At 40.5% G+C, this 59510-nt stretch overlaps 1 protein-coding gene across 1 annotated transcript; it reads right to left on the reverse strand.

Moving 5' to 3' along the window:
* Positions 1–27418: 27418 nt before the first annotated feature.
* FBXO4 (F-box protein 4) lies at positions 27419–54497 on the reverse strand. Its single transcript, XM_075184088.1, has 7 exons — positions 54172–54497; positions 47816–48051; positions 36423–36643; positions 34792–34867; positions 33548–33723; positions 32099–32274; positions 27419–28856 (listed from the first exon to the last, which is right to left on the reverse strand). The coding sequence occupies exons 1-7, from the start codon at positions 54349–54351 to the stop codon at positions 28776–28778; spliced, it is 1146 nt and encodes a 381-aa protein (XP_075040189.1). The 5' UTR covers positions 54352–54497; the 3' UTR covers positions 27419–28775.
* Positions 54498–59510: the final 5013 nt, after the last annotated feature.

Below are 59510 nucleotides of genomic sequence, written 5' to 3' on the forward strand. Positions count from 1 at the left end.
CAATATAGAGTTGCAGGTTTTTAAGCAATTTATTAATGCTGCAGTTTAATTGAGTTTGTGTGATTACCACAGCAGTCACTTTTTCCATCTACTTTCACCTGTTCCAGCCAATAAAATCTGTACCTAAGTGAGTGTCTTGTTTTTTTGGGATCTAGTCCTGGTTTGGGATCTCACTTCTCTTTGTATCGGAGCTGATGACAATAATGAGAACCAGAGCAGTTACCACCAACAACTTCCCATTGCGAGCACCACATTGCAACTTCACATTGTTCTGTATTTAAGTTTCTTCACTTTATTAGTTGTCCTTCAGCCCCGGCTTGCAGTGTACGGTATAAATCCGCAAAGTAAGATTGGTTAGAAATATTAGGTGCATAAATATTTTTCAGTAGTAAATTTATCATGTTCAGCTGTTACTCTTATGAAGTATCACCCTTCTGGTTTGGAAATACTATCATAAGATAACATAATCGACATGTTTACTGAACTAAATTAGAACTCCTCCTTTAATTATGCAAGAGGCTATTACATATTCTTGTATCCAACTATACTAGAATACATTAGGGTCATTCTTACACCAATGAGACACTCTTGTAATAGATATCAGTTTCATATCATTTAAGCCATTGTAATATTTATTCCTGCTTCAGTGGCATAATAATCCCCTGAACAGTCCAGGACACAAATAATATTTCTGTTTTAACAGCTGTGGTATCTACCAATATCCCACTGATGTGTTGGGCAATAACTGGCTTATTTTCAGATCATTAACCTGAAGCATCCCAGTGAATAAGCTATATGGATAATATGGATTGTAACAGTGTGTGTGTGTGTATATATATATATATATATATATATATATATATATATATACTAAATAAAAGCCTAGTGGCGTGTGTCTATGTGTGGGAAAAAAAAACCAAGCTGCAGCGCCACCTGCTGGGCGAAGTTATACACTGACCTACTAAATTCTTAGTGTGTGTGGGGGAAAAACTCAGAAAAGGCTGAAATTTGCTGCAGCGCCACCTGCTGGGCGGATTTATACACTGACCTACTAAATTCTTAGTGTGTGTTGAAAAAAAAACTCAGAAAGGGCTGAAATTTGGTATACTAAGATGTTTTTAATTTGTTAATTTAATTTGTTAATTGTTAAAAGTGTTTATAAAGATTTTAAAAAAATATATCTATATTTCTTGAAGGAGAAGTGACAGTTGGGAGTGGTTGGTGGTTGCCGGGGTGACAGTTGGGAGTGGTTGGTGGTTGCCGGGGGTGACAGAGGGGAGTGGTTGGTGGTTGCCGGGTGTGACAGAGCGAGAGGAGTGTGATACTCAGGACCGCTGAGAGAGATCCCTGTGTCTGGATAGACATCTGGATAGATGTGGCGATAAAGATGAAGGATGAGGTGATGGAGAAAAATGATGAGGTGTGACATGTGGACAAAACCACGTTAAAAAAGGGCGCTTACGTTGGGAAGTAACGCTCTTCCCCTGAGGAGGCCTGGGCTATGGCCCAAATGCATGACAAGAACCTTTTTAACACCTTAAGTAGCTTGATTTAACTAGAATGCATGAGTATCATGCACGGGTTAACTTGTATATATATATTTATATATATATATATATATATATATATATAGTACAAGTTAACCCGTGCATGATGCATTCTAGTCAAATAAAGATACTTAATGTCTTAAAAAGGTTCTTGTCATGCATTTGGGCCTAGCCCAGGCCTCCTCAGGGGAAGATCATTACTTCCCGACGCAAGCGCCCTTTTTAATGTGTGTTCATGAGGTAAAATTACCTCACGAAAATGAGTTTGACCCCTCAACTCGTAAATTTAGCCTTTACTACCCCTCCCACGGGGGGAAGGGGGGATGATGGAAGTTAACTGACTTGACTATTCTAATTTTTTTGTCAAATAATGTCAGTATACCAAATTTCAGGTCAATTGGATGAGCCCTTTCTGAGGAAATAGTTTTTTCCACACACACACACACTAACGCACGCCTCTACACATGTGTGTTCATGAGGTAAAATTACCTCACGAAAATGAGTTTGAGCCCTACCAAATTTCAGCCCTTTTTGAATTTTTTTTTTCCCACACACACTAAGAATTTAGTAGGTCAGTGTATAACTCTGCCCAGCAGGTGGCGATGCAACTTGTTTTTTTTTTTTCACACACACACAGACGCCACTAAGCATTTATATATTAGATGTGTGTGAAAGAGTCATTATATCTTTGGAACCATCTAACTTCAATTTTCTTTTAAACATTATTAATCAAATTGGATTTAAAAATCATCAATGAACAGTGTTGCAAATGAGAAATCCATTGTCAGGTGGAATCTGATGAGATCTCAGTTTTCTCTCTCCTACTTCTGGATCAAAACTATGTTAGGAAGAGGCCGTATCTGAAAATTCATATGAATTAGCAGAGTCCACACAATGTGATTAAGATGTATCGCTTTACATGATCAGTGACATCTGTTGTTTGCTATGAATTACAAAATCTCCCCAACTGTAAAGCTAAGAGTGGTTTTGTATATACTGCTCATGCGCCAAGCAATGCTGATCAAGCCTCGATGAGGATAAGAACTATCCTATAGCTTGGATGGAGTGGTGCCATCTGATTTGTATCAAGCCTCGTTTCTAGCTAAGAGCTACACAGCTGTTTGGTATTCAAGGATTTTAAAACTTTGTCACATTTTGATTGTCCGCTACCTTGAGAAAGATTCCGGTTTAGGAATTGAAACGTGTTGGTGGAGCGGAGCACATTTCACTACCATTCTGAACTGAGTGACACGAATCTTCGGGAGGAGGTGTTACCCGGGTACTTACCATCTATTCCCCCGTGAGATGCCCTGTGACTCAGATTTTTCTGGTGCGAAAGTAGAGGGTTTGTGCTCTCGGCTTATGTTTTAATTTGTGGGCACATGTCAGTGTCTTTTCATTTTAATAAATGGTAATACACTATATCTACTATACTTCTTTTGTACTCATGTGGGGAGCTTTGGAGGGCCTATGAAGAGGGAAGCCTAGTAGGAGACCATTCCAAATCATGATTGATGTGCCTGAATAATGGAGTTATCCTGTAAGCAGATTACCCTGAGGGGTTTTTCCCCACGTGGTGTATTCATTGGAAGGAGTTGCTCACGAGTGTAGAGCACTTGGAAGAAGGGTTTACCTCTGTGTGACTTTCCATTTACTTGTGTTGTACATTTCGATGCAATATTACCCTATGCTAGTATGTTTTGGAGTCCCCTTTAGTGCTTCATCATATTGAATACTGTCATATCTATTATAAGGGGATTGTCATCTATCAGGTTCTAGAGCATCTAACGCTATAAGGTATACTTTTTATATTTCATAAAAATTAAAAGGATTGAGTTTCCAGCACTATTGGGTGTAGTTACACAATTCAATATAAAACAGTAATAAAGAATATTGATAATTTTCTGAAGTGTGCATTCTTCATACAATACTTTATACAATACTTTATTCATTCACAGTTCTCCAATGTAATTTGTCACATGTAAAAATATTATTTAACAATACATAGCGTGATACCGTTTTAATGCATAACATCAACTAATAATCTAAACACCATTAGTGGATATGTGAATTTAATTTTCTTTCCACTCTGTGTTTCCTATTGGAGATACACTTACTAGACTTATGTCTATAAATAAACCTTCATAACCATATCTTCTATTCCACCTGTAGTGAATAGCAAATTTTCTCCATCACCGCTGTGTCTGATTACACTTACTAGCACTTCATAAAAAGCCAGCCTTGTATCAACAATCCTGATGCTCTATTTTATATTAAACCGATGGTTTCTTCCCAAACAGGTGTATTGATGAACCATATGAACCATAGGAAAAGATATTAAAACAAATCTAGTGTGATATTGTTTAAAATTGGTATTTTTAATAAAAATTTTGCATGGTATAAAAACAAAAATTGGGTAATAGAGACTTCCTACAAGATGAAAGAGGATATGAGTGTGATGTAATAACTTAGGAATTCCCAAGACTGCTGCAATATTTGTCCATATAGATTTTATTCAGAAATATATTGTTTACCAAATAGAAAATAAAGTCCTTCATCCGACGTATTTCAACCTTGCAATATGGGTCGTTATCAAGGAACCTTCATAGGTTATTGGCTCTCAGTTTGCCTGGTAAAGTAATTTACAAACTGCAGAGAACTCCTTTAGTTTCATCACCACTTGAGAAGACAAATCTTAAAATTACATAAGCTTGTCTCTTTGATGACGGAAGTTGTGATATTTTTGGCAAGATTACATTAATCTCACTTTATCTGTGAAATGTATAATTTTCCTAATGACTGACCTAGGTCTTTGTTGATCATTGTTTTTCAGGTCTTTTCAGTGAACTTTTTCAATAGTGATTGGTTCTAATTCTATAGGAAGCCAAGAGTAGACAAAGTTTATAAGATCTTTTGCTTTGATTGATTCAACAAGGCCAATATCTCAAATTATGTCTTCTATTTCTGTTTTTCAGATCTTTATTCTAGCTTCTATTGGAGAGTGTTAATTATTGACTCATGTTTATGAAGATTAGCATGTTAGTTAGTCTTCAATTGTCATCACCAAGACACCACACAATACCGGAATCCCATTTTTCTTAGTGGACTACTGCTAATTACCTGGGACTTGGAATATCAGGTGAAGCTGTATAGCTGAAAGTCTTTTCTCTTATACAAGTGTCCAGTTTGGAGTGTGCCGACCTACAATTTCAAGGGATCTGTACATCTTTCATCTATCCTATGTGCAACAATGTGTTGCTAAGCACAATCTATTGTTAACATCAAGAGCCATGTACTACAGTGAGAGGTCATAGAACACACAATTAGTATTGCAATCTTTATGTGAAATCTCTATATACAGTTCATAATAAATTGACTCAACACATAACATGTGGTCCTATTGGGATATTCTTTGCTCAGGAATTCATGGATATGTGACCCAATTTTATTTTAAGGGAGTATACTGTTTTGAGCAGGTTATTCAATGACTCATATATCAGGATACCAGATATGAATCTTTATTGAAAGATATGAAAGTTTCACAGATTTTATGGTTATGTTCTTGAGAAATAGAATTATACTACTAATGTTCCACATTTCAAGCCCTCGAGACCTTTAAAATCTTTTTACAAGATCATATATATCACCCAGATGCACAAATTCTTATTAAATTGTTGGAATATTGACTTAGAAATATTTTTTCTCCTTTCACAATTTTTAGTATATAGAGGAACAACAAATAGTGAAGGGTTCTCCAGGAGCACCTTCAATAGCTAAGGAATTTGTCAGACATTATGAAAAAAAAATTATATATATATATATGTGTGTGTATACTGTATGGGTCTGATTCATTTAGGCGCGTATCTGCTGATTTTGAGTGTATGGCATGTAAAATCACTCTGCACATGCACAGAAACGGCAGATACAGGCCTTTATTGTGCTATAATGCACGGAAAGGGCACTTACTAAAGCCTATGATGAAGGGGAGTGATCAGGGCGGTGAAGGGGTGTGTGACTGTAAGCAGTGTACAGTGTGGGAAGTGCCAAACTCAAGTGCACGCAGCCACAGCCATAGCAAGCTCTACGGCTGTGGAAGTAACCCTGTCTTTCTGCCGTATCTCTTGCTCCCGCCAGCTCTATAAAGTGTTAAAAGTAGATTTTTAAAAAAGCATTGGGTCCCCTCTCTAGGAATAGCCAGACCCATGCTGAAAGCACAAGTGGGTCCCCTCTCTAAATAGTATTAACCCTAGTGGTGCCAGCCTACTGCTGGTTTCCATGAAATGAGGGGGGGGGTGCGTGGGGTCCCCTGATTTCACAAAAAACAGTTCTAGGCCAACCAACCAGGGTTGGTGGCACTATAGTAGGGGGACATGCGGCAACCAACCCCATGCTGTTCAGATTCCCTAGGGAATAGTGTCCGCAAGAAAAATTGTGCGGGTCCCCACTCTAGGAATAGCCAGCCCCATGCTGAAAGCACAAGTGGGTGTGGGTGTAAAGTAATAAAGTGTGGGAAACAAAAGAGAGAGGAAAACACCATTTTAGTTTGTGAATCTACAAGTATTGGCCAGCCTCAGCTGCCATTAACAGTCTGGGCATGCTGGTGCTTGTAGAACTACAAGCACCAGCATACTCATGGCAGCCAGGGCATGCTGGCACCTGGAGTGCCACCATGCTATGACACACAGGGTTCGCTGTGACCTGTAGTACCACAAAGTAAAATTGAAATAAACCACAACACTTTTTAACCCCATTACTTTAATAAAAAATAAACTTCTTAAATAAACCACACAACCCTTGTTTAAAACAAAATAAAAAAAACATATATTTACCATCTGATGTCCTCATTTGTAGGATTCCAATCCTTTTAAGCTTTTATTCCAATTAATTATTTCCTGAAACTATAACCAAAACCAAACCAAAATATTCCAAAGGTCCTGTTGCTGTCCCGAAAAAATTACATTTCAGGTCCTGGAGTAGTCCAAAAAAATTACTCCCTCCCCTGCCCCCAGAAAAAAATAATATTCCAAATGTCCTTGTAAAGCATCTTCTTTTCTTCGGTCACAAAAACCCCCAAAATATTCAACAAGGGCTTGAAAAATATCTCCTGTTCTTCAGCCATATCTATATAGGATTAAAACAACATCTAAAAAAGCCATTACAGTTCTGTAACAACATCCTATGGACAGATGAGACAAAGATCAACTTGTACCAGAGTGATGGGAAGAGAAGAGTATGGAGAAGGAAAGGATCTGCTCATGATCCAAAACATACCACCTCATCAGTGAAGCACGGTGGTGGTAGTGTCATGGCGTGGGCATGTATGGCTGCCAATGGAACTGGTTCCCTTGTATTTATTGATGATGTGACTGCTGAAAAAAGCAGCAGGATGAATTCTGAAGTGTTTCGGGCAATATTATCTGCTCATATTCAGTCAAATACTTCAGAACTCCTTAATGATGAAATGCCATTCAAAATGTGATAATAATAAGCGTCCAGTGTTGCCATAGTAACCACTCAGTATGACGTATAATAGGAGGCGGTTTGTCAATCCCGAGAACAATGATTGTTTACAGTTGCCATAGTAACCGCCCAGTATGACGCATACCAGTAGGTGGCTCCTTCACTATAAATAGCCTATTGAAATGCCAGGTCAGGTTGCCTTGATAAAGCTTAGCAGAGTGAAATGCGTGTCGGCGTTACACGCGCTTCTTCTCCTCTGTTTAATACAATATCATATTTTCGTAATATTGGGATGCTTTAGGGTTTAGTTTGGTTAGAATTCTGCCGTTCTTTATATCAGCCATATATTTAGGCCACAAGAAATAGACAACACAGCTAGTTTAACATAGACACAGCAGCTGCTTTCATACCTAGCTTATTATGGCTTTCCTCTGAAAGTTAGATTAGTAGCTTTGCTCTCTCATAATTCAATATGTGGAAGACCTAAAAGTGATGTATCCACCTCACATTTAAACTCTGTTGGGAGGAAAGGGATCTATGTATATAGCAGGGATACATTATTTAACCTTGTAATAATAATAAGAGGTTTGATATAAGGTGTGTTTAAAAGTATGTTCATCCATGCTGCTACTACTACTCTGATCATTATTCTGTGAAATTCATCCCTGCAATCTGTGTTTAAAAGTATGTTATAGGAAACTGTTATCTGTTTAAACTTAGGTTGGCACAGTCTTTTATTGCTGCCTAATTTATGATAGGTATCTGGCCTCCTCTATCCTTTCCCACAAATGTTTTCTTTTCCTTTGATTAGCTGACCAATTAGCACATCTGTAGTGTATTCCTAAATTAGACTGACTACATCTTAGCTTCATTCTATGGGGAGACGTATGTGGGGTTAGACGTGTGTGATTTCTTCACTAACTGGGATTTTCTCACAAAGTGGACGAAAATGCACAGTTAGACAACACAGTTGGACAAACATTGGACTGGATTTTACTCCCAGCAATAAGCCGCATCTGCCCCAGCCTATTTCTGCAATACTTGTCTATTTATATGGACGACTGCAAAGAGGTAATTCTTAAAATACCCTTGCTTTTTGCTTTTTCCCCTTTTATCACAATGTTTCACAAATTGCTTTTCTTAGTCTCATTTCATGGCATGATCTTTAGGACTGTGTCATCTTTTACCCCTCCACCAACACACAAATTTGTTCATATTGCACCTGCATTACTCCACTCACCTCTATTTAACACCCATGAACTGTTATCCTATTTATTATCTCTAACAAGTACAACCTCCACCTGTCGCCAGAAAATAAAAGGCCACACATCTTACAATCCCCTTGCCTATCTTTCGCTCACTCTGCTTCTATTAGCTGGTGATATATCACCTAATCCAGGTCCCCCACACTCCTCACACACACATAGATCTGAGCACTACCGTTCTATAGCAAACCTCAAACACATCATCTGTCTCCCCTCTCTTCCCAAGTCCTTTAAATGTGCCCTTTGGAATGCACGCTCTGTTTGTAACAAACTTACCTCCGTTCATGATCTCTTCCTCACAAAAAACCTCAACCTTCTGGCAATAACAGAAACATGGCTCATGCAATCAGACACTGCCTCACCTGCAGCACTTTCACATGGTGGCCTCCATCTCACCCACACCTCCAGACCTGAAGGCAGACAAGGAGGTGGGGTTGGACTACTTCTCTCCCCACAGTGCACATACACAGTTCTACCAAATGTCCCATCACTCACGTTCACATCTTTTGAAGTACATGCTATTCGCATTTTTAATCCATTCTCCCTACGTGTTGCGGTGATCTATCGTCCCCCTGGAGCACACCAACAATTTATTGAGGATTTCTCTGCATGGCTCCCTCACTTCTTATCTTCAGACATCCCCACCATCATCATGGGTGACTTCAACATCCCCATTGATAATCCACCTTCCAAAGCTGCTTCCAAACTACTCTCTCTAACCACCTCACTTGACCTCTCCCAGTGGATTGAATCATCTACTCATAAGGATGGCCACTGCCTTGATCTTGTTTTCTCTAGACTATGCTCAGTTTCTAATTTTATTAATACACCCTTCCCCCTCTCGGATCATCACCTTATCAGCTACACTCTCACCCCCACTGCTCTAACCTCTCTACTGTCTAACTCAACCAAGCCTCCTCATACTCGTAGAAATCTTAATTCTATTAATCTTCAACAATTTTCCACCTCTCTCCAACACCTTCTCTCCTCTATCTCTACATTCTCATCCCCTGAGATGGCAGTACCTCATTTTCACCTAACCTTAGCAACGGCCCTTGATCAAGTGGCTCCAGCGACACTTCATACTACACGTCGACTTCGATGTCAACCGTGGCACACCAAAGCAACACGAAATCTTCAAAAACTTTCCAGTAAAGCAGAACGTCACTGGCGTAAATCTCGAAGCTCTAATGACTTCTTCACATATACTTCTGTCTACCACTCCTATCGAAATGCTCTGGACACTGCAAAACAAACATACTTTCAATCTCTTATCTATGCTCAGGCTTCTAACCCCAAACGCCTTTTCAATACATTTAATCATCTTCTCAATCCTCCCACCCCGAACCCTCCATCTACTATCAGTGCTCAGGATCTTGCTTCCTACTTCAAGGACAAGATTGACAAGATCAGACTAGAAATGGTATCCTCTTCCTCAACAAGCCATCAGCTCATTTCCTTCCCACTACCCTCTGACACCCTTTCTTCATTTGACCCCACAAATGAAGAGGAAATTTCTACGCTCTTCTTATCTTCCTACTCTACCTCCTGTCCTCTTGATCCTATTCCCTCGCAAATTGGTAGATCCCTGTCTTCTGTGCTCATTTCACCTCTAACTCAAATCTGTAATCTCTCACTCTCTACTGGCATCTTTCCATCACTATACAAGCATGCAGTGATTACTCCTATTCTAAAAAAACAAAACTCCGACCCAAACTCTCTCTCAAATTACCGTCCCATCTCTCAGCTCCCTTGCCCCTCCAAGCTTCTAGAGAGACTTGCCTACACTCGCCTCACACGCTTTCTTTCCGCAAACAACCTGTTGGATCCTCTTCAGTCTGGCTTTCGTTCTCAACACTCCACAGAGACTGCGCTGACCAAGGTTGTTAATGATCTGATCACTGCTAAGACTGAACGCCATTACTCTCTCCTAATTCTCCTTGATCTCTCGGCTGCATTTGACACCGTTGACCACTCTCTTCTCATACAAATGCTGCAATCCCTAGGTCTTCAAGACACAGTTCTATCCTGGTTCTCATCTTACCTCTCTAATCGCTCTTTCACTGTTAATTTCTCTGGAGCCACCTCTGCTCCGCTTCCCCTATCAGTTGGAGTACCACAAGGCTCGGTGCTAGGTCCTCTGCTGTTCTCTATCTATACCGCTTCTCTTGGAAATCTAATAAGTTCCTTTGGCTTTCAGTATCATCTCTATGCGGATGATACCCAAATATATCTATCCTCTCCTGATATCTCGACATCTGTGTTGTCCCGTGTAACTGACTGTCTTTCTGCCATTTCATCTTGGATGTCCTCTCGTCAACTCAAACTTAATCTTTCTAAAACAGAGTTAATAATATTCCCAACAAGAATACATACAAGAGCATACCTGACATTTCTATCTCTGTTGATAACATGACCATAAATCCCACCCCACAAGCTCGCTGCCTAGGTGTAATCCTTGATTCACGCCTATCCTTTGTTCCCCACATTGACTCTATATCTAAATCATGTTACATACATCTAAAGAACATTTCCAGAATCCGCACATATCTCACACAAGACACTGCTAAAACCTTAATTCATGCACTAATCATCTCCCGCATTGACTATTGCAATTCCCTCCTTACTGGTCTTCCCAAAAACAGACTCAAACCCCTAAAATCTATTTTGCATGCTTCGGCAAGACTGATTTTCCTTGCAAATAGCTATTCCTCTGTTGAATTACTCTGTATGTCTCTACACTGGCTGCCTGTCTTCTACCGAATCCAATATAAAATACTTTTACTAACCTACAAGGCCATCAACAAAGCTGCACCAACATACATCTCCTCTCTTGTCTCAAAATATCTCCCAACTCGGCAACTCCGTTCTGCAAAAGATCTGCGTCTCTCATCCACCCTCATTACATCCTCCCATTCCCGGTTACAGGACTTTTTTCGGGCTGCACCCACTCTATGGAACGCTCTCCCTCGCACAATAAGACTCTCCTCTGTTCTACAAACTTTCAAGCGTTCTCTGAAAACCTACCTATTCAGACAAGCTTATAATATTCCTCAACCACCATCTTAACCTCACTACCTTCAGCCTGTTACACAATTTCACAGAAGACAACTACCCCCGGACCAACATTGTTGTGTGACAGGATCATTTAGCTTATAAGTCACCTTACCTTTGCAGTCTGGCTGGGCCAAGATGCAAAATGTATACTTAACCTCATGTGTCAATCTCCCATTGTCCCATAGATTGTAAGCTTGCGAGCAGGGCCTTCTAACCTCTTTGTCTGTTTTACCCAGTTTGTTTATTAGTTTATTACGTTTGTCCCCAATTGTAAAGCGCTATGGAATATGTTGGCGCTATATAAATAAATGATGATGATGATGATGATGATGAAGGTTTCTTTTGAACATATGAAATATAATGATGTAACCAACCACTGAAGGAGATACCTCTCCACATGTGGCTATATGATTATTAGATCTTCAATTTAGCCTTGTGTGAGATGTATCTTTAGAACATTATATTTCTTACAAATTAAAAAGCTTACACATTTTTTGTCACATAATAGAATTTGTCACGTAGAGAACCTATGATAGCTCTCTATTTCACTAAGCATCCATTATATAATTCATGTATAATTATTGGAGAAACAGTGCGTTCCAATAGTTAATCTATCGGTCTTAACAGTTATTATTTTTTGGTCAATTATGTCATGTATTTGTTTTTAATATTTCACTACTTCTAATTTCATGTTAAGTGTTATTATTTTAATTGATACTAATAAAGTTTGGATATGTTTTAAATAATCCCATTATCCTCTGAGTGCCCCAAAAACACATAAGGTGTCCAGTTCGTTTCTTAGACTCTATAATTTGTGTGGGTGCACCTATCTCTAGATGCTGAACAATATATGAAGTGAAATATTAATAAATGATTACATTATATCCCTTCATCTGGAGTATTTAGGATTATCCTGGTGCGGTAGGGTGGTTCTTAATAAAAAGATCAACTTGTACCAGAGTGATGGGAAGAGAAGTGTATGGAGAAGGAAAGGATCTGCTCATGATCCAAAACATACCACCTCATCAGTGAAACATGGTGGTGGTAGTGTCATGGCGTGGGCATGTATGGCTGCCAATGGAACTGGTTCCCTTGTATTTATTGATTATGTGACTGCTGACAAAAGTAGTAGGATAAAATCTGAAGTGTTTCGGGCAATATTATCTGCTCATATTCAGACAAATGCTTCAGAACTCATTGGACGGCGCTTCACAGTGCAGATGGACAATGACCCGAAGCATACTGCAAAAGCAACCAAAGAGTTTATTAAGGCTAACAAATGGAATGATATGCAATGGCCAAGTCAATCACCTGACCTGAATCCAATTTAGCATGCATTTCACTTGATGAAGACAAAACTGAAGGGGAAAGTGCCCCAAGAACAAGCAGGAATTGAAGACATTTGCAGTAGAGGCCTGGCAGAGTATCACCAGGGATGAAACCCAGCGTCTGGTGATGTCTAATGTCTATGCATTCCAGACTTCAGGCTGTAATTGACTGCAAAGGATTTGCAAACAAAGTATTAAAAAGTGAAAGTTTGATGTAGGATTGTTTTAGTTTGTCCCATTACTTTTGGTCCCTTAAAAAGTGGGAGGCACATATAGAAACCGTTGTAATTCCTACACTGTTCACCTGATTTGGATGTAAATACCCTCAAATTAAAGCTGAAAGTCTGCAGTTAAAGCACATCTTCTTAGTTTCATTTCAAATCCATTGTGGTGGTGTACAGAGCCCAAAATTTGAGAATTGTGTCGATGTCCCAATATTTATGGACTTGACTGTATATATATATATATATATATATATATATATATATATATATATAGTGATAGAAGCATTGGGCAAGTGGTGAATGGCAGAGGTTTATGTATTCCGCCTTCTGTCTTGTGTGCTTTAAACTCCAGGGAGTGTTTTTCTATGGGAAGGAGCTTCCCGAAGAGTGGGTTTGGCCACAATAAAACACAGTCTAATGGTCCGTGGGATATGAATAGAAAGAGAAAGGTGGGCTCCATTCAAAAGGCCCATTCCTGGTCTTCCAAAATTACCTGTATCAGTGTTGGGTAATAAAGAGTTGCACCTGCGTGGTGCTAGTAAAATTATGCAAGGCAGCTCTATCAGTTTCTCTCAGACCTGGGGAGAAGGGTGGATGCCTCCTGAGAGACACTGCAAATGGTGACCAGTAAGTAGAGATGTTCACTGACCCCTGTGTTTTGGTTTTGGTTTTGGATCTGGATTACCTTCGTGTTTTGGTTTTGGCAAAACCACCCTTGTGTGTTTTGGTTTTCGTTTTGGTTTTGTTTGGTTTTGTTTTGCAATTTGTTAAAAAGTTAAATTTTTTGGGGCCAAACAAACATGATTTAAGTATTATTTTCTACCTTCCTACATAACACTAATTTGCAGTCCTTTCCATTCAATTTTTATCATCTCACGGGTCACAATATGCTTTTCATACACTTTTAGCCAAACACTGCAGTGATCTGGCTGGATGGTAAGCGACAGAGCAATGACTCAAACACACAACAGTTCCTACCATATCTAGGAAACATGTTTTACAACCGCTCCACCTGTTTCTTGGATAAGTGAGGTAATTCTACAGCTAATATATGGCAGCAAGTGCTCCACCTGTTTCTTGGATAAGTGAGGTAATTCTACAGCTAATAAATATCAAAGAGCGCTAAGTTTCCACTAACTTCCTCATAGGAAATAATTAGATTAGTTTGACATGACCTATCCCTCACAAATCCATGTTGATTCCCACTAATAATTTTATGGCGTACCAAGTAATCCTGAATACTATCCCTTAAAATACCTTCCAGTAGTTTCCCCACTATTGATGTCAGGCTTACAGGTCTATAATTCCCTGGTTGTGATCTCACCCCCTTTTTAAACAACGGCACCACATCTACTATTCGCCAATCCCTTGGTACTGAGCCTGATGAGATTGAATCTCTGAAAATTAAGAATAGCGGTCTAGCTATTTCCGAATTTAACTCCATAAGGACCCTTGGGTGTATGCCATCTGGACCTGGAGCTTTATTTATCTTAATATTCTTCAGTCGCCTTTGGACTTCTTCCTCTGACAACAAAGTATTAATTAATGGCATGGTTTCATTTCCATTTTTATGTATTACTTCTACCATTTGTTCCTCTCTAGTAAATACTGAAGAAAAGAAAGTGTTTAATACCTCTGCTTTCTCCTTAGTATCATTTATCAATTCACCCATCTCACTTCTTAGGGGTCCTATATTATCTTTTTTAATCCTTTTGCCATTTATATACTTAAAAAACTTTTTGGGGTTTGTCTTACTTTCTTTTGCAACGTGCCTTTCATTTTCTAATTTAGCCAATCTAATTTCCTTTTTGCATGTTTTATTACATTCCTTACAGGACTCCTCTGACCCGTCAGACTTAAACATTTTTAGATCTCGCACTAATAGAGAAAGGTGAAGGCCTCATTAATGAGACCCAAAACACTTGTAGTGCAAATTCAGAAATATATATTGCTGGTATATAATAATTTCAACAACAGAAAATAGCTTTTTTCAAGGAGGGGAATATCTGACACCACAAACACTTGTAGTGCAAATTCAGAAATATATAGTGCTGTTATATAATAATTTCAACACCAGAAAATAGCTTTTTTCAAAGAGGGGAATATGTGACACCCCAAACACTTGTAGTGCAAATCCAGAAATATATAGTGCTGGCACTTTAGAATTTCAGCACCAGAAAATAGCTTTTTCTACAAGAGGGGAATATCTGACACCCCAAACACTTGTAGTGTAAATTAGGAAAAATGCCTCCTACTACTCTGTCCCTACTCACTTCCTGCTCTATTACTGTTGTCTTCCTACTCTATTCCTGCGACCTAACCCTTCTCTCTCCCTCTCTCATATGGCGCTGGATCGCTGTGGAGGCGGATATTTATTCAGTCTAAAAATCGCGAGATCCGAGATCCGACGACGTCACAATGACGTTTTGGAACCCGAATAGGTGGGAGAGTACCGAGTCGACTCGGCTCGGGACTCGGATTCCGGAAGTTCGGGCAGGTTCGGTTCTCGGGGAACCATCTCTACCAGTAAGTCCTGTATTTTGTATTTTGTATATGTATGGGACACAATGCCCTTTACCTATTTCCCATAATCATCTACAACATTAAATCATTTTATTCTCATTTAATAAATAGCCCTCCTTCTCCCCAAACTCATCCCCACATTCAATTAGTAGTCCCTAAACCATCCCAGTATTATGTTAAAGGTCCCATCACCTCTACTTATATTAATAGGCCCCAATATTAAATTAAATAACCTCACCATCCCACCATAAATAAATTAATAGCACCCACTGAAAAGAATTAACCCATACCCTTACTCCACCATTAAATTTATAACCCACCTCCCACCAAAATTACATTAAGTCCCCCCCCTTCTCTCTTACCTTCTTCATTCCGTACCGTCTGCCTCCCTTACCTCTTGCACACATGGGACAGCATGCCTGTTTTTTGGTGAATACCCCAGGTGAGAAAGGGGGAGTTTCTGGGCAACACATCCCATATGTACAGCACAGACATTTTTATGAATAACTGGTGGGCCCCCTAGTCAGTCCGGGCCCCTTACAACTGTAGCCCCTGTACCGCCCTCATGGCAGCCCTGTAAATAGATTAAATAGATATTACTAGCTCTTTTACATACAGGAAAATCATCCTCTAGAGCAGAGGTTCCCAAACTTTCTCAGTTCGAGGCATCCTTAGAGTCACCATAATTTTTCCAAGGCACCCCTAAGCCAAAATAATTACCGGGTGGTCCCGTTTGTTAAGTAGTTGGATCAAAATAACGTAAGATGTATTTAGGCCCCTTCATCATCATATTGTGCCCCTTCACCATATCACTGTGTCCCCCTTCGCCATCTCACACTCTGTGTGCCCCTCTTCATCAGCTCACACTCTGTCCCCCTCTTCACCAGCTCACACTCTACCCCCCTCTTCATAAGCTCACACTCTGTCTCCCTCTTCATCAGCTCACACTCTGCCCCCCACTTCATCAGCTCTCACTCTGTCCCCCTTCAGAATCTCTCCCTGTCCCCCCCTTCAGTATCTCTCTCGCCCCCCCCTTTAGCATCTCACTCAGTTCACCCCCCTTCAGCATCTCACTTTGTCCCCCCCTTCAGCATCTCACTGTCCCTCCCCTTCAGCATCTCACTCTGTCCCCCCCCTGAGCATCTCTCTCTGCCCCCCCTTCAGCATCTCACTCTGTCCCCCCGTTCAGCATCTCTCTCTGTCCCCCCTTCAGCATATCTCTCTGCCATCCTTTCAGCAGCTCTCTCTGCCCCCCTACTTCAGCATCTCTCTCTGTCCCCCCCTTCAGCATCTCACACTCTGTCCCCCTTCACTCTTCTTTCCTTTACTTACCTTCCTCATTTTCTGCTGTCTTCTTTCCTGATGTCCTCTCTGCTGCTGCTCCTCACTGACACTGTTGGACGTGATGACGTCACGCCCGGTAGTCTGTGAGAACAGTGAGGAGGAGGACCCGGCGCTGGATTGGTAAGTTCTTTCTTTTCTTCTTCTTCTTTTGCAAGGGGTGCCGCGGCGCACACTTTGGGAACCGCTGCAGAGGTTAATACCTACCCCTAGTCGTGATGGATTAAGAGGAGTCTGCTATGTAGAAAAAGTTAACTACAACGAAATGCAGTTTATAGATGGGTATAAAATATTGAAAGCAGGATTAAAGGAGAAATTATTCGATAACAGAACAGAAAGAAGTGAAAATAAGCATTTATAAATTGTAGCATTCTTACATTTCAGCTATAGAGGTCTCGCAGGTACTCTTTTTCCATTCAGATAATTCAATGTCAGAACGGACCTTTGATACCAATCTCTGGACTTGTGAGTCTACTACATAGATTAAGGGTACGTGTAGGGCTATAAATTGTGAAAATCTAAAAATGTGTTCAACATTATGTAACTTGAAGCAACTTTGTTTTTTTCCCATAATGCGCATTACCAAGCAGTAATTTAAAAGTTGTCACGCAAAAAGACAAAACTATGCACACATTCAATTGTAATTGATGGCGGTTATTTGTTGCATTTGCCATAATTGTACTATTAAACGGTCCAATTATATATCAATATCAGTACTGAAAAAAGCCAGATAATTCTTAATAACAGCACCCGGTGTAATCTGTCTGCCAGCAGAGAACACATAGATTTGTTTGTCAGAATAAACTCTCTGATTCATTTGAGTTGTCTGGATTTGTTAGGGTAAACTAAATTTACAAATTCAGCAGGGTAGTCTCCAACACGTTTTGAATGCAAGCTATGATTTTAAATTTATTTAAAGACATTGGTATTTTTCTACACAAACAATAGTAGATCCTACATATAAAATTATCTCACTTTGCCCACAGCTGTAGCTTATGATTTAGTTGTAAAATCTTTACAGATTGTGAGTACCTAATTGTTGCTGTTTTTTGATGAGGTTTTGGATTGTAAATGAGATACAAGCATTGTTCTCTAAGTGCTCTTCATTTCATCAACTCATCTATGCAATTTCGGCCCACGGATAAAACATTGTTTCATTTTTTTCCCCTGTGCGTTGACTACTTTCTACTTTTCCATTAGCTAGCGTAATCACATTAAGATTTCTACTACTGACAGTCAACATAAAGTAACGCCATGGTGTTGCAATTATGCATCTTAACATAATGCCATATTTGCTGCAATGTAGATTATGATGCTTTTATTTCGTATCTTCATAATTGTAAGTTTTAAACTTTATGTAAGATTAGATGGAATAATTCATGACTTAGTCAATTATATAACAGTGCATATATATATATATATATATATATATATATATATATATACTCACTATTGGCTAATAAAAGGGGCTGTCCATGTTTGGATAAGCCCTCCTCTTTTTGATCTGAGTAGCAAATGAGTTCCTTTGATCCCTCCCACGGAACTCCTTCTGCTACTGGAACTGGAACTCACCAAGAGCTGTACTGCTCTGTAATGCATCACCGGAGGCTCCAATCCATCTTGTTCTCTTTAGTGGAGCTCTTCTGTTCGGCACTGTTGAAGAGGACTAGATGGATTGAGTCTTGGTGCACTGTGAGTTGTAGAGCAGTACAGGTCCGGGTGGGTTCTGGCTTGAGTTAGTTGGATAACTCATTTAATATAAACCCTATTTCTAGTTCTTTACATTAATTCCAACTTGTGTAAGGTGCGTCCCCAGGTGACCCATGGCTGCTATCATTTGGGGAAGATTTGTCTTTAAAAGCTGTGTGCAGGTAAGCTTCAACCCTGATAAAAAGCACAGCATTTGATCATGTTATGACTGGTTAGATGGGGAGACGTTGAGTTGGTCAGCTTAACATATATTACGATATGTGGAACTAACACTCCCTGTTTTTAATATAGAAAAATAGTTAGAATAGCGTTCATTCTGTATTTGGTAAGTGCTGAGTATCCATGTTTTTTTGTTTATATATCTACTATATAAATGCCTAGTGGCATGTGTGGGAAAAAAAAACAAGCTGCAGCGCCACCTGCTGGGTAGAGTTAAACACTGACCTATATATTTCTTGAAGGAGAAGTGACAGTTGGGAGTGGTTGGTGGTTGCCGGGGGTGACAGTGGGGAGTTTTTAACACCTTAAGTAGCTTGATTTGACTAGAATGCATGAGTATAATGCACGGGTTAACTTGTTTATATATGTGTAACCACTGGTACTTCCATGTAAAAATAGGGACTACACTGACATTATTTGTCTAGGAACTAATTAACTGTGGTAACTTTTTAATGGCACTGAAATGACTGGAAAGGCATGACTGACAGCTAAACCCAAGGTTAAGACAGATAAGAGTTGAGGGAACTATTGGTTTTTTATATATATATATATATATATATATATATATATATATATATATATATATATATATATTAGTGACAGGAGCACTGTACTTGGCAAGTGGTGAATGGCAGAGGTATATGTCCCAGGCTTTCTGTCTTGTATGCTCTAAAACCCCAGGGAGATGGTCTTGTATGGGAAGGAGATTCCTAAAGAGTGTATTCAGCTTCATGAAAAGTTTGTAAGTGTCCCTGGGGTTATGTATGGAGAAAATGGTGGGCTCCATACATAAGCCCCAGTCCAGGTCTTCTGATCTCCCAGCCTCACAGCAGACTAATCAGGAATTGCACTTGCAAGGTGTTGAGAGAAAGCTGCTAGGCAGTTTCCTCTGTCTCTGATAGTCTGTGGAGGAGGTTGGAATTCTCCTGAGAGACACTGCAAACGGTGACCAGTAAGTCTTTTACAATGTATCTGGGATACAAGGTCCCTCACTTGAGAGAGGATGTTCCTCTTTGTTTAGTTAGTGCCAGACAGACATGGATTTTGTTTCTGTTTATTTTTATGACTGGGAAGTAAAACTAGCTATGGCTAGTGAAACCAAAACTATTGGCTGGTGATACATCCTTGGCTGGTCTGTCTGAAGTGCAGCCATCTACCCCAGAAGACAGCAACCCTGGCCTGCTTAGATCACAATATATATATATATATATATATATATATATATATATATATATATATATTACACATATATGCACCTATGGTCATCCCGTACTTCTTGTTCTTGGAAGGTGAGAGTTTCATTCTGGTTTGAAGTATAGCGGTTAGCACGAGAGGGAATGGGGTCACAGTGAAGGGTGTTGAACTAATAACAATGACACTTGTAGGAAACCCTAGTTTTCACCCTCCAAACTGCAGGATAGTAAACCTGCTGGTGATGTGCGACAATTTGCCATGCGCCTCAAAAATAGCTGCTTAGGTCAGTCTGAGCCCCCAGCCTCAACTGTGGTCATGAGCTGTGTATTTACCTGTAACAGGAAGGGGTTACGTCTAGTGACTTCTAATGTATGCAACAGTTTGCTGACATTTTAGAAGGACGGGGCAATCGGAAGCCTGTTTTTGCAATAGATTTAGGCTCACCCAATTTGACATTACAATGCTTCAATGACACGTGTTTGTGTGATATACCATAGAATGTGGCTTACTGATATTTATGCCGATAGGAATTATGAACTGCAACAGTCATATTAATTGGCCAAATTATATGGGAACATAAATAAAATGGGTTTAGCCCTGTAACATGCTCCTGCAGGATCTCATACTGAGATAGGGGCCCCCTGCTATGGAAACTGTTCTCTGTCACTTATGCTGATTTGTTATCAGTGAAGCTAAGTAAATAATTTTTTACATATCTTTAGTACGGTGTTCTGGTTTTTACACTGGTGTTCGTAACACGCATGTTAAAATGCATATAAAAATTAATAGAAATAAAATTGAAGTTCTGTGTGGTGTATATGTGTTTACATATGTGTCCAGTCTGTGTTTTTTAAACATGCATCTAGGACAAAATTTTGTTTGGTCAAGCCAAAAGTACATAGAAAACATATATAAACACTTTTAACTGCATCTCATTGCATTGACAATATGCTCCCATTAAGATGAAAGTAAGTTTTCATCTTAATGCTCATCTGAAAAGGGCACAAAATACATGAAAATAAATCAATACAAGTGCACGGAAAAATACAAATATGTACAATAAAAATTATTTTTATTTTAACTTCTTTTTACGAGCTTAGAATTCTAAAACTAGTGTGTCCGTTCGTACTGTACTGAAAATAGGCTGTATAAATTCTAAAACTCAAGTCTGCCACCTACTGGTAAATACAGAAAATGTGACTAGCATAATGCATAGAGCTCAATGGCCCAGATGCTCTATACACTGTTATTGATATACTGAGCGCAATGTGTTTTTGTTTAAAAACACATTTAAATCAGCTCTGCTCACTGCCGATTTCAACAAGGAACGGATCTGAAGATACAGGCGCTGATGCATTCGGGTGTAAGTCTGCTGTGATCCACTACACAAGACACTGCAGGAAATGTTCAATACCTATGTGGATTATACATTCGCAAAAGAACGCACAAAAAGAATATTGTTAGGAACCCCTCCAGCCGGCACAACACAACCCGGAATCTACTCTGCCAATCAGGTGTTCACTGGAGCCCCTGATGGTGGGGACAGACTGGGCCGCAGACTGACAGAGGGTCGTGAAGTGTGTACCGGCTGGGGAGAACCCAGGCAAGCGGAGTGAGGTCCACGCAGAGGTCAAGGGCCGGCAGCAGACAACAGTATCGGTAAACAAGCTGAGGTCAGGGGTCACAGGCGGATAGCAGAAGCGGTAAACAGGCCAGAGATCAGGGTCACAGGAAACACTAGCGAAGTCCAATTCAAAGCCAAGGGTTATACACGGAAATCAGTAGCGGTATCAGAATACAGGAACAGGAACAAGCAGGTCAGCAGACTGGAGCACAGAAGCTAAAACCGGCAGTGAGTTTGCAGATCTCACTGACTTAAATATACAAGAGGACCAATCAGAGCCTAGCTCTGCAAGCAGACCCAGGGGCTGACTAATTAATAAATCAAGGCCAGATAGCCACCAAGCTATTAAATATTTCTGCGCACGCGCCCGGCTGTCCCCTGTTGCCGGGACGCGGCGCTACACTACGGGGCGTCCGACCGTTGCCTTGGCAACGGTCGGGAGTTGGGAGGAAGTGACGTCCCGGTCGTCATTGTGACGGCCGGGACGCCAGGGTGAGTACCGCCGCGGCTTGTGACAAATATAGGCATTAATGATAAAACAGTAATAGAAAAAAACTTTTCCCCCACCCTAATGAAATACATTTATTAGGATGTTCTTAATGTCTACTGAACATAAAATAAATTTTTACAGTTGCTCCCGATTGCAAACACATGTTATAGCATGCTTAGGAGACTATCATCACTACTGATCAGGGCTTAGACTAGCCCTGTAACTGGTGCAAGAGATATAGAAGAAAAACAAGTAACTTTGCGATGAGAAGAGCTTGATTCGGATGTGGCCGAGTGCACTTGAGTTTGGCACAACATCATTGTAAATTGGCTACGGCCAAATGGCACTTCCCAGCCCCCTCCCTCCCTGAAATTATAGGCTGTAGTAAGTATCCTTTGTGTATGAGAACAGAGCGGACAGTGCTGCGTTTACTGGAGTATGGTCAGAGTGATTTTGTGCGATACCCTCAAATTTAACAGATATGTGCTGTGATTAATCAGGCCCTAAGAGTTCATGGTTTAAGACCGGATAGGTCCTCCTAACTCCTTATGAAGTACATAAGTACTTTGCTTAATTCATTTTCTATCATGGTGCTCAGTACAGCATAAAACCTATGAAGCGGTGGGCGCAAGAGATTGTCCTTTCCTGCACCCCCTATACCAGGAGTAATGATAAGGAAAAACAGGAGTTGACTTATCAGTGGGACCTGCAGTAAAATATTTACCAAAGGTAACTAGCTCTTGCAAAACACTTGCGCTATTTAGGCATGGCGAAGAAAGTGCAAGATTGTAGATGGGACACATTTATAAATACTCAGGGGTAAAATTAAAAAGCTGCGAGTTTCCAGTGCATTTGAAAAGTGGAGATGTTGCCTATAGCAGCCAATCAGATTCTAGTCATCATTTAGTTAGTACATTCTATAAAATGATAGCTAGAATCTGATTGGTTGCTACAGTAACGCCTCCACTTTTCAAACTGGCAACTTGATGAATTTACCCCTCAGTGTCACTTTTAGTTAATTACTGTCCTTTAATGAATCGCCATTGAGTTGTTAAATTTAAGTTAATATGAAAACAGAAAAAGATATATTGCAAACTGTACCAAAGGATTCCACTGTGGTAATTAAAAACAGATGATAAACAGGAATGTATTGTTATATGGGACAAAATATTGTATAACTTGGAAGCACTTAGAACCCTCTTAACTTTCTATAATGCTCAGTATTATTTCATTGTCTAACATTTCACTTATGTAAAGAGAGCGAATTGTAATATTATTATCAACACTGCTGAGTAATAATAACATTCAACCTCTGATTTCTAATTTTTATTTATTACCCAAAATCAATATAAACTTGAATCATCTTCCAGGATTTTTACTACGATTGATTCATTCAATCGATCAGTTTATTGTTAGTTTCCTTCAGCCGAAGGTTGGCACTATACCACATTACCCGGAGGACACCATTCATTGTTGAACTGTAGTAAAAACAACTAACAGCATTAAAGATAGTTTCCAATAAACTGGGACAGTGTTTCCATGTAATTTACACATGCAACAACAGCCATGTTCAAATGATTGTGGTTTTAGATGTGTCGGACAGACACGTAGAAATATCAAAGCAAGAAGGTCAATTTATAATTCAGAAATTATTCAATACAAAACAGAAACCTATTAAGACAAACACTTATAATATTAAGCATAATTTTTTTATTTATAAAGGCGGCACAAAGGATCCTTAGCGCCATACAGAGAGCAGAATAGTACATGACGTAACAGGACAATACAATATAGGCAAAACAGTAGAATGTACAGAAACCAGTACCCAAGCCGGTAACAATGAGGTGCTAGGTGGGGTATAGGCTCTCACTAGAATTTGAGAAAAGAAGTATGAGAAGTGAGGGGAATGGGGAGTAGAATAGGAAGCAAAATAAGCAGAAGCTGATCCTGTATGTGGGAAAATGGACACAGCAAACCGAAACAGAGCCACTGATAAAGGGAAGGAGAGAAGACAGCAGTGATAGTGGCATAAGTGATGATTGGAGGGAAGAGTGTCCTGCTCATGAGAGCCAACAATCTAAAGGGGAGGGTCATACAAATGGGTGTGACAAAAAGGGAGCAAGTCAGTGAGATGGGGCAGAAGAGGTGGGTTAGGAGGAGAGCCGTTAGACTTTGGTGAAGAAATGGGCTTTGAAAGTCTGTTTGAAGACTTGGTGTGAGGTGACGATCCTGATAGAGGGAGTAAGTTCCAGGGATGGGGAGCAGCACAGGAGAAGTCTTGGAGGCGGGAGTGATAGGAGATGATGAGTGAGGACAAGGCAGGTGGAGGATGATGTTGGAGATTTGGGGGCGGAGAAGATTGGTTGAGGGCTTTTTGAACTGGACTCTGTAAAGAAAAGGGAGCCAATGTAGGGTGCTGAATGGTGGGAAATTAAAATAAAATGAACAGTAGCATTGAGGATGGATTGGAGTGGGGAGAGTTGGGAGGAAAAAGGGCCAGAGTGAAGGAGGTTTCAGTAGTCCGGGCGAGATGACAAGCGATTGAATGAGCGTCTTGGTTGTTTCCAGGCTGAGAAAGGGACTGGAGATGTTACAAATGTGGGGAGTGAAAGATAGGGAGGAGTCCAGGATAATTCCCAGACAGTGGACTTGCAGGACGATAAAAGAGTAATGTTGTCAATGGATATAGAGATGCGGGGAGGTCAGGAGACTGGGACACCCAAGAGGAAATAGCAGGAAGATTGCTGGAGACACGAGAGAGGAGACAAGGGGAGAGGTAATATAGCCCAACTGCGGTGGAAGATCTTACAATTGATTCCTTTCCTCCCAAAGGGAGTAGTTTAACTAAACTCCTGCTGCAGAACAAATAAAGTAGAGAGATATATTGGGGACAATGTTCTCTAAGGGTCTTAAAGCAATTTTTTTAAAGAATATAGCTTAATTTCTTAATGAGTATAATTATTTACAATATAGAATAGGTATTTTTTAATATAATAACATTTGTTAATTTGATAAATATTTAAGCAATATTGTTATACAATAGTGTAATTAATTATGTGATTGATAATTAATAAAGGATGAAATGATTTTGTAACACCATTCCACAAATTTGAGTACTATTATGTTTATGAAGGTTTGCATTATGTGGATGCTTCTATTAATATTTTTTCACAAATATAATTCCATCTTGTATTTTATGTATTTAAAATATTTTTGCATAAATTAAGAAATCATGTGTACTTTACATTTTTCCTACACTCACAGTAACTTCCCACACAATATACATTTTCTTTAGAATGCATATTTTAAACCTTAAAAATGCAAACAAAATGTATGCGATACAGCATTTTACATTAACAAATATAGATTTTCACAAACATTGTAAAAAGTGGTTTAATGTGAATCGGCATGCTGAACGGGACTCATCAGTCATTGGTAAAATCATTATATCGCATCAGGAGAGATTTTCTGTACTGTGTACCCAGCCTTAGACTATTCACAGGACCAGACCAACCTGTAGCTAGAGAATGTCATTGTTCACAGGGCTAGATCAACCTGTAAACTAGGGAATTAGAATGTCCACAGGGCTAGATCAACCTGTAACTAGGGAATTAGAATGTTCACAGGGCAAGATCAACCTGTAACTAGGGAATTAGAATGTTCGCAGGGCTAGATCAACCTGTAACTAGGGAATTAGAATGTCCACAGGGCTAGATCAACCTGTAGTCAACCAGAGCATAAGAACATTCAGAATGCAAAATGAAAAAATCTTAGTGCAATAGAAAGAGCAAGAAAATATTTCTGAAATCCTCCTCTGTATGAAACAAAGATCATACTTGTAGTTTTACCAAAACCTGAGCAAAATATTTTATTAAAACAAATTCTGTACCTGCACAAGATCTCCTGAGGCAAAATCTCTCTAAAAGGCTCATATTGGACAATTACAAAGTGGAATGATATAGTCAATTACAACTCAAATAAAACCTAAAAAAAAAAAAGACACCTAATATACTTATTCAGAAATATACTCTTGAAAGCAAAACAAAATAGAAAATAAACAGTCACACAATAAATACATCAATATTTCACTCCTCTCATAGAGGAGTGACAGACATCGTTAATAACACCTCTTCTTTCTTCAGTGAAGTGAATCTGTAAATTGTGAAAATAAGTGTCTCCAATAGTGAAAAAAAGGATATCAAATTAACACTGATAAAAAAAAACAACACACTCTTTCAGTTTGGTAACATTCTCCAAATCAAATGTCAAGGTACAAAAATGAAAATAATAAACTATTGCTGTGGTGTTTTTAACAGATGGTAAAATGTTGGAGGCATAGGTGAAGAAACGAAGATATTGTCTTGAGTTCATATTAACTTTTGTTGTTGCACTCTTAATTAAAATAAATAATGTTGGTGAAGTGTAGTTGTAAAAATTCTATTTTCACTCTCCATATATGTCATGTTGGTTTAATCATGAAAACTACAAATGCCAAGTTTGTCAATAACACATCTTAACAACTGTTGTCAGAAATTTACACTTCCCTATATTATATCACTCTTGGACAATACATAGGCCTGAGTATGATAGGCTTACAGTCTCCTAGTTAACAGAAATGCTTTAGTGATCCATGTACACTAACATGGTCAGAAACATCACAGCAAGGAGAACGCTCTGATCAACATTACTACTAACCCGGTGTCAATGTGGTCCGGTACACGGACATTGGGGTGTGTCATTATGACCTGGGTATATTTTTTGCCCGATTTTGAATTTTAAGGATGAATTTAGAATATTATTAGTATATTTGGAATAATGAACTATTGAATGAGGTAGTTGATAAAAAAAATAAAAATTGGAAGGAACTTTTTTAATTTCTACGTAGTAAAAATCAAAATAATAAATCACAAAATTGACAACTTCTGTGTTATTGTTAGTATCTTAACAAAAAACAAACTTTTCATCAAAAATTTGATTATTTCGTTGCCTTAAATATGAGATCTTTGAAAATTAAAACAATACAAAAAAAACAAAATCAGTCTTACAACTAATCAATTTCACCCAGCTTATCACTACAATATGAAATCAGGAGTTCCGGACATACAAATTTGTAACACGCGTGGCAGGTACGAGTGGTCTTGCAATCTTTTTCGAACTCCTGGTACTTTTGCTGGTGGCTCCTCTGAAGATTCTCCAGTAAAATCTTTAATTCTTTTGTATTTCTCTTGGTAGACAAAACACATCTTTCTGGATGTTCAAGTGTTCATTTAGGAGAGCAAAACCCAAGGTTGTGATGAATTTGCGTCACTTTTGTGACACACTTATTATTACACCGATATATTGTGATCGCATTGATCCCAGCCACATTTACAATGCCATAAAAAATAGGGGCCATTTTCTCAAATTGCAGCTCACATCATATGTCGAACAAAGCTCGTCTGCAACATCTACTCAAAAGAATAAATAAAACATCACATACTAAAATGGCATGAAATTGTTACACCGATATTGAGGTCGGGTTATATTACCCTTTCTGGACTTTGCGCCCATCTGCACGGACGGCGGCTGACTGAGTGGTAGCAGGAAACGGGTAGGGAACGGTCTTAACTGCAGCTACTGAGAGGTTTGGCAACATCGCATAACTAAGTAAAAAGATACACATAATTTAAAACTCCCCCTGGTCATTAGGACCCAACCTCTAAGACGTTGGGCTAACAGGGTTCTCAAGGCTGAAATAGGAGAGAGCTCAAAGCCTTAAATGCATCACCAGTGCTGCACTAAGGGTTAACAGTTTTACCAAAAGCTGCAACTTTAGGGATCACTTACTAACAAAATACAAAAGTGCAGTAACTCATAGCAACCAGAACAGATCAGTTATGGGGAAACAGGCGGCTCTCTGAGCCTTTGCCCCCCCCCCCCCCCCTGGCTCTTTCCTGCTTTATTATCAGATTTGTTTGTTATAGCTTGTAAAACTTGTTTAAAATGCCTGCTGATGTATCCTGAGTTCTATTGATGGAGAAAGGCAGGGGGCAAAGGCATGATATGAGAGGGGATGGGGGGGATTCCAGCATACGAATGGTCACACAGTATAGATTTTATGCACCAAAGATTATATAGTTCTGTCCTACTCTGGAAAAGCCTACAAATCAGTGCGAAACAAGGAGTGCAGGTACTGGTGCGATGCAGTGAAGTGTCAGTAGTGCTACAGTTTCTCTTCCTATTTTAATAAGTTAGTTTGGGGTGATACCAAGCACCTGTAATCACCCACCCCTACCCCCTGGCTCAAATTCAATTAATACATGTTGGCTAAAAGCTTTAGCTCATAAGTAGATATGTTATGATCAACTTTAATGAATGACTTATTTTTCTACAGAAGGCCAGTCCACTTTTATCGGTATGTATTAGTCGTAGCAATTAATAAAACATTGCAAAGGAATAACAGGCACTTTTACTTGTAGTATATTTAAAAGGTACATTAGATAGAAAAAAAATTAGAGGACAGAATAAAATCTGAAATTTGAGTGACAAAATCATTTATATGGCGTAAAAGACACCTCAAAACAAGAAATACAATTGTAATAAAATATACAAATTCTAATTGATATTTGTGAATATTTATAAAGAACCTATATTTACAAATATAAAAATACATCAACATTCACAAAGATATAGAGATCATGCTAATTAAAGAAGAAAATATCAATAAAATGTACCCAGTGATAGCTGTACTTGGCTGTAAACACAATTTGCAATTTAAAACAATTAAAGTTAGACGTCACAATTTTAGCAGTTTTTATTTCTTCCCAACTTCAGCAAGAATCCATTCAATACCATCTAATAATCCGACCAGAGTAGACGCTTCTGTATCCTGTACCTGCAAATCATATAAATGATCAAAAATTAGTTTTTTTATTACACATATTGCTTAAATCCCATCCCCAACCGATAAGATGATATGCAAATTTTATATAAAAAAAATGTCGCTATTGCATTTGGTGTAAAATAAATTGTAGCCCATCATCTTGTGAGCTAGGGATTCCAGGCGACATGTAAAAAGTGAATTTGAAAAGATAGCAGTCAGAGCTTTCCCTTCCCTATTCACTTTAACAGATATAGGGCAGACCGGTGGCTAAGTGGTTAGCACTTCTGCCTTACAGCACTGGGGACATGAGTTCAATTCCCGACCATGGCCTTATCTGTGCAGAGTTTGTATGTTCTCCCAGTGTTTGCGTGGGTTTCCTCTGGGTGTTTCCTCTGGGTGCTCCTCCCACACTCCAAAAACATACTGGTAGGTTAATTGGCTGCTAACAAAATTTACCCTAGTCTGTGTGTGTGTGTGTGTGTGTGTGTGTGTGTCAGGGAATTTAGACTGTAAGCCCCAATGGGGCAGGGACTGATGCAAGTTCTCTGTACAGCGCTGCGGAATTAGTGGCGCTATATAAATAAATGGTGATGATGATGATAGAGGGGTCTTTGTTTCAGAGGGACAAAACCCCTAAATTCTGCAAGATTTTCCTATTTATAAAAGCACCCCCTTTTGGTGATGACCATCGCCTCATCCTCATTCTAAGCATGGGGAAGCCCATTTATCATGGATAGCGGCAGTACAAGTACTCTCAGGATGGCGTTAGCCTGTGGGCAGCAATGGAAAAAATGCTTTATCGTGAAAATAAAACATTTTTTTTCTTTTAAAAGTTTGTTTTTATTCTATTTTTTATTTTTTTTATTCCATAGCCTTAAGATTTTTTTTTAATAGTATCTGGAAATGGAATCCCATGTCCACATCCAGTGTGCAGCCCTGGCAAGCGGCAAGATCTCTCTTGCTGCTGCCGGCCAGTGTCGTGAGTAGATGATCATTACCCAGTCACCCCTGTGACTTTTTCTTTTTTTTGGTAAAGCTGCGGTAAGCAGCAATAGAAATCTTCCTATCGGAGCACTATTAATAAGTGGACCCAGACAGCCAGTTTAACATAGTTGCAGCTCTCTGAAAATTAGACAGCACTTAGTGCTGCAGACAAGTTGATGAGTTTAACGATTATCTTCCAACTATAAAGCAGCTGAAAAATAAAAATGAAAAACAATGTTGGTAAATCATAATAATGAATGTACTGGGGATTAAAATTTGAGTTTGTGCCGGGTGTTACATGCTGGTCATTGCCTGCAATGACCCTATAAAGTATTTGGTAGAGTATACTGATCATTGTTGGGTACCTATTATATGTTGCTTATTACTTGTGGTTATTATTATATGTTGGTCACTGAATGGAAATAATATGATGGTGAATATCGAGAATAATGTGTTGGCTATTGTACGGCATTATATTGTGACATTACTGGGTTATATTGCCAAAGAAAAAGGGACAATTTTGGCCATCACACACTCAACTCTCTCTAACACTCATGGGGATATATTTACTAAACTGCAGGTTTGAAAAAGTGGAACTGTTGCCTGTAGCAACCAATCAGATGCTGGTTATCATTTATTTGGTACATTCTACAAAATGACAGCTGGAATCTGATTGGTTGCTATAGGCAACATCTCCACTTTTCCAAACCCGCAGTTTAGTAAATATACCGCATGGACTGCTTTACTGCCTTCATTCTTGAACTGTAATATCCTCAACCCATTGACAGAAAATAAGTTATTTGAGTCTGCGTCACTTCTATATAACACAAACCTAATGCAGGAGATAACAAATCTCTCTCGCATTAGGGTTCGCATTAAACCACAGTCCCCCTAATTTCCAAAGAGGACTGCGGTGTGGACCAATTTAACAGGCTCCAAAAAGTATAGCTTTTTCGGAGCATGACCCAGATGGCCAATGCCCCCTGAAGATGGGGAGAGCATTACGGTAGAGGGATCTTTGGATCCCACTCCGCAGCGTTCCTGCTCTCCCATCCGGTAACTAATGCTAAATGGCGTTGCGCATGCGTGACCTAAGGTCACCAACGAGCAGTACAGACTCCTGGAGTTGAGAGGTAAGGAAAGTCCTTGCCGGGACAGCCTCTTATCGGATGCGCTATCCCTGGATTAGATTTTAATAAATGCTGTGAAATCCCATCTCTTATCATTGCGATAAGGGATATTATTTAACGGGGGGCATATGAGAAATAGGACTCATAATCATCTTTTCTATCTTTTTCCGATTCTATAGGCTGTTGCTATATCACCAAACCCCATCATCTCCCATATATAGAACCTGAAACACATCACCTGTCTCCCACCACTTTCAAAATCCTTTAAGTGTGCCCTACTAAATGCACGCTCTGTTTGTATCCAACTTCCATCCATGACCTCTTCCTCTGAAACCACCTCAACTTTCTGTAAATAGCAGAAATATGGCTCACACGATCAGACTATGTCTCACCTACAGCCTTTTTACATGGTGGACTCCAGCCACACATCCAGGCCAGGAAGCAGAATAGGATGCCCGTCCAATCTTCTGGCCTATACTCACCTGACACACTTTTCCTCTCACAACCTATTGGACCATCTTCAGCCCGGCTTTCATTCCCAACGCTCCACAAAGACCGCACCGACTAAGGCGATCAATGATTTAATCACTGCTAAACCTAAACGTCATTACTGGCTTCTATTCTTCTGGATCTCTCTGTGCACCTGACCCTGTTGGTCACTCGCTCCATACACAGGCCCTACGTTCCCTATGTCTTCAGGACATTGTCCTATCCTGGTTCTTATCCCACTTATTAAATCACTCTTTCAGTGATCTTTTTTCTGGATCTGCCTCCTCTTCCCTTCCATCAGTTGGAGTACCACAAGGCTTGAACCTAGACCCTCTCCTTGTCTTTATCAATTTTACCTTTCAGTAGTTTGAACTAGACTCTACTAATAAAAGGAAATCGCTCATTGATTTGCTGTTAATTTTTCTTAAGGTTTGTATGTTAATATATTACTCTCTTGTACAGAAAAAACGTGATACTTGGAATTCATTCCCACATACAGGTATTGCAAGTGTTTTGTTGAATGTTTTATCCAGGCTTTAAAGTTACAAGTTTGGAAAGGATTATACATTATACAAAGTGTCACCTGCACAACAATATGAAATAACATCTAAAAGAAAATACTAGAACAAGAAATAACTGGCTGATTCTTACCATCCATGGTCGTGTTAGTTTGTTCAGACACAAGTCATGAGCCAGGTAGACACAGGGGATTCTCTTGTCGCCAGGGCTCGATACGCAAGCTAACACCAACAATGGTCTCTTCTGTGAGACCATTAGAGGGTCCAACATTGCCAGGATCTTTGATACTTCTTTTTTACGATTATGCTCTACACAAGTGAAAAAGAACATAAAAAAAAAAAACGTACTGCAGCAGTCATCAAAATAGCGTCAAAATATATTTATTCAATATATTCTATAAAAATAATACTAGCAAACTATGTTTTAACAAACGCAATTAATTAAATCAGGAATTTCCTGGATACGTTAAGTTTTTAAAATTTTCTAATTATATTTGAAAGCTTTAAAGACCATAACCCCCGCCCTCTTCAAGTTTCTTACAAACACAGAGATCTGGGAAGATCTTATTCATCCTTAGCAGGGGACCCTCATTTCTAAATAATATGCATAAATAACTGAGAATAAGTCCTAGCTCTATGTCCTGAGACATTACTGTATATTATTGCAACCCTGTTTCTGTATCTCTGCTATTTAGGAACAGAATAATCACCATCGCCTAGATATCTGAGACATGACAGAAGAGTTACAAGCAGAACTCGCTCAAGACAAGTTACTCTGGGCAATGTTACCAGTACATAGCCACCCTGACCAAAGGAACTCCGTACTTGTCCAGTTTAAAATATCGCCCACTATATCTCGTTAAATCAACTTCAAAATACAGCAGTGGCAGTAGGCAAGAAGAATGTATTCGAATATCCAATATGCTAAAAGAGTAGAAACCATAATACAATCAGACATCTGTTCCAATGAAATGCATTGCCCATTAAGTTGCAATAAATCTCCTCACAATCCTCATTAAGAATTAGCCGAGTGGGGGCAGTGTAAATCTTTTCAATAATATTGAAAAATGTTGGAGGTTATTGCCCACACCTGCCAGGAATGGTCAGACTGGTGGTCAGTGGTCCAACGCACATTTCTGGCTGTGGTGGTCACGTAATGCCTGTTCTAATAGGAGAAACAATGGTTTATTCTGTTATAATAGGACTCTGTTGGGATCCAAGAGCCAGGTGGCAAGTAAAAAGAGCCAGGTGGAGCACCCGGGATAGAGGTGCTGGGGTCCTCATGATACACCAATGACAGTCCCGTTTGCAATGAGGCCATACCCCTTTCTGGACAGCCATCCCTACTTGACCTCAGAAAAATCCAGACAGTGGGGAGGTATGCAATTGTATTTAATATTATACAACAGTTTGATTACAAATGATAGATCTTCTATAAAGGAAGCTAAAACAACAGAAAGCAGGAAATACTTCATTCTGCAATGTCTGGCTTGTATTAAGGAATTAAATTGCCAAGAACCAGGACCACACTAATGCAATCAGAACAATATGGGATCTCTAGCAGCCACAAACAAATGCTTACTTATATGGGCTTTAGCATTGGCCACGTAGATGAAACCCTCCACGACTTTGCACACCTCCTTCACCTGTGGGATTAGACTGTAGAGGGCACTTGGCTCATTGTCTCTTGAGCTCTCTGGCAGGAACATCTTGTTGACCGTTTCACTCTGCTCGGTACGGGCTCGATCTCGTTCTGTGCTAGAAAACAGGACCCCAAAACCTTTCATAAAAATAAGAAATGTAATCTTGGCCCACAGCGACAATTACACACAATAAAACACATAAATCAATGAACTGGCATCCAGTGAAATGCTCTGCGGTTTCCATAAGACATATGGACAACATCTGTTCTCCGAGGACTTCTGGATAACTGGAGCTCAGAACAAAAGAGCTTTTTCTCAGAAATAGCAATAAACACATACATTTTGAGACATGTTTGTGTACTACCTGTTGATTAACATTGGAACAGAATTAATAATTTGTTTACTTTTAATATCAACAATGCTCTTAATTTGTACACAGTAAACAAATTCATATTTTTAATTCATATTTTTTTTTCCCCCAGGCCAAATCTTGTCACTCTTATGCCTTGCCCCAGGTAAGCCCTGCTGGAAATAGACCATGGCAATAGTGAGTCTACTGGTCAGTAGAGTATTTAATGCACTCCACCTATACCTCATTACTGTCAACACACAACAAGACTCCACCAGACAAATCCTGCAGACACGTGGATGGACTACTTGCTGCCCTCTTCTGGTTTAAATACACCCGCAGGCTGAGTTGGCCAGCAAAACATGAGCTCCCATAGTTAAGTAGCTTAATACCACGGGGGCACAATTAAACAATTATTATTTACTGAGACTTCAGTTCACAACTGAACCATCAGTCATGAAGATAGGGATAAACTTTATTTAAGCCGATTAAACAACATCAAGTTATTTATAAGGCGACACAGAATCCACAGCACTGGGCAACTGACAACATAAAAACAGAATAATAAACAAGTACTAATGGGCAACCGAAACAATACTCAGTGACAATCACTACAAGAAGAGACAATTGAGAAAGTAACTACATTAGATGACACAACTAGAACAAAGAAATCCTTACAATGATCATTCTCCTTTTACCTTAAATCTAACACCTTTTATACTGTAGTTGTTCTATTATCATGGGATGAAGAGCACATTTAAGAGCCGCACGGTAAAACAAAACAAACAAAAAGTCAGATATACTTATGAAGGAGGTCTTGCTTTGTACACTTACCGTGTTGTAGAATATAAGGTTAAAACGTTAAACTTGTGTTGATCATCGAGCTGAAAGGTAACGCCAGAACCAATGCCTGTGAAAGGAGAGCAGAAGGAACAACAAAATTTTAGAAAGCTTCTGGATTTGGTGCAGTGATGGCGATTGTGTAAAACTCACTCCCAGAATGCCACTATCCCACCTACTCAACCTTCATGGTCACCTATGAACACAGCTTGGACCATGAAGTCTAAGATTCCATGTCCAGAGCGGTCACAATTTTAAATGATGAGCAGGTTGTCTCCTGCAGAACAACCACAACCTCTGCCCTGTATTACAGTGCTTAGATCCAGAGACACCTCTGTATTGCACAGAATTGCTGGGGGTAGGAGAGGTGGGTGGTTGTACATTAATAATAACTTCCTATAGACACTACATTTGCTGCAATAGCCTTTAAGGCTATTTTCTACTACTTTTTTCTCTGCAGCAGATATGCCCATACTGAATAGCAATAATCCACCAACTACATCTTCTGTAATGTACTGAGCCACAGTGGACAAGTTACATGATTGTAACTAGTGTCAAGATTTGCAACAGTTGTGAAGTATTCTATACAGTGGGCTCTGTCAAAAACTTGAAGGTGAAGAGGAATTACACATTCCAACATAATAACGATTCAAAGCATACATCCAAGTCAACCAAGGATGGATTCAGAAAAAAAGTCTTGGGGGGAATAAATTTATCAAGATGCAGGTTTGAAAAAAAGTGGAGATATTGCCTATAGCAACCAATCAGATTCTAGCTGTCATTTCGTAGAATGTACTAAATAAATGACAGCTAGAATATGATTGGTTGCTATAGGCAACATCTCCACTTTTCCAATCCACAGCTTGATAAATTTATCCCTTGGAGTGGGTCAGTCAGAGCCCAGAGCTCAATCCTATTGAAAACCAGCAGTATGACGTAAAGGGGGCTGGGTGAAGGAGATTTGAAGAACCTTGACCTTTTTTGTGCAGGGAAGAGTGGGACAGAATTGCAACGTCGATATAAACTTATTCAAAAAGACTCACTGCTATAATAAAAGCAAAATATGCTTCTACACATTATTAGTTTAGGGTGTACACTTATGCAACACAGTATTGTCGTTTCTTTATTTTCACTTTGTTTTCCTAAAATTTGTGTCTTCACTTGAATTTTGTTGGATGCTAAATCGGAATAAAGGTGGAAAAAGGTCCAACACGATTTATCTGGACTTCAGACTACATCACAAATACCTGCAATTTCAATAAGGGTGTGTAGATTTTTTACATCCAATGTAGAGGTTTGTTACAGGAAGAAAGAGGAAAGTATACACTTGTAACAAAGCATAGCCTGCTGTATTTCAGCATCGACTTTATGGGGCATATTCAATTAGGTTTCGGGTCAGTATTGCCGGTAATACGGTATCGCAATAACACTATGGGGTGCGAACGAAAATCCACGTTATTGCGGTACCGTGGATTAACTTTGCGGCGCGATCCCGCGGACCGGAAACCTAATTGAACATGCCCCTTTAAATTCTCAGAGAGCAAAATTCACAGTGGGGTTATTCTGCGAGTGGTCTGAATCCGCAGCTCTCTCATCTCACTTATCAATCTGAGTTTGAGTCTTACCATCAATTTGCCTTTGCAATATGTTGACCACTGGACAGAGATCTGGAGATGTCATCATTCGTGTGACCAACGAATCGTCCAGCTGCTCCAGACCAGGACCAAACATAGCGAAGCGCGGCTCACTCTGCATGACCAACGACTGCAGGAAGGAGGTCACTGCTCCGTAAATCGGACGCCTGGACTGCATTGACTTTCTGGTTTTTGGGCTGCTCCGCAAGTATCTATCAACACAAAATAATAGCAGTCACTTACTAAAAGGGTAAATTAAGCTTTCTGTGGCATTGAATAAGTTATAATTTTAAGCTTGACAGTTACTAATACTTTCTAAAAGGAAATGTGCTTCCAATCATCTTAAAGGACATCACTAATTTGAAGCAAGTTATATTTGCTATATAAAATTATAAAGCTAAGAGCTCTATTCGGAAATACATTTGCCATGATCCCAAAAACATGGTTTGTGTAGGTTGTATAAAATGAACTTAAACTGTGTAATTTATTTCCTGAAGGTTCTCATGCATCCATATTCTGAAGGCCAGACAGACATTTTTAGATTCTGGAGGTAGATTTTCTAAAAACTTCTAAAAGGAAAAGTGTAGGTGTTACCCATAGCAACCAATCAGATACTAGCTATTATTTATCTAGTACATTCTAGTAACTGATAGGTAGAATCTTATTGGTTCCTTTGGGCAACACATACTTCTAAAAAGGAAAAGTGGAAAATTAAATCTAGCCCTTGGTCTCAAAATACTGCATGCAAAGCAACTACCAATGCTGATCTGCATTCGACTGGGGACATTCACAATTAGATTGGGAATGCCGATTATATGTTAGCACAAGACTTAAATATCGATGTGTGCCGACATTGTCCAACTGAGCAATGGGAACCATCTGTGGCCAAATGGGGCATAGATCCATCCGCTCAGTGCATGGGTCAAGCATTGTTGATAAACAATTTTTAGAACATTTCAAAATTTGATTAAAAACCACACAAAATAATAAGAACAAAAAAACCCCACATTGTTCCCTCTTTATAACGCATGCTTGAAACAAAAGACAAAATTGAAGTTCTATAGAGTAAAAAAAAAAAAAAAGTGTGCAAATAAAAATGAACTGGCTATGGGTAGGAATCTGCCAACTGATCCACAGAAAAAAACAACAAGATTTAGATACAGTTGGAAAATAGAAGGAACATTGTGTACTGTAAAGTGAATAATATGAAGAACAAGAAATTATAGGCTACATAAATGTAAAAAAAACAACAAAAAAAACACACAATAAAATGTGAAGATGGATTAGTTAAATCAAACAGCTAGGTGTATCAATTACAAATGGACATTGAGTAGAGTGTTCTGTAATAAAAATGCTGAACAAATTTGAAAATGACAATATCACCAGATAATGTACCTAAAATTGTAAAAATAAAATCACCTTAAAAATATGTAGTTGCTGTGTTAAAAAAAAACCAAAAAAAAACTACAAATCCGAATTGATAATGTTGACAAAACCTGGTGTAGTGTGCCGTAACGTGGATAGGCACAGTCCAGTCAGCCCTAATATACGCCTGTTTTATTGCAAATGTATGCCATCTAGCAATGGTCTGTTTGTAAACTGGCCATCCTCTTTTACGGGAATCCACTAGGACAAAGGACAAAGAGAGAGTCCGTACGCCGGATGTCCGAAGTTCTTTGGACATAAATACGTAATGCCCTGACCACGTCTAAATATTCTACGGTGGAACCTGTGGAAGCATCTTGGAACACTGGCACCATTATTTCCTGGTTAATGTGAAATCCGGAAACTACTTTCGGTGAAAAGGAAGGGACAGTCCAAAGCACCGCCTTGTCATCATGGAAGACCAGGGAAGTCTCCCTGCAGGAAAGCTCGGAGACTCATCTAGCCGATGCTATGGCCAGCTGGAACACCACCTTCCATGTCAGAAACCTAAGGTCCACTGACAGTAAGGGTACAAAAGGAGGTTCTTTTAGCATAGACAGCACCAAATTCAAATCCCAGGGTGCTGTGGGAGGAACAAAGGGAGGTTGAATGTACAAAAAAGTAAAGTACAGGCTTCCGGAAGGTCCGACAGACGCTTCTGGTAAACTTAGCAGCCAGGGCAAATGAAATTTACTTGCATTTTGTGCCCGGTCTTCACACCATTTAATGTAGATGCGTCAGATTCTATGATAAATGCGGGCTAAAACTGGTTTCCTAGCCCGTAACAAAGTATTCACCACACTGGAGGAAAACCCTTTTGACCACCAGAGGCTGGCTATCAACAGCCATGCCGTCAAATCCAGCTGAGACAGGTCCTAATGCTGAAAAGGACCCTTTAGAAGGAGGTCGTTGCGAAGAGGCAGACAAAGTCCTTGACCCACTGGCATGAAAAGGATGTCTACATACCATACCGTGCGGGGCCAATGGGGAGCTACATGTATAACTGGGAGTCCTCCCTGCTTTTCCCGCCGGAGTACTCGGGGAAGGATTGGAATGGGCGGAAAAAAGATACCCCAGCCAAAAATTCCAGTGTATTGTCATTATGTCCACCGCTCTTGCACAGAATCTGGGAACCTGCAAATTGTGTCTGTACACCATAATCCAGATCCAGAAGGCCCCACTTCCGGACTAATATCTGAAACACTTCTGGATGGAGCGACCATTCCCCTGGCATTGCTATGTGACGACTTAGGAAGTCGGCTTCCCAATTTAGAATGCCTGGAATGAATATGGCTAAACAAAGTCACTTTTGAGCGGTTCAAAAGCTGAACCAGAGAGTCTACAGATTGTTGTAAAGAAATTGCCCACTTCATTTCCTCCATGGCTATAGGAGCCGAAACCGGAGACTGCGCGACCAGAGACCCCGCGTCACAGCCCACGCAGAGGCCCCGCGGGACCTGTTGTCCCATAGGTAATTTTATTTTATATTTTGAACAATTATAAAAATTAGCTTTGGTAGATCTTCCTTTACCAGACAGGATTACTGAATAGGAATAGAAAGTATAGTATACGATCAGCTTAGATGAGGGGGGGGGGGGGGGGGAAAGGTTGGGGTCCCCAGAACACTATAGGGAACTCCAGTTCATTGATATGTAAGGATAACAAACACTTAAATTTATACGTATCAGGGCTGAAGCCTTTATTAATAAATTATGGGCGAAATACAGGAATAAAAACAAGTGAAAGGAATGAAATGATAGAGTTAAAAATCAATTAGCCCTTCTGTGACTGCCGCAATCAATATAGCTAATAAGAGCTGTAAATCGGAATAGATTATCAGATATCCCACTGACATAAGCCTATAATTACATGTCCAATATCAACATAAGAGTTCAGAAATATGTTTCTGCATTGTGTGGTTATAAGATCCCCCTTATACAGCTCTTTGTATCTATAGCTATTGTATGGACTCTGTCTTAGAAAGATGTAAGCGCACTATCAGGCGTTCGTATAGTGCGCTACATAGAGACGCACGTAAGTTTTGCCTCCGCTTTTACAAAAGTGGAGGCGATACGTACATCGGGACGTGTAACGTCATCTCTGAGGTCACAACCCGGAAGTGACTGCCGACACGGCGAATGGTCCGTGTATATCGGCTCTGTCTGATTTAGCGAATGCTCTCCATTTAGACTAGCTATTCATTAATCAATATTGGCTAATATCGCCGGGTGTCTCCAATGGCTGTAATTTATGCAGCTTCTATGATGGGAGCCTCTATGTAGCTTTGGTTTGTCACCTATGGGTCAAGATGGTCCAATAAAGCATATTAAGGTTTAGTAGTCGCTACAGAACTGTATATCCAATGTGCCGCAGTGGTGAAACAAAACGCACTTTGCAACCAATCATCTTGCAGTTAGTAAATCAGTAGTTAGTACCAGGTGCCTACACAAATTAGGCAAAAGTGAAAACATCAAATCAAAATCCCATATCTGATCATTTTAGCACCACCCCTTTAATTAAATGTGTTAGGATAAATTAAATGATTAAGTTGTACCATGCGGTGGTAGTCATTGTTCTGGCAACACTAATGCCAACACAAGTTATACCGCTTTCATACTGCCGCCCCGGCAATATCCCGGGTTTTTCAAGCCGGGTTTTTGCCGGGGCTCGGAGCGTCCCAGCTCAGAAACACCATTCATACTGCACCTCGGACCCGGGAATTTCCCGGGCTGACCCCATTCATACTGCACAAGTCTGTGCCCTGGCAATTTGTGGGAGTCATCACCAGAGCAGTTTTCATTGGCTGAAAAATCCTTCCTCCATCCAGTGTGTCATAATTGCTGTTAATACACACTTTTTCAGTGAAATAAAAGCAATTTTCTCCAACAAACTCCGATTCTGCTTTAGCTTGATCTGCACTCCACCATCCACCATTTCTCCTAAACTCCTTCTCGAATCTTCCACGGGTTCCCACCGATGACATCATCCTCCAGAGACAGGCAGACAGCCAATCAGCTTGTTTTCTGTGCAACCTGGGTTGAAAAACCCGGGTTGCACCATTCATAGTGCAGGCAACCCGGATCCGTCCCGGGATTTTTGACTTGTACCATTCATACTGCACCAAGACTCGGGTCGTTTGAGCTCGCCCCGGCAAAAACCCGGGATTTTGGTGCAGTATGAATGAGGTTTAAGAGAGATGTGACAATTACGATGACTAAGTAAGCGACAAGGAGTAAATCTAGACTATATAATAGATGTACCACATTGTCCACAGGCTGCATGTAAATTTTGACTGTGCAAAATCTCTCCGCTCATAATGACTTCACTTCTAATGGACAGAATGGGATTGCCATTTTTAAGGCGGCAATGGTCAGACCCCACGCCTGTATAATGTAATCCAGGCGGCAGGTCCGATCATTGCTGCCTTAAAACCGGCAATCTTACTCTGTCCATTAGAAGGGACGTCATTTTGACCACAGGGATTTTACAGTCAAAATTTACATGTGCCGCCCATACAGCCTGTGGAGAATGTGGTACGTCTATTATATAGTCTAGATTTACTCCTTGTCGCTTTCTTAGTCATCGGAATTGTCACGTCGCTCGATCTTGTGTCGGCATTAGTGTTGCAGAAAAAACTTACCCCACCCGTATCATGTAAGGGAAGGAAGAGTAACCTTGAAGAATTTACTCGTATAGCATCCAAAAGGTAGATTAAAAAAATAAAAAAAAAAAGAGACTCAATCACTAAAAATTAACATTTATTATAATTAAAACCTAAACTAAAAGCAAAATGGATGCAGTAAATTCTCAATGATTGCTGTGCTCGTATATTGCTGCTCCTGTTATATTCACTTTTATTACCATACTGGATACATATCTATTATTATAGATAACTAATATGAACACATTATTTAGTGTGTTATATGGATCCGAGTCATATCCTATTTGGTTATTTAAGTATAAGGTCCGACAGCTCAAATCATATATACTGCAGCCGTCAGTGGATCTTACAGCCGCAGTCGAATAATAGAACTTAGTTACACTGTATCACCAGACACATATAATGTAACTTTATTGTTGTAAGGAGAAAGTACAAAATTGCTGTTGTATTTTCTGTTAGTATTCAATCAAAATGTATATTCAACAGTAATATGTGTATCTCCTTCATCCAAACAGTTAGTAAGTAGTCTGCTGTATAGTGTGATCTTAGATCAGAGACGCTGCAAACCTGAGAATAAGATCCACTGACAGCCGCAGTATATACGATTTGAGCCGTCAGATCTTATACTTAAATAACCAAATAGGATATGACTTGGATCCATCTAACACAAAAATGAATGTGTTCATATTAGATATCTATAATAATAAATATGTATCTAGTATGGCAATAAGAGTGAATATAACAGGAGAAGGAATATACCAACGCAGCAATCATTGAGAATTTACGGCATCCAGCTGAGCTGTATTATGAACATACAAGGCTCTCTCTCACTCCACTGCCCCTTACATCTCCAATCTCCTCTCCATCCACACTCCCGCCCGGCCCCTGCGTTCAGCCAATGACCGTCGCCTCTCCTCCACTCTGATCACCTCATCCCACTCCACAATTCAAGACTTCTCCCGAGCTGCCCCCCTGCACTGTGATGACCTCCCACGGTCCATCCGTTTGTCCCCTAACCTGTGCTCCTTCAAACGGGCACTCAAAACTCATCCCTTCCGCATTGCCTACCAGCCTTCCACATAACCCTCTCTCCATGCTCACTCTCCTCACTCCACTCCTCAGTAGAGGGGAGCGCTTGCTCCCCTCCTCAGACATCCTCTGTGCCTGTCGTCTGTCTACCCTCCCTATAGGATGTAAGCTCGTATGAGCAGGGACCTCCTCCCTCCTGTCTCGCTACCTTCTCTTCTGCTCCAACCTCCATACACTTGCCTTGCCTGGAGCCTCTGAAGTCTTGGTACTACTCCTTTATTGTATTGTACTGTTATTCCCTGTACTGTCCATTGTTTGTATTGTGTACGGCGCTGCGGAAAACCTTGTGGCGCCTTATAAATAAACGATAATAATAATAATAATAACAACAACTGAATGGTAACAGGAGCTATATCAGTGACTTAACTCTCTTCCCATAGCAATAAATCTAATATTTTTTTTCATTATTTAATATATCGCAGAGCTTCATTATCGGATCTGTGATGCTGTAAATTTACGGACACTTTCCTCTGACATATACAATATATATATGATTTGACCTTTTAGATGTTGTGTGTGGGGAACTTAATGTGCACGACTAAGATTTATTTGAGCAGGAGATAGAGGACTTATTCTGACATTTACTACTTACAACTATTCACCATAGTGATTTATGTAGTAGCAAGATAACGGATACATTGTGCACATAGCTCAACAATCGCTGTGAAATGACATCTAGCTGTGCTCTATTACAGACTCAGTAGGCAGTTTAATATGAATAGAATCTAACAGAGAGATTATTTGGGTGATTTAACTGAATGCTACAATTGATCCAGCACACTGATGAGCAGTACCAGTACTAACCAGAAGGATAAGATCACTCATATCATAAGCACTATATATTATATAGGATAATGCATTCTCACGATGCAAAATATTATAAGAGCTGACATTAATTGATGCTATTGACAGAAATTAGGATGAGACAGTTTGATTTTGCATGTTGCGAAATATCAGTATATCAGACATATTAATTTTACAGCGGTCTCATTTGAACAGAGACATCCACCATAGTGTATATCATTAAAAGACATGTCCTAAGATTGGGATAGATCTATAGCTTGTTTTTCTACCTATATGAAGACGCATCACTTCTAATTCAGAGATTTATACATTGACCTAGGAGACCACCACTCTGCATCCCTAAATAATCTCACAAATTTTATATTTCACTTTTAGCTTAAGTTTTAATTATAATGAATAAAAGTTACATTTTAGTGATTAAGTGTATGATATCCTTTTGGATATCATACAAGTCAATTCTTCAAGGTTACTCTTCCTTGAATTACATGCAGTGATGGGATTCAGCCGGTTCACACTGGTTCGCCAGAACCAATATCTAATTTTAGGCTTGGTTCGGGGAACCGGTGACTACAGGCCGAGTCCACCAATTTCGTTGGTGGGGGGGGCCAGACTCCTTGAAGAAAAAAAAGAAAAAAACAACCTCACCTGTCCGCGGCGACGGCACTCCTCCTCCCTGCTCCGACCACACTGAAAGTCGAGCGTTACGTCATCACGTCACGCCCGACATTCAGTGGGGAGCGGAGCAGAGAGGAGTCGGCGGCAAGAAGAGAAGAAAAGAGAAGAAAGAAGCCGATAGAAAAGGTAAGTGAAGGAACGGAAGTAAGGGGCAGCAAAGGCAGCACGGCACAGTGTTTTGAGGGGCACCAAAGGCAGCACGCACAGTGTTTTGAGGGGCACCAAAGGCAGCCCGGCACAGTGTTTTGAGGGGCACCAAAGGCAGCACGGCACAGTGTTTTGAGGGGCACCAAAGGCAGCACGGCACAGTGTTTTGAGGGGCACCAAAGGCAGCACGGCACAGTGTTTTGAGGGGCACCAAAGGCAGCACGGCACAGTGTTTTGAGGGGCACCAAAGGCAGCACGGCACAGTGTTTTGAGGGGCACCAAAGGCAGCACGGCACAGTGTTTTGAGGGGCACCAAAGGCAGCACGGCACAGTGTTTTGAGGGGCACCAAAGGCAGCACGGCACAGTGTTTTGAGGGGCACCAAAGGCAGCACGGCACAGTGTTTTGAGGGGCACCAAAGGCAGCACGGCACAGTGTTTTGAGGGGCACCAAAGGCAGCACGGCACAGTGTTTTGAGGGGCACCAAAGGCAGCACGGCACAGTGTTTTGAGGGGCACCAAAGGCAGCACGGCACAGTGTTTTGAGGGGCACCAAAGGCAGCACGGCACAGTGTTTTGAGGGGCACCAAAGGCAGCACGGCACAGTGTTTTGAGGGGCACCAAAGGCAGCACGGCACAGTGTTTTGAGGGGCACCAAAGGCAGCACGGCACAGTGTTTTGAGGGGCACCAAAGGCAGCACGGCACAGTGTTTTGAGGGGCACCAAAGGCAGCACGGCACAGTGTTTTGAGGGGCAAAACACATTTTTGTATACTTAAAATAATCATTAAGACAGAGAACCGGTTGTTAATTTAGTTGAATCCCACCACTGCTTATATCATACAACGTAATCATTTTAATTTATGGTAATAGGAGCGCCTCCCACCAGTAGTATTTTTCTTCTGCATTTTGCTAGTACATATTGTTTGGAATGCGTCTAGAAACTCTCTTCTCCACCACGGTGCAGCATGAAGGTGCAAAATATGTACTATTAAAAGTATAGGAAAAGACCACATCAAGAAACTCCCCATCGCTGTATCTTATTCCTGTAATTGCGCTCTGGAAAATGACATCTCGCTTTTTTTCCTCTGCTCCATACTAGGCGCAGCAGTGTGCCCGCACACGCAACAAGGAATGCCCTCCCTCCGCCCAAACCTGCCCACGCTGGCGCACCTGTAGACGTGTGGCAATACCAAAGCTGCCTTTGTCCTGACCATTTTGTGCCTCATATAGGACCTCCTGTGCCAGCGGTAGTGAGCAGGAGCGAGCCAAGCAGTGCCGAACGCGCTCAAGATGTCCCATGAACTCCAGCCCACAACTAAGAGCCTTTTTACTGATCGTTTTTACTTTTAATATTTCACCCAAAACTGAATCTTGGATATTCTTTAAACTACAGGCCTAACAAGTCTGGGTAAAACCCACTTCGTCACACTCTTAGGCTGTGACCTTATGATTATATAGAACAGACATAACAAATTGCAGACTGAATCTGAAGGAAGAACCAAGACTGGCGCCATCTGTAACAGCACCCGCTGACTGCCCGCTACAATGAGGTATTGTGCTCTGCATCTTCCAGAAAATCCCATGACAATCCTTTGATTGGACTATCTGAAAGCAAAGATCATCTGTTCCTCAAACACTGAGGAAAAGATAAGCCTCTAATATAATTGGTTTTACTTCATTTTGAACCATAAGCTCTTAGCTTTAAACAAGTTTAACTGGATAAACATGACAGAAAAAAAATGCCTCATACAGACTCTGTGTGGAAAAGACAAGCGGGAAGGATATTATCAGTCAGTAGATTTTATTCAACTCGAAACACAGTATAATGATGCAGCCACATCTGGGCCAGTTACCGATGTGCATGGTCCCCTAGCTAGGCCAGGCGGGAAAATCCCTGTCATAATGTGTCCCTGTCAACCCCATCAGCACGTGGTACAATTTCCTAGGGATGTGCTCACTTCCTCACAAGGGCAAACCAGCCCTGTGCTGAATAGGACTGGGGCTCTTCCTGACACCCATGGGTGGTTGGTACCAGGATAATACTAGGCTGTTCAAAATAGAGACCGAACAACAAGTTCCAGCAAGACCTGGCAGTCACTCACTGCTGGGCATGCTGGTCCTTCTACAACAATGAGCACCAGCATGCCCAGGGCTGCCAGAGTATACAGAAGCTTGACAAACTGTCAGTGCCAACATGTCCTGACTGCAAGGACCTGCTGGAACTTGTAGTTCAACAGTAATGGCACAGCTTGCGGGGACCTGCCGTTCCTCAACAGAACTTACTCTATTTCTGACTAACATGTATTACCCTGGCACCCACTGCCCTGGGGTGGCAAAATGAGGCCCTGTGCTATTCGGCATGTGCCCTAGGGTACTCCGCCACACAAGGACTGGTTTACCCAGCCCAGGGTATAGCACTAGTGCTGCTTACTTATGTTGAGAGGGGATGGGGACAAAGCAAATTTTTAAATTGATATAATTTTTTAAAAATAATTAAATATACATGTTGATGTCAGAATGTATCTTTGCAGCAATGTTCAGGGAGCTGCAATACATATGTCCCCTAAGAAGTGTTTGGAGATGTAGACAAGGGTAGACAGGCCCCAGAAGGCGTGCGACACTACACGTGTACACAGCCCAATAATACCCCTACTTGGTTTGCCCTCCCCCCGGACCTCCTCTTCTGGTGTAGGACGCAGCAAGTACAAGAGAAACTCAACTCAAAACCGGGCCGTATTTTAGCGCATATGGCCAGTGCAGCAAAGTGGATTATTGCTGCCCACAGTATACTTATATCCAAATCTAAAATCAGTCAGAGACCCTAACCTTGCACCAGATACTGGCTGGGCGGAATCTGCCCCCCAGGCTAGTCCCATAGTGGGCTACCTTGGGGTGGGTCACCTGCATTTCTCTTCCTTTAAAATGTTCCTAATGGGCCGCTGTGTCAAGTATTGCCCCCTGGGCTAAACTTTGCCAGCTCTCACCTGCCTGGCACCACACCAAGAGAGGGTCCACCAACCACATTCACCCCGTCTGTGCAGCGGTGTGAAAAAGTGAAAGGGGTCAGTTTATCTGTTATCACCATTCTATGTATCTACCTGTGCTATTTACATCTTATTATCACTCATCGTTACAGAAAATATCATTAGAATCAGTTAGAAGCTCATTAAGCAGAGCACAGCAAAAAAAAAAAAAAGAGAGTAACTTTACACCTTGGCAAAACCATGTTGGAGGGGGTGGTAAATTTAAAATTTGATGGCAGATTTATAGTTGGGGTATGACATGTTGTAGATCAACTTTAAATTTCAGTGTAGAAATAAATCTATCAAGTATTTGTGTGCTACATGAAAAAGCAGTCAGTATTTTCCTTATGTGCAAAATAATAAACTAATTTGTAACATGGTTTGTCAAAGATCAAATTTACTCCTTTTTTTTTTGCCTTACTCTCCTTAATGACTCAGGCCCTAAATGACCAGTCACAGCGGTCACCAATCAACATCAATATTTCATTCCAAACAAAATGATACTAAATATTTGAGAAATAAAAGGTGCTGCAAGAATACTGTAGTTATCAATTACTCACAGAGACATATAATTGTGCTCCTTCCCCTCCGGTGACTCAGATATGCAGGATTTCAGGACATTTAAATCCGGCAAACTATGGGCATCAATGGAAGACCACAAGGGAATATCACGCAGTAGGAAGTATTTCCAGAGAAGACGGTCTTGAACCAGTGAATACCAGTATTGGTTTGTTGCTCCCAGCAGGCACAGGTCTTGTGGCGAGAGAAACGACAAGATATACAGTTGCATATCAACCTGAAGAAAATTAAGAAACAAACAAACAGTAACACTTTAATTACAATATTAAACAATTGAGTCTCAAATAACTGTTTGTATACTAGTCTAGGCTATGCAGCAGTGATGGGCAACTTCAGGTGCCACACTGGGGGCCCTCTAACCTTCTAAATGGCCTTAATCTGAGTAATAAGATAAAACAATACAGTTAACCAAAGAAGGAGACATCCATCTGTAAGAACATAACACCATACATTTTAAACAAGTGTTACAAATTATAACAAACTAATCGGACAATAAAACGGGAAGGAGCTGGGGGCCGCAGGTGAAGCCTGGCAGGGTCGTCTGCTTCCCCTCAATGCTATCGGGTCTATTTATGCAAATGGTTCTAGGTGAACAAATAGCTATCAATGGGACCATTGCTTTAATTTTCTAAACAGCAGCAGAAGAATAATGGAATATGAATCATGGTTGCCGTGGGTTACAGCACATCTCTGCACACAGCAGCATTTGTTTTAATAAATGAGACGCTTAGGATTAGGCGGCCTAGCACTTAAGATACGTTACAAAACACACAATTGCAACTGATGACAGCGGCCTATTATGTAGACACTATTATTTGTAAGTACCATGTCAGAGAAAAGATATTAATCTATATGAAACTGATCTTAGGCTGGGTACACACTACAGCAAAATTCTGACAATGCTGTATTTTTAGCAATTTTATCAGCAACTGAAAAATAAAAAAAAAGTCCCGATCAGCAGCAGTCTATACTCGTTATACACAATATACCCTCAGATCTGTGCTCTTCACCTGTCGGAGCCATCGGCTGAAAACTTTGGACTCTGATCTCCCACTGAGGATCCCCAACACAGAGATCTCACTGCAGCCCAAGAAATTCATCATCTATCACAGAAGCGTTGTAGTAACGTAACTATTTCAATGTTGCTACAATGCTACTTTGTGTTTAAATGAGGACTGTCAGCAACCACCATCTTTCAAAACGGACTGCTCAACAAATTGACCAGCAGTTACCAATGTGTGTGCCGCTTTGCTGTCACAGGGGTGCCATAAGAAAGAAGGCCAAGTAAAGGAACGGAGGGGATATAGTGATAGGAAACAGCAATGGAGGGGAAAAGAAAGAAGGAAGGGGCACAGGGGCGAGCTGCAAGGGGCACAGGGCGATGATTTTTGTACATATTGTTGTTTTATTTTGTTTGATCTTATTCTTCTTAATGATAGCTGTAAATTGTTCTTTGACAGAAATATAATTGAAAAAAATATATAAAAAATATTCTTTTCCCTTGGATTTATGTGTATTATTTCTGTCCTGACCTAAATACTTACTATGATATTTTGACCCAACTACTTAAAAAAAGGGACTGCTCTGTAATTATTTCATTTTTGGGGGGGGAAGGGGGGGGGGTACCGTGAAAAAAATATGGAGACCCTAAGGGTGCTGCAAACAGAAAAAGTTTGGAAACCACTGAAATAGACTAAACATTTATATCTATCTATATTGTGTTATGTGAGTTAATTCTCCAGATAAGTGGTGTCCATACTGTGACTGTATGACAGGTGGGCAGAGTCCAGGTATATGCTCATCTTTAGTTAATATTTGAAATTGCACAAGGTTTTCTAAGTACTACATCGCAGCACACCTAACTCAACTAGTCCTGTTCCATTCTCCTCTTGGTACGAGGTTATGGGCTGACATAGAGGCTAACCTTATGCATGTTCTCGCGACTTATACCCTTTTATGGATTTCGATCAAACACCGACCGCCCCTCTCTTCACTTCCACCTACTACCCGTTTCTCACTCCAGATATGGGACTACTGTACCCGAACATTCCACTTGGTATAACACCATGAAATTATGTTTCCATTATGGAATAACCCTGATTTCCCTCCTGGACAACAACAACTCTTTTATCATCTCTGGTCTTCATGTGGATTCAGGTTTTTGAGAGACGTAGCCCGCTTAGGTATTTTTCCTGAGTTTGCGAACCTCCAACGTCGTCACGGTATCCCACATAACCGATTTTACAAATACCTACAGCTAAGACACCTGTATCATTCAATTCCTGCACTTAAGACCATTTACTATCTTACACCCTTAGAAACCTTCTGCGTAAGGAAATCCCTCCCTACTGGCTTAATCACTACATTTTACAGCATCCTGGTGGCATTTTGTCAACCTGACAAGGATCGGTATGAGCTTAAGTGGGAGGAAGACCTTGGAGAGTGGAACCTTTTTTTTTTTTTTTTTTTTTACAAACACACCTGGGGCTAGATTTACTAAGCTGCGGATTTGAAAAAGTGGGGATGTTGCCTATAGCAACCAATCAGATTCTAGCTTTCATTTATTTAATACATTCTACAAAATGACAGCTAGAATCTGATTGGTTGCTATAGGCAACAACCCCACTTTTTCAAACCCGCAGCTTAGTAAATCTAGCCCAAAGTCTTAGTTAAATGATAAGAAGGATATTATGACCTCGATTACAGAAGGATTTTCTAAACATCTAGCTGACAACAGGATGCCGAGCCCCTCATCATCATTTATTTATATAGCGCCACTTATTCCGCAGCGCTGTACAGAGAACTCGCTCACATCAGTTCCTGCCCCACTGGAGCTTACAGTATAAATTCCCTAACACACACACACACACACACAGACAGACAGAGAGGTAGACAGACAGACTAGTGTCAATTTTGATAGTAGCCAATTAACCTACTAGTATGTTTTTGGAGTGTGTTACCCGGTCCCCTGTACAGACCGGAGGGATCAGCGACACCTTCCCGCTATAAGGATCCACATCTCCATTTGTGCTCCGGTCACACTGCCTCTATCCTAGCTCCAGGTAGAAGCGTGCGCTTCAGGACACTCTTTGCTGTCATTACATTCCCAATAGTTATTACTAATTATTCAAATGTAATATATTGGAGCAGATTCAACAGACTGCGATGTTCCTGAGAACATTGTGGCAGTGCACTTTTACCGTTACCAAGGTAAAAAGTAACGCTCATTTTTGCTTGCACCTCTATGGGGCGCAAGCTAAAATGAGCGCTACTTTTGTAAAAAAAAAAAAAAAAACTGCGTGAGGTGTTCTGTGGCCTTTCTGGAGGTACCTTTGCGCGGATATAACGGGTTTAACAAAATTTTTAGTTCTGTTTAAACAATGCAATAGGCTTTAGATCGATAATCCCTTTCTATTTGCAGGGTACACACTAGTGTGATTTCGGACCAACTGATCATTTATCGTCTGATTGGCCCAATAATCGGATGAAAACACTGTAGTGTGTACCCGGCCTTACACTGATCTTATGGTTGTGGGAGGGAAAGTGAAAGAAATATTGCAAACATCTAGGGCACGAGTCATTTTCTCCAAGACAAACCATGTTACAATGCAAGGGGTGCAAATTCGTTTATTATTTTGCACATATGTTAAATACTGGCTTTTTTTTTATCATGTAGCACACAAATACTTGATAGCTTTATTTTTACACTGAAATTTACAGTTGATCTATGACCTGTCCTATCCCAACTATAAATCTGTCCTCACATTTTATATTTACCTTTCCCTCCAATGCAACATGGTTTTGCCCAGATGCAAAGTTACTCCTTTTTTATGCTTTGCTCTCCTTAATGACTCAGGCCCAGGGGCAGGCTGGGGTGGGCGACATTTGCCCCCCAGGCCGGTCCCATAGTGTGCTACCTTGGGCTTGGTCACTGGGCTACTTGCAATTTTTTCCATTAAAACAGGCTGCTGAATTGAGTCTTGCCCCCGGACTAAAATCTGCCAGCCCTCCCCTACTCAGACCCCTAGTGTTTACCACTCTAACAAATTAAATATAATTGTTACAAAAATAAAAACACCAAAACATCAGTTTACCATGACCACGCACACAAACCATACATTTCTTCTAACTGAATTACTAGCACAAGTGAACTAATTGGGTGATGTCTCCATATAGTGGGTGATACTCATGTAGGCAGTCTAAGTTATTATTGTGGTGATAATTACATAACATTAATCTTTATATAGACCTAGAAGGCACTGTGATGATGATGTGTCATAAAACACATGCCAAATATATTGCTTGGGGTCATAATCAGTTTCATTGTAAGGCGACAAAAAAAACAAAAAAAAACAAAACTGTGTAGGGTCAGACAATGGGTATAACAAATCACCCATAATAACAGGACAAGTACTGCACATTCCAAGTTGATGAAGAAGGTGCGGATGGGTGGAGGGTTCTGCAAAGCCAGAGATGCTCACTAGTGCATGAGGTACATGCAGAGATGTGAGAAGGCAATCAGGGTCTCAATGAGACCAGGGGGATATTACTAAACTGCTGGTTTGGAAAAGTGGAGATGTTGCCTATAGCAACCAATCAGATTCTAGTTATCATTTATTTAGTACATTCTACAAAATGATAACTAGAATCTGATTGGTTGCTATTAGGCAACATCTCCACTTTTTCAAACCCGCAGTTTAGTAAATCTAACCCCAGGTGTGTTATAAAAAAAAAAGGTTCCCCTCTAGATTTACTGCACTCTTTGCAAGACCACAGTTGAACACTAAATTTTAGTGGAGTTCTCCAATTAAAATGCGCATTCCCCAACACACTCAATAGCCCCCCAATAATAGTAAATTATTTTGGTACTGAATTAGAAAGAAATCCAGCCACGATGGAGAAGTATGCAGACAATGTACAGACTGCTCCCAGCCTGAATGAAAACTATTTCATAGGTTTGCAAACATGATACAATAAAACTGCCCTAACTCTATAACACACTGTAATGTACTATACTTTATAGCATATTATACGGTTACATTTCACAAGAAGTAGAAAAGCTGCATAGAAACAAAGGTCTGCAGACCCATCAAATCATTTTCATGTAGGGTGGGAGAATGAAGGTGACCAGGGTACAGTGTCTGACATTGTTCAGCATTGGATCATGAGCACAACTAAAATATAACTTACTGTAAATTAGTGGGAGATGAGCATATTATATGTTGGTTTATAACTGATGCAAAAAATAATGTTGCCTACACATTAATATATATTAAATTAGTCCCTTCATCCCCAATCATAAGCACCCAGTGTGAGAAATCAAAGATTTTATTTTATATTTAATAAAGTGGTAAATAAGGGTTTGGGGAGTGTTTTATTCAGTTAAGCATTATTTTAAAATTGTGTAGATTTATTTGTTGCCTTCTTACTATTTAGTTATAATGTATAGAGTTCTTAGGAGGCATGTTCTGCTATAATAATACCGCTAGGGTGGCAAAATTGGAGGTTCCATGCATGTTCATTACAATGGTGTCAGGATGAACCATATCACTATTCAGCACAGCACTGGTGGCCTCTGGGGGAGTAATTGCAAGCTTAGTGTTGTCTATCCTGGACTATGGCAGGGGAGACAACAGGCTCATGGGGCTCACTTATTCATTGACAGAGCTATTGCCATCCCTTTCAATAGCCCATTAATTTTAATGGTGTTTTCAGCTTAAGCACTACATGTCAAAATCTGCTTGAAACGAGTGGGAAAGGTTCCATACATACAGAGCCCCCCAACCCCCCATCTCACTGGTTTTGAAGTAACCTCTAATGCCTCAAACTCTTGAACACATTGTTTTAACTTCCACAGTGATTTATTCAACTGATCCATCAAAGTTTTGCAACGGGTAAATTGCCGATTGCTGTGATTCTAAGATATCTGGCGATTTGTTGGTCAGGTTTAGAAAAGTGATAATTTACAGGGTTGATTTGCCTTTAATAAACTTGGCGATTAGCAAATCCATTTGTAGATCATTAAAATAAAAATAGCAGGTGGTTATCACTATTTCTACAAATCAACCCTTAGTAGTTCCCTAATAAATCTCCCCTCCCACAGAATCCCATCCACTAATATATACAACACAGGAGAAGTGGAATCTTGGCTTATAACTACTGATTAAAATTAGCTACATATAAAATATTTTAAACATATGATCTCAAATGGATTTATAAAAAGTTAAAAAGTTATGGATGGACTGAATTGTTTTATTTTATGTATTATCCCGTGTTAGTATAGTCACCAGCACATAAGTTGGAATGAAGGGGAGTTATGATGTGTAGAGCCACTCACCGGTAGTCTGTCCAGTGGACTGTCACTGTCCCCCAGCTCTGGGCTGTCACTCACAGCTTCTTGCTCTGCCCGACCTCTCACACTCTGCAGGTAGCGGTCTCTCAGCTGCCTGAAGCCCTTTATTATAGCATTCTCCAGGCGGCTCCATTCCGCCGGAGAGCCAGCTCCCCCCTCAGCCATCTCCGGGATAATCAGTGCAGTCCCCGCATCACATGTCAGAGTCACTGCTTCCTGGTGCACTCACCACCTCCAGCATCATCACTGGAGTGTCACTGCCGGCACATTCCACATGGGGAGAGCCGCGGTCACATGACCACCTGGTCACCTGACCCGCCCCCAGCATCATCACTGGAGAGTCACTGCCGGCACATTCCACATGGGGAGAGCCGCGGTCACATGACCACCTGGTCACCTGACCCGCCCCCAGCATCATCACTGGAGAGTCACTGCCGGCACATTCCACATGGGGAGAGCCGCGGTCACATGACCACCTGGTCACCTGACCCGCCCCTAGCAACACAGTGTACACAGAGCCGGTGATAAGCGCTCTGTGGCTGCTATGGGGAGACGTGCTGAGTGTCTGTAGCCAGCACATGGTGAATTAAACGTTTATTAGAACAACCTCCACACTCCTAGAAATACAATTCACTTTTACCGCCCTAAACAATAAACACAACACAATAGTGATGAGTAAAGTGGGCTCTACAAAAATAATAAAAGCAAAATTTAAATATATTGTAACAAACTATATTGTCTACTAAAATAAAAAGGCGAATGCAAATGGCAGGTGAAAACTCATATAAACTATATCTGTTTGATATGATGTCCATATATGGCCATGGGGGGCTGGGGAGCATCTGCCCCCCACCCCCCGGATCCCGTAATGGGCTACCTTGAGGTGGGTCACTGGGCTACCTGCATTTTATTTCCTTTAAAATGTTCTTAATAGGCTGCTGTGCCGAGGCTAACCCATAATTGCCAACTCTCCCGGAATGTCCGGGAGACTCCCGAAATTCGGGTTGGTCTCACGGACTCCCGGGAGAGCTGGCAAGTCTCCCGCATCTCGCAATTGCGGGGCTAAAATGATGCGATTTGCAGAGAATCGCGTCATTTTTCCGCGCCCCTCTCCCGGATACAAGTTGCCAAAGGTAGGCAAGAATGGTCTAACCACCCGCCCCGAACTAAAACTTGCCAGCCAGCCCCTGTTGTGGCCTATCTGTGGCTGATAGACACGCGCTGTTGAAATGAATGGGAGAATCCCCGTCAGTAAATAATTAAATTAAAAAAACACAGGCAGTGTGGAAATTGCTTGTGTTAATTCCTAGTGGGTATGTATACAGCAGTGGTTCCCAAACTTTTTCAGTTCGCGGCACCATTAGAGTCTCCATAATTTTTTCAAGGCACCCCTCCAAAATAATTACTGAGCAGTCTCATTTTATAAGCAGTTGGGTCAAAATAACTTAATAAGTATTTAGGTCAGGACAGAAATACTTAGTAAGTTGTTTGCAAAAATAATACACCTAAATCCAAGGGAAAATAATATTTTTAGATATTGTTTAAAATTATATTTCTGTCAAAGAATAATTTACTGCTAAAATTAAGAGGAATAAGATCAAACAACATGTCCAAAAATCATCCCACTGTGACCCTTCACAATTTCACTGGCCCCTTCATCTTCACACTCTGTGCCCCTTTATCCACAGACTCTGCACCCCTTCATCCACACACTCTGTGCCCTCCTTCATCCACACACTCTGTACCCCTTCATCCACACACTCTGCCCTCCTTCATCCACACACTCTGCCCTCCTTCATCCACACACTCTGCCCTCCTTCATCCACACTCTGCATCCTCATTCTGCCCCTTCCTTCATTCTTTTGCACCTCCATTGCTGTTTCCTATCACTATTTCCCCTCCGTTTTTTTACTAACCATACATTCTTTCTTCTATTTATTCTGTCTTTTCTTCTGTCTTCTTACCAATCCGGCGGCACCTGGGACCCAGCATTCTCCTCTCTCCTGCCGCTTCTCACTGAATATATCAGACGTGAAGACATCATGCCCGACATTCAGTAAGAAGGGAGGAGGATGCTGGGTCCAGGGCGCCGCCGGCTTGGTAATTATTTTTTTTTCCTGGCCACGGCTCCATCCTTGTCAAAGTTGGTCTACAAGGTTTAGCTGCAGTGTGTACGGGAGAGACAGCATGTCCATTGCAGGGGCGCACGCAGGGGGGGTTTCTGGGTCTCCAGAAACCCCTCCCCTCCGCTAAACAAGTGCCCTACATAGCGGCACTGTACATATACAGCAGCTGCGGCGCTGTTAAAGAAGCGTCCGCGGCGGTGCTGTATAGTACAGTGCCGCCAAAACGGAGCTGCTGCGCATGCGCGGCAGCTCTCTCGCTTTTTTTTCTTGGGTGGAGGGGAAACCCCCCCTCTTAAAAATCCTCCGTGCGCCCCTGCATTGTTGCCATTAGCCAACAGATTCTGCAATTTTATTTAAATGCTGTTTAGGACATGAAAGCAAACATCTGGTTGCTGTAGTGACACTACCTTCTTTCTTTCAACCAGTTTTCATAAATGTTTCCCATTATATACTTGCACACTCCAAACGATTCATATTCTATTGAATTAACTATTTGTATATTATTTTTAAAAATACAGCTTATCATAATTTATGCCAATTTACAATTTGCCGTAATAAATTAATCCTGTAACTCACTCAAACCTATGAGGTACAACATGAATGTATACACAATGATTTAATACCATCTTTATTACAGATGTCAGGTAGAGACACTTAATTCAATTTGAGGCATTACATCCATGAGAATAAAAAAAGTTAGGTGTTTTCTTTATTTTGTTCTTTTGTAATGCTTTAACAATAAACATAGTTTATATACCTCCACAATTTGGATCAAGCAGTTTTTTCCAGGTTCCTGCTTCTATGTACACCTATCCCTGCAGTGAGATTCCTTACACTGCCCACTGGATGTTTATTAATTAGATGTTGGTTCATCATATGTAAACTTGCACCCTATCTGCTTGTAAATAGGTGATTAGTTTTATCTTTAACCTCACAGATTGCACAATGTTCCTGAGCTTTGTTCTCTGCTTCTATAATTAACCTTTATTTATATAGTTCCTATCTATATTGTACTTTACAGAGAATGTTTAATCATTTAATCCTTCCCCATTGTAGCTTGCTGTTAAAATTCTCTACCATACCAACAGACACACTAATTTCATCAGAAAGGGTAAATACAAACAAACTGCAAACAGATATTGTCCTGGTCGTAATCAAACACATGGCAACAGGACAATTAGGCAGCAATGCAAACCACTGTGCTTAACCTAAATAGTGTTTGTTTATACTAAAGTACCTCCTAATGCATGTAATCATTCTAGATACCACCTAAGCTGAATATATAACAAGTCACTACCTATGTATTTAAATGTTTTAAAAATACTCCTTATGATTAGTTTTGTGTATGATTTAGTATTTGGTAATAAATGTAATGTTATTTTAATTTACATTCAATAGACTGTAGTATCACTCATATCTGAGTTAGACCTTATAGTAAAGCCCATGTCAATTTGCATGTAAAAGTAAAGCATAGCGTGTGTATATCTACAAACAGAATTAAACTTCCATTTGTTTACACATGTATTGAAGGGGAGGTCTGCATTCAATCATCCCCTCTTCCACTACATCATCATCATCAGCTATTTATATAGAGCCACTAATTCCGCAGCGCTGTACAGGGAATTCACTCACATCAGCCCCTGCCCCATTGGAGCTTACAATCTAAAAACTCCCTAACATACACATATACACACACAAACACACACACACATACACATACACACACACACACACACACACACAGACCAGGGTCAATTGGATAGCAGCCAATTAACCTACTAGTATGTTTTGGGAGTGTGGGAGGAAACCGGAGCACCCGGAGGAAACCCACGCAAACACGGGGAGAACATACAAACTCCACACAGATAAGTCAGTGTGCACCCTCTTCAAATCTCCATCTGTCCAGTTAGAACGGGCCTGGACAACCTGTGGCGCGCCAGGTGTTGTGAAGCTAAAAGTCCCTGTATAACCTGCCAGATAGCAACTGGCAAAGCATGCTGGGACTTGCAGATTCACAAGAGCCACGGGTTGTCCAGACCTGATCTAACTGGACAGATGAAGATACTCTGATAGAATCTTCAAGTCATCTGTTCGCACTGTAAGCACATAGGGCTGAAAGATTATTGGTAACGACATCCTGAAAAAAACCAAAACACACTTAGTATGTGTACAGATGAAGCAAACATGTGAAATACATATTGTTTTGAACATGCGGTCCTAAAAAAAATAAATGTATTATTTAATTATTAACATTAATTTTATTGGTCAGCAAACTCTTCAGCAATTGTGAACACAGTAATAGAACGAGACTGGTAATTGCAGACAGAGAGGTAGGAGGGCCCTGCTCACAATCTACTGAAAAAAAAGAATTTAATACTTCAGGTTAAGTGCCACAGATTGTATATTGGTTCAGCCAGATTTCAATAGGAACAAGTGCTTAGTGGGGCTGTATGGTTCAATCACGCAGCAATGTTGATTTATGGGTCAGGAGGTTGAGTATAGATAGACAATCAATTTAAGTTTTGTGTGAACAGAGTAGAGGGACAGTAATTAGGTAGATTAAGTTAACAAGGTTAAGATTCAGGAATTTGACGTTTGCCTGAAGAGATGAGTTTTCAGGGAAGGCTTGGAGGTTAGGGGAAAGGAAGGGAATTCCCCAGTCGGTGCAGTCTGTTCTGCAATCGGGAGTAGGCAATGAGAAGGAGCAGGCTGGGCTGGGGGCATCTGCCCCCTGGGACGGTCCCATAGAGGGCTACCTTGGGCTGGGTCACCTGCATTTTGTTCCTTTAAAATGTATCTATTAAGCTGCCGAGTCGAGTCTTCCCCCCGGCTAAAATCTGCCAGCCCTCCACCAGGGCCATCTTTTACATTGGGCACGATGGGCAGGTGCCCGGGGGCCCCACGGGCAATGGGGCCCCATAGGCACGGCTCTTAATTAGAATAAATAATCCTGCAAAAAAAAACCTTCAAGGGTCACTGAGGAAGTACATCTATCTCTATATATCTATACAACTATATATATATATATATATATATATATATCTGTATATGTAGGGGCCCCACTGCTTTGCCCGGGGGGCCATAATGTTGTTAAGATGGCCCTGCCCTCCACTGGCAATGAGTGTGGATGAGAAATGCAGATTTTGGACAGAGCAGAGGGTCAAGTTGGGAGATATTTTTAGGGAAAGGGGAGAGATG

The sequence above is a fragment of the Mixophyes fleayi genome, chromosome 1 (genome assembly GCF_038048845.1).
Source record: "Mixophyes fleayi isolate aMixFle1 chromosome 1, aMixFle1.hap1, whole genome shotgun sequence".
In the NCBI taxonomy this organism is placed as follows: domain Eukaryota; kingdom Metazoa; phylum Chordata; class Amphibia; order Anura; family Limnodynastidae; genus Mixophyes; species Mixophyes fleayi.

Bases quoted from the DNA above. Each gene is read 5' to 3' on its own strand.
- FBXO4 (XM_075184088.1), bottom strand. From the start codon at position 54,351: ATGGCTGAGGGGGGAGCTGGCTCTCCGGCGGAATGGAGCCGCCTGGAG. The intron at 34,868-36,422 runs GTAAGACTCAAA...CTCCTTTCACAG, and splicing joins ATTGCAAAGGCAAATTGATG to GCATTGGTTCTGGCGTTACC. The intron at 32,275-33,547 runs GTAAGCATTTGT...TCACTTGTGTAG, and splicing joins CAATGCTAAAGCCCATATAA to AGCATAATCGTAAAAAAGAA.